We start from the raw sequence: 72,089 nt of genomic DNA, 5'->3' as shown, positions 1-72,089 counted from the left end.
TGAGTGCCTGTAGGATTGCCAAGTCATTGTCAAATACTTGGCCTTCCAAGATTGCATTATCAGCTTATGTTTCTATATCCCAATCGATGTTAGAACTGTAGCCTTCTATTATGGACTCTTCAGGGTCACTGTCCCACTCGACACTTGCCATGAAGACTGGCATTTCCGCTAATTCTGATTCATCATCCCAGATTGGTGCTTCTAGTTGTATCATTTGGGCATCCACATCTAGCAACATTGGATGTGTTGTTTTACAATTATCTATTGTAGCCGTCTGTATCCAATTATTGATGTCACTTTGTGCATCCCCCCCTTCTATGGGCTTTAGTACATTGGTAGGTACAGGGGATGCATGATTGGTGGCTGTAGTGGAGGAAGTGTCTTCAACATTTCTAGGAATAGTGGGTTTGATTTCCCCTGTTCCCAGATTTATCTTGACAATGATTTCTCTATTTTGGATTGTGATTCTATCAGTGTCCCAGTCATGGAGTATCGATGCTTCCCAAAACCATGGTCTTCCCAACAATATTTGGTATGCTGTGGCTCCCTTGGGAAGATCCAAGATAGTAAACTAGAGAGTGAACCTTACTCTAGCAATTTTTGTTGACACATTGTCAATGATACCCATTGGTTTCATTTTCATGTGGTCAGCTAGGCGGATGTTAAATGCAACCTTTTGATCGGAGGTAGGCCCCATTCTTCATATAGCTCTCTTGCCATAATGTTTACTCCATCCACTATTGCCAGGTATTGGCCAAAGGCTTTATGCTCCAGCAAGATGGTTACATTTTTTATGTCATCCCTAGCACAAAATTTTAGTGAAATTACCTTTTCCTCTTCTTCAGGTGGGGGGATTGTGAAGATTCGAACCATCCCTTGAAACTCTCCCACATTGTAGGGCAATTTCTTAGTAAGGTCCCAATTGCCATCATGACAAGGCAGCTTATCAAGCTTGCTAGTGCGGTGCCATCCAATTGGGGATGTTTTGCATATTGCTCTATTACCCGTTAGAAGTTGTTGGGATCAATCACTGTGTCAATGCTGGGTGCTGATGGTGCTCTGACCTCTGTTGCTGCCATCCTGTTTGTCTCACATTTTTCTTGCTCTTGTTGTACCCATTCCTTCAAGGCTTGGTAACATGCCTTTTTAGTTTCAGCATTGGGGTATGCTTCCTTGGCTCCTTGGGTGGCACTTTTTGTAGATGTGCTAAGCATGGTGTTGTGGGATTAGCATGGCTTGTTTTGCTAGAGGGCTCTTTGCTTTTTGAGTGAAAAGGAGTTTTTTTCGTGCCGCTTCTTTCAGTTGTCTTGTTATGATCAAGACTAGCTATGATGTCACACTGTGATTTTCCAAACTTATCATCCCCAGGGGTACATCAGGTTTTACTTCTGTGGTTGGTTGAGGCTATGTTCTTAGTGGGCAATCCATGCAAGCATGCCCAACTCCACATTCCCTGCACACAGGTTGGAATGTAATGGGGTTACCCTTGTGTGGGCATTCTGCTATGCAGTGGTTTTCTCCAAAACCAAAACACTTGATGAGTGTTCGATATTTGGTGGGCCTTACTTGATTAGCATACACCAAGATGAGTCCTTCAGCACCATCCATGTAGTACATAAGGTATTCTGTTTCATACTCATAGTGAGGTTCCAGCTCTTCAGGTTGGAGTTGTTGCACCGGAACTACTGGAGCAAGATTGGGAGCCCATGGATATTGCAAAGGATTGGGATTCCTCATTAGTTGAGGCATTTGTGTTCTCACTGGGAGTGGGTTGAGACGTGGCACTTGTGCATTAGGTGCGAGTGCTAGTGGTCTGTACACTAGGATTGGCGGCTGTTGGTATTGTTGGGGTCGGGGTTGTGCTACCCTCATATTGTAGAAATAGGTATTTACATCATGCCCTACAACAGTGCAAATGGGACACCATAACCATGGGGGCTGAGCGACTTCTAGTGGGTTTAGTATGTTCCTCAAGATTGGGCATTCATTGGTTGTATGGTTGGCCATACAGTGTGGGCACCAAACATTTTCTCTCTGTGGGTATTGTGGTGGCTGAGAGACATGCAACCTTTTCTCGATGGCGTGCATCATTTCATCTTTTACTCTTAGGGCCATGGCTTCCACTTTGTCCTCAGTGGTGCGATCTTTGTTGGAAGTGCTACCCTTAATCGAAGATTTCTTGTTGCGATGACTTGATTTATAGCCATCACTATCGCTGTTAGAATCGGTCATGCTATCCTCAATGTCAATTGCAACTTCATGAGCATCGTTGAAATGGGCATAGCTACTAACTTTTTCATGCCCTTTGCGAATGGATTTTTTCAGGCCAAAGATAAACCATGCTATGAGGTACTTGTTGTCCAGACAGGGATCACACTTTTTTCATTTTTCCTAAGTATGTTATGACCTTTTCTTTCTTATGCATATCTATATTGCCTAGTTGTAATGCGGGGTCATCCTGGAGCCTTTCTTTTTGGAATCTTCTTCTAAACTGCTCAGATAGCAATGCCTATGTGGCTCTTTCCTCTATGAGAAGGTCGAAGTACCATTATGAAGCCTCATCGGTTAGGGCCATTGGGAACTAGGCGGCTTTGGTTTCATTTGAATGATCGCCTCTAGCACAACATGCTACGTTGAAGAGTTGAAAGAACCTAGCGGGATCCGCTCCTCCATTGAACTCTTTTTTTTTTGCAAAAAGAAAGTTTGTACGTCCATTGTACTTTGGCATTTCCAATTCACCAAAATGTCGTTTGCCATTGTTGTTGTGGTTGCAGTTGCATTTTTCTCCAAGGTGATCTACAAGATGCAGATTATTGCTACCTATTTCTTCTTCAACTATTAGGTCCTCCATGCTGCTTGTCAATGGTGAGAGGTTGAATTCTTAGAGAGCATCGAGGGCCAAAGAAAGCTCTCAGAAGTAAGCACGTTCTAGCCTTTTTCCTGATCTTAGGTGCATAAACAAGTCTTATTTGTGACCCTCAAGTAGGTGCATATGACTATGAAGTATAATTATGATTTTGACCTTCGTGGACCCGAAAAATGGCCAAAAATAAGCAAGCAGTGGGTCGAAAGAAATGCCTTTATGAGGCGACTATTAGAGCCCAAAAATGATGGCTAAAAACTTTGAAAAACTTCATTTATGGTAGATCTTTACATGCGTAAAATCTGGGCTCAATCCGAGTACAATTTGGCCTCCAAATGACCAAGAAATGGGCCTTCGAGATGAAGGGGCAAAAAATGCAATTTTTCAATGAAGGGTCCCCTCTCTCTTTTTTTTCTCTTTTTTTTCTCTTTTTTTTTAAGGGGAAGCTCTCTTTTTTCTTTTTTCTTTTTTTTTAAAGTAACATATATATAATGAAATAAATTTTAAAAACTTTTTAAGGGGTTTTTTTTTTTGAAGGGGAGGGGCGACCGCACGTTGGTGAGCTCCCCTATGAGGTGGGCACCGTCGCTTGTGAGGTAGGCACCGCTAAGCGAGCATCACCTGAGGCAAGCACCATTAGGTGGGTGCCGTTGTGCAGAGGCACTGCTGTTAGGCGGGCACCATCGCTACGAGCACCATCACTAGGCAACACCGCTATGCACGAGTGCTACCGCTAGACGAGTAGTTGCCGCCCCTTTTTAGAGCCCCTTAGGGCTAGCTGGTAGGAGAGAGGGGAGCAGAGGGGGGCGATGGAGGAGGATTGGGGGAGGGGGGGGTTGGAGGTGGAGGTGGAGGTGGAAAGGTCATGGGGGGGGGGGGGGGGGGTGGAGGTGGAGGTGGAGGATTTTTCTCCCCGAGGGTATTGGTCACCTACAATCATGTCGTTGCTCAATGTAGCATAGGTGTTCACAAGTGTAGCATAGGTCCTTGGGTCATATTCCAGCGAGAAGTGTAGGCTAAAGCATGAAAAGCAGATCTCATGCGCGTGTGAATGAGAAAGAGAGCTTGATCTCATAACGATTGATGGAGGCTCTCACCTCCACAGGAGTTCAAGGGTTTAGAAGGGGATTTTAGGGTTCGAAAGGGGGATAGGGTTGAGAGAGCTAACTAGGAGTTCTAGCATTCATACGGGGCTGCAAGGTTTGGGAGGAATCCAAGGTTGAGGACTAGTCTCCTTCACAGATTCGAGGGGTAAGGGTTGAGGAGGAGGGACAAGGAAGGAGGAGGAAGAGAGAGGAGAGTGGAGGAGGAGGGAGGGAGGAGGAGGAGGAGGAGGGCGGAGGAGGAGAGAGAAGGAGGAGGAGGAGGAGGAGAGAGAAGGAGGAGGGAGGAGGGAGGAGGAGGAGGAGGAGGGAGGAAGAGGGAGGAAGGAGGGAGGAAGGAGGAGGAGGAGAGAGTAAAAGGGCCAGGGCATGCTAGAACACAATAGTGTAAGAGAGCATGGATGCAATGGAGATCAATCGCATGAACACAATAGTGAGCTTGAACACTGAATATTGAACCCCAAAGAGTGGGAGCTTCATTCCATTGAGAGATATTTATACATGTTGGTCTCTACACAATCCATAGGCACCTTCATGGTGGGACCTCTTTTGTAGGAGAGCTTTTGGACAGGAGTCCCTCCACTTTTGGGGGGGACCTTTTGGGTCTCTACAAAAAGTGAGGGAACCTTTGAGTCTCTACACAAAGTGGGGGGACCTTTTGGGTCTCTACACAAAGTGGAGGGACCTCAAAAAGTGTAGTCTTTTAGTATTTCTCTCTCTAGATCTTGATTTTGCAAGTATGATTGGATCTTTTCTAGAGAGGATTTTGGCTATCCTCATCCTTTAAGATTCATCATACCATCTTTCAGGCTCAAGATATTACAAGCGGAGCTTTGTCGCTACTCTACACACACAATGCTCTTATAGTTGTTGTCCTAGACTGCACTTCTGGCCCTTGTTGCAACAGGGTTAACAATCTTTGGCCAACATGTGGGTTATATTATATGGAACCATGGTATTGACATACTATGTTTGCTTCGACTCAAAAAAGCCTAACACTTTCATCTCAATGTCAGATTTTTTTTTTTTTTAATCTAACTTCTATGTGTGCTAGCTTCTTTTTTGAACATTTGGTGGGCTGAGGACTAAAACACTGAGTTGCCTTACATGCACCTCTTGCTAAGGATATCGATTTGATTTGATGTGTAATTGCATTTTATATTGTGACTTGATAACAAGTGGAGCTCTGATTTGAAGCCTGTAGTGCCACAATGAAAGTTCTTGCTCTAGCATATCTTTTTTGTGGATGGATGCGGGTGAGTGGAACTCCTTCAATATCATGTGCAGCATTATTAAATAGCTCTTAGCATTTTATGCATAAAATGCAGGCTCCACATGTTGAGTCAAGTTTTATATTTTTGTTATTTACATTTGAGTGTGTTTTTATCTATAGAAGTGAATGCAAATGTGTTGATATTGTCTTGAAAACACACAACTTGGAGGGATGGAGAAGGGAGTATTAAACCTCGTTTATTGCCATCCACGATACATTTTTGCTTTCCTTTCGACTATGCGGTATACTCCCTATTCCCTTCTTAAGGTGATATCGCAAGAAAGAGGAAAATGTTAATTGATTCATGAATTTCATACACATAGAAACAAATATTAAGAAGAGTTATTTCCTTAGTAGCCACTCATTGAAGGATCTTCCTAGGAGGAACTGATTCAGAACTTGACAATGCTTTTTACTATTGTTTTCTCTATAATGCTTTTTATTATTGAACATGGATAGAGTTTGGAGCACTACTTGGAGCCTAGGAGGCCTTTTATTTACGACTTGCATTACTTAAAGAAAATAATGGAAACTACCTAGAAAGCCCTCCTATTATTTTACATTAATAATGATCTATGTTCACATGAAAATGATGGCACATGTTAGTTACTTTACATTGGTTGGGACTATGAGTGGTTGACCCAATGTATCCCTTGGACCACCACTTGGACCCAAGATATCTCTTGGACCATAACTTAGTAAGTTGACACTTATTGGACTTGGACCATATGAAATAACGGAGAAACATGTGAGAGTTAGAGTGCTCTCAACGGAAGCAAGAACGGAAGAGGGAGAGAGAGAAATAGAGAGGCACACAAGTTTTGGTGGGTGCGGAACACCCTAATCTTCTTTTTCATTCATTTATATATGTATTTGAGTATTGTACATAACCGGGATAAAGGCACAGTGACCTTTAACCCCCACAACCACCCACTTAAAGGAAAATGTGCCTTTAAGGGAGAACAACCAGTGAGCATACTATCCAATGCCCATCAATACACAACAATACTCAAACCGCTGACTAGGTAGACTCTTCGTCATCATATCTGCAGGGTTATCATCTATATGAACCTTGACAAGCTCTATGTGCTTGTCCTCAAGTACCTCCCTGATGAAATGGTACCTGGCCTCAATGTGTTTGGTCTTTGCATGAAAGACCAGATTCTGTGCTAGCTGAATAGCACTCATGGAATCACTATGCAATGTCGGTACACTTGTATGAATCCCCAAATCTCCCACTAGCCGATCAAGCCATATAGCCTCCTTGCAACCCTCTATGGCTGTAACATACTCAGCCTCTGTGGTAGACAAAGCAACGCACTTTTGTGCGCGAGACATCCACGACACTGTACCACCTGCAAAGGTGAACACATAACTAGAAGTGGATCTCCTACTATCCACATGCCCTGCATAGTATGAATCTGTGTACCCAAGTACACGCATGTCTCCTCTACCAAAGCAGATGCACATCTCCTTGGTACCCTTCATGTACCTCATGATGCACTTAACTGCCTCCCAATGCCTCTTTCCTAGATTAGCCATATACCGGCTAACAACTCCCACTGCAAATGCAATGTCTAGTCTAGTAGCTATCAAAGCATACATAAGACTCCCAACTGCTGATGCATAAGGAACCTTGGCCATCATGGCTCTTTCCTCATCTGATTTGGGACTATCTGTATGACTCAATTTCACATATGGATGCAATGGAGTACTCACTGCCTTCCCCCCCTCCATATTGAAACGCTGCAATACTTTGGTAACATACTCTTTTTGTGAAATCCAAAGGAGTTTCCTACTCTAATCACGCGTGATGCGCATACCAAGAATATGACCTGCAAATCCCAAATCCTTCATATCAAAGGCCTCATGCAACTTGGCCTTTAATGCATCTAGCTCATAAGTATTCTTGCTAGCCAATAGCATATCATCAACATATAGTGTCAAGATTATTAGGCTATTATCCTTAGCCCTTTTAGTGTAGAGGCAGTGATCAATTTCACTCCTTCTAAAACCCTGGGACCAAATGAAAGCATCAAACTTCTGATACCATTCTCTAGGTGCTTACTTAAGACCATAGAGACTCTTCTTCAGCTTGCAAACTAAATGCTCTTTGCCCTTTTCTTCAAAGCCTTCCGGTTGCACCATGTAAATATCCTCATGCAAATCCCCATGCAAGAAGGTTGTCTTGACGTCCATCTGCATAAGCTCCATATCCTCTGATGCCACTAGTCCAAGCATGCATCTAAGTGTGGTCATCTTCACAACCGGAGAGAATATCTCATCAAAGTCCACACCCTTCTCTTGCTTGAACCCTTTAACAACCAAACAGGCCTTGTACCTAGGCACATCATCACCCGTGACCTTCATTTTGTAGACCCATTTACATGGCAATGCTTTCTTTCCATGTGGCAAAGAAACCAAGTCCCAAGTCTTATTCTTCATAAGTGAACTCATCTCTGATTGCATAGCATACTCCCACTTGCGTTGATCCTCGCGCATCATAGCCTCTCTGTAGCAAGAAGGCTCCCCACAATCAGTAAGCATCACATAGTCTACCCTTGGAACAAACCTATCAGGCAGTCTAGACACTCTAGATGATTTTCTCAAGAGCATTTCAGCTTGCTGTCCCACCTGCATATCAGCCACATTTGGCTCATCATTTCCACCAATACATGATCCATCATCTACCCTTGATTGTATACCTGTGGGAGTACTTGGTGGTACCATTTCTTGCACATTTGGTGCATGGATAGCTTGCTGTCTATCAACATATGCAGGTGGGTTCACATCTTGGAAAGTGATTCTCCTCATTTCCACATCCCTCATGGGTGCCTTATGCATCTTCTTCTCATTGAAGACTACATCATGGCTGCGTATGATCTTCTTTGCTTCTGGATCCTAGAGACAATAGCCCATCTCTCCACTTTCACCATAACCCAGAAAGATGCATTTCCTAGACTTAGGATCTAGCTTCTTTCGAAGCTCTTTTGGCACATGTGCATATGCCTCACACCCAAATGTACGCAAATGAGAGTAAGAGGGCTTCTTGCCACTCCAGGCCTCTTTAGGAATACCACCATCCAAACTCTTACTAGGTGATCTATTGATCACATGCACTGCAGTCTTCATTGCCTCAGCCCAAAAACCACCACAAAGACTTGCATTGCAACCTTTCTTGAATGGTACGGTTCATCTTTTCTGCAACTAGATTTTGCTCTAGAGTACGAGGGGCTGTGAGCTCCCTCTTAATCCCACGTGTATCACAGAAATGCTGAAAGTCATGAGAGAGATACTCTATTGGATCACATGCACTGCAGTCTTCATTGCCTCAGCCCAAAAATCACTAGAAAGACTTGCATTGCAACCTTTCTTGAATGGTACGGTTCATCTTTTCTGCAACTAGATTTTGCTCTGGAGTACGAGGGGCTGTGAGCTCCCTCTTAATCCCACGTGTATCACAGAAATGCTGAAAGTCATGAGAGAGATACTCTCCACCATTGTCAGTCCGTAGGCATTTAAGCATTCTACCTGACTAATTCTCAACCAAGGCCAGCCATTTTTGAAATACCTAGAACACATCACTCTTCCGAGCTATAGCATAAGTCCACACTTTCCTAGTTGCATCATCAATGAATGTCACATAGTATTCAACCCTGCCTAATGACCGTGTAGGCATGGGACCACATACGTCTGAATGCACCAAATCAAGCTTTTCAAACTCTTTCTTTCCCCTTCTTTTATGGGCTGATTTAGTCTACTTCCCAAAAGAGACAATGCTCACAAAATTCAAAATCAGAGAAACTCAAATGCGGTACATAACCCAAACGGCATAAGAGTTTCATTCCATTCTAGCTCATGTGCCCCAACCTGCAATGCCACAAAGAAGTGCTTAACTGCTCAATTATTGCAACAACATGATCAAATACCCCTGATACATGTAAGGGATACAAAGTCCCACACTTGGCACCCCTGGCCAAAAGCATAGAGCCCTTCTGAATTTTCCAACTCTGAAAGCCAAAAGTGGTGTGAAAACCAGCATCATCTAGCTGACCCACTGAAATAAGACTCTTGGTCAACTTAGGCACATGTCTCACATGTTTCAAAATAAATGCAAACCCATTTGCAAAAGAAAACTTTATGTCACCTACTCCCACTATGTCACATGCATAGTCATTTCCAAGATGCACACAACCTGTCTTTCCACTGTCATAAGTGGAGAACCATTCCCTATGGGGAGTAACATGGAATGAAGCACCAGAATCCAAAATCCAATCCTGGGAATATGCATCATCCGAAGTGGTAAGCAACTTTGCAGATAAACTAGACATGAAGAGAACGTCATTGTCACTATCATGTGTAACTGTATTGATCTCCTCGATCTTCACTTTTCCTTTGTCCTCCCTTGGACTCTCTTCCTTTTGATTTCCACCCCGATTGGCATTCTTTTTCTTATCCTTTTGCTCTCTTTTTAGCTTGTAGCAACCCTTTTTCATATGGCCCTTCTTGCCACAGTGGTAACACTCAATGTTCCGTGCCCTGGATTTGCTACGTGACTTCCCTCTTTCTTAGGACTTCCCCCTAAACTGTGATCTGCCCCTTTGCACATTTAAGGCTGCATCCTGCTTCTTGCCATCCACAGACTTCCGTCTAATCTCCTCGGCCAACAAGCTACCCACAACATCATCAAATTTCAGTACTCCACCAGGTGCAGAGTTACTGACAGGTGTACGGAAGGTATCCCATGAGGATGGCAATGAACATAAGAGAAATATTACCTTAGTCTCTGCATCAAAATTCATCTTCTGAGCCTAAAGCTGGCTGAAAATAATATTGAATTCATTCAAGTGAGAAGCAATGGAGACCCGTTTCTTCATCTGCAACTCAAACAACCTCTTCATGAGGTAAACTTTATTAGAGGCAGTTTCCTTTTCATAAGTGGCACACAGTTTCTTCCACAAATCTTCCATAGTCTGCTCATTTACTATTGTGAAATAAACTGACTCTGTAAGATGAAGTCTAATAGTAGATTTTGCTGCATCCAACTCATTTCAATCATCCTCAAACATATTTGCAGGCTTAGCTTCAATCCTTGCCAAGGGTTTAATCTACTTCTTTTGAATAAGCAAATCCCTTATTTGTTCTTTCCACAAAGAAAAGTTTGTCCCATCAAACTTTTTAATGCTAAAAAACTCCTTTTCAGACATGGAAGAGGATGCCATGATAAAATGAAGCAAAAATCCCAAATGCTAGTGCCTACAAGAGAGAATCACACCAAATATCAGGTGCACCCAAATGTGTATGCCACAATAGAGTGAAATATCACCAAAACTCATGTCTCAAAGCATCTGACTCATGTGCATATACTATGCATCCATATGAGCAAATCTGGCCCAAAAGAAAATGCCAACTGCAATGGCAATCCAAAATGCCAATAAATGCCAAATGACTCAAGCATAAACACCATCCACTAGCATATGCATTAATGATATCTCATCCAAGAGAGCATAGCACTATCAGTGCATCGCTTGCAATGTGTCAAAGCTCTCCCTCAACATAAAATAGCATCCATGTGCAAAGCGTCCATAAAAATAGCATCCCACAAGGCAATTTGGGCCTATCAGCGCATCCAATAAGGACCGCAATGCATACAAATGGCCTATAAATCATCCACTGCAACGCAATGCACACCACAAATGAGCGCACACTGCTCAAACTACAACCAGAGTGATCTGCATAAGGTATGCTCAAGAAATCATAGTCCCACGGTAATGACCGCTACTGAAAATAGAACCTGAGATGCCTCAAAACATGGGTGCCATTGCATAATCAGACTCAGCAAGAAAATCTACAAATATCTCTCTGCTACCAGAACTTCAAAATCCCAACCGATGAGTGAGAAATGGGAGTCAACACTTATCCACTGACATGTGGCATAAATCTAAGGTTTCAAAACCTTAGAATGAAAAGATGCATAACAGAGAGACGAAATCGAATACACAGAGATCTATAACTCTAAAAATCCTCCACCGAATCATGTAAGAACTGACAAGTAGGGGTTTTTGGGCGTCCGAAACGCAATGGGACAGACGGTTTTGGAAACTGTGGTCTCAATCACTAGGTCCAACACACGGACTGAAAAACGTTTTTGGAAACAGAGTTGTTTGTAAACTCCACCGGAGTGCAAATGATAAGCAACATAGAAGTTTTAGGACCTCTTGAGTCCACCGAAACTGACAGATCTGCAAATGGTTGCTCTAAACTTGAGTTCCAACACCCGGGCAGAAAAACGCAGAAACTGACACAGTGAGTCAGAAATCCAATGAAATGATCCCAGATTCAAGAATGAAGGTGTTTCCAAGCTCCTGAAGTGAAGTGGACACCAAAAGCAAAGCAATAGGTTCCTCTACAAGTCAATACGGAGTCTCTGTCATTGAACGAAACAAGGAAAAGCTCAAAAAACGACTTTTTTCTTTGAAAACACTTAACAGGCTCTCAAAACCACTTCGCAAAACCAAAGTGACTTTTCCAAAGGTTCCTCCAAGGTCTCTGCACACTCAGATGCAAGTAAAGTCACCCACAAAGCTTCCCACAGAGCTTCTCCTTCCTCCCATAGAGCTACTGAGCTTCAAGCGTTCATGCATGCTCAGCTAGATCACCCGGGCTCTGATACCAGTTGAGAGTTAGAGTGCTCTCAACGGAAGCAAGAACGGAAGAGGGAGAGAGAGAAACAGAGAGCCACATAAGTTTTGGTGGGTGCGGAACACCCTAATCTTCTTTTTCATTCATTTATATATGTATTTGAGTATTGTACATAACCGGGGTAAAGGCACAGTGTCCTTTAACCCCCACAACATGGCCTTGACCATATTAATCATTTTGAAGGGGACCATATGTATGTAAAGATCACGTGTTGATACTTATTGAATATTATCAAGGACATATTGTCATCAGGACTAGTGACTAGTGTACAGATTGCATTAAGTGGGAATCTTAGAGTACTTTGGATAGAAATATCATTGCTCATTGACCTTTTCTTATCATTTTGGTCCACAAAAAGGGCTTGATAGAAATGTGGTCCATAAATTAGTTGGTATGTGAGATCTTCCCAGATTTATGTTAGAGAAGTACCCATAGAGCACCATAACTAGAGGGAGAATCCAAGGATTTCTCATTAATGGTAGTGACAGAGAAAATAGACACTATTGGGACCATTGCAATGATAATGGTGAGCAGGTGTAGTAAAGAAGAAACTGTGAGGACCAAGGACATCTACTCTCCTTCACCTTGAGAGTGATTCCTTTCCCCCTTCTCTCACCTTGGGAGAACCTAACCCATTCTTAACACTGTGTAAACTGAAGTCAAGCACCAGCTGAAATCTTTAAGAAAATGGAGGCGCAAGAGTGAGCCTGGTGCTACAACACAATTTGGATTGAGCTCAAGAGGAAAAAAACAAGCTTGATGACTAGAAGCTCCACATGACTTTGCAATGAATCCATGAGCCGAATATTGGAGGATCCACCAGGTATGGGGTGTATAAGAAAGCTTCTAGTATTACTATAGCTACCTGGCTACAAAGCTTAAGCCTACTCCCTCAAGGATAGGAGGGGAGGATTAGGCCATTACAATGGTTCTAAACTGCATGGAATTTTCCTTCCCTGCGAGAAGTTCCTTGCACGTGTCACAAAGTTGCAAGAGCCATTCGTGTAATTAGTATCTAGCCGAGCAACATACATCCATAATTTTGCAAACCACACTAGTTAGACCATGGAGGATCTTTAAATCCCCTGTAGCATCACAGAATGGTGATCAATTGCTCAACACAATACATAATGAACTTTGATTTCATCTACGAACTATTAACGCAACTATTCAAATCCACTAGCATTATACGTCCGTTACAACTGAAAAAGACATGTACATAAGGCTAATGGTATATAATACCTCCACAGATCATCAAAGGACCATAGTAAGATGAGATCGCAAATAATTAGAAGGCACTGAGGCAAATGACTTTGCAATGAGTCCATGAGCCGAATATTGGAGGATCCACCAAGTATGGGGTGTATAAGAAAGCTTCGTAGGAAAGCTTCGTAGTATTACTAGAGCTGCCTGGCTGCAAAGCTTAAGCCTACTCCCTCAAGGATAGGAGGGGAGGATTAGGCCATTACAATGGTTCTGAGAGATAGACTCTAAACTACATGGAATTTTCCTTCCCTGCGAGAAGTTCCTTGCACGTGTCACAGAGTTGCAAGAGCCATTCGTGTAATTAGTATCTGGCCAAGCAACATACATCCATAATTTCACAAACCACACTAGTTAGACCATGGAGGATCTTTAAATCCCTTGTAGAATCACATAATGGTGATTGATTGCTCAAATGAACTTTAATTTCATCTACGAACTATTAACGCAACTATTCAAATCCACTAGCATTATACGTCCGTTACAAATGAAAAAGACATGTACATAAGGCTAATGGTATATAATACCTCCATAGATCATCAGAGGACCATAGTAAGATGAGATTGCAAATAATTAGAAGGTATATGGCTATGACGCTCACCTCCAAGGATCTACATTAATACAGTGGATTTTTGTTACTACCAATGCGAGTAGATAGATGAAAGAGTTGCTCCTCAGTTGCTCTTGATGATATATTATATCTATGGCTCTCAGTCTTACGTCCATAGATTTTTGAAACTCTAAGTTTTTTACTTAGGAAATGGCTCGGTGCTTGTGTCTCCCCACTGTTTACTCTGCATCGTAATCCACGGCCCATTTTTCTTGCCTTAGAACCTCCTCAGAGGGGTCTTTGATAAAACCCTTTACATCATCCACGTTTGGGTGTCAAAGCAAAATCCCTAGCTTTTGAGTGACCCTGCTAATCTAGCAAGCTATTTCTCCCCTGTAGTAGATATAGAGAATCAGGAGATTGTAGTATCTCCTGACTATTATGAGATATGCTCGACTTCACATATGTGGTTATGCATAGTAAGGTAGAACCCACACATTGGGATACTATATTTACCAAGCATCAACCAAGCAATCGGCTTGAAGGGTGGCACACTATTACTTTGTTAGCTCTCATCACAAGCCAAATAAATTTACCATATATTTATGCATCCCAGAGCTTATGGGTTCGGTTCCAAAAGAATGAGAGTGTGTTTGGACTGTGCTAAATCCCTCTATATTAGCAACTCCTATAGGAGTAGAACGGTTTTGCTGATAACTCTGATTATTTGCAAGAAGTATACGTATATATAGATCCCTGCTTACATAAGGAACAGCATGCAACTTTTTCATCATCTGGCTTTGCATTATGACCTTAGATGCATTCACTCTACGGCCCATAAGCCATGCTTGAAAAGCTGTGTGAATAATTACAATCGTTTGAAGGATTTCCTTTGCCTTGCTACACTATAGGAGGATGAGTTGATAGAAAAGGACGTACTTCATGATGACGTCAACTCTTTCGTGATCTATAGCGTTCATAGATTTTATGCTATCCCATTTTTGCATTCATAATTGTAGTCATCCAGAGCCTTTCACAAAGCATAGGTGGAAAATAATCATGGATATCTACCTTCATGAGACTAAGTAGCTACTACAAAAGGCACCAGAGAAAGCCACTCATAAGCTCTCTGTTAGACTATGCTACACTGAACTATGTCTAAGTCTCTACTAATTCCATGTTGATATATTGATGGTAAGCATGTAGGGCATAAGTAACGCATTTGCCTTGATTATATATACGCTTCTGTACTCCCCACCCTACTATGGTGGAAGTAGATTCCCTGCTCCCTGTAGATGGCCAATTGGACTGCCTCGTATGCTATAGCAGATGTAGATTACACCATTTTAGTCTTCTTTCAAGGCTTTATTTTTCAATTGCAATGTATTAATAGAGATTTGGAATAAGAAATACTTCTTTTTCCATATAAGAAAGGGAGTTGATGAAAAAGTGATGGATTATTTTTAGTATTAGCAGTAGGGGCTCTACTCTCACCTATTAGGATTATAAGGAAAGGATTTTATATTCACGGTGGATTGATTAATTTGTCAAAATAAGTTATTGGTTGTTTTTCAATTACTATAAGAAAGAATGGAGAAAGAGCTTGAGGTGGATGTGACTTGTAAGCATTATTTGTTATTGATAAGAATACTTTTGTTACATGGGATAATCAACTTGCTCCCTTCAAATCCAGCTGGAGGGTTTGTTCTAACCTTATGCTTTCTAGAATTAACTAGTATTGGGCATTTGAAAATTTGTTACATCAGTATTGGTTTAGATTAACCAATGGTCTAGTTGCATATTTCGATGCCTATGATCTAGAGCTATTTGGAGAAATCTTGACTTTGAATAATTATCTCTAACCAAGGTTAAAATATGACCATTGTGATTTTATAGCATGAGGCTTTAAGGGGACTTTTAGGTTCACCTACATAGAATTAAGTATATGCAAGAGGGGCAAGTTTATTATGTTGAGGAAAATTTCACTCTTACTACAATTTGTTATTTGGGAATCATACACTTACACTAAGGCATCCTTCTACTTGGTATTCATATACTTTAGACATGAAGTCCATTGCTTGAAAAGAAGAGTATAAATATGGTATTTCCTTTATTGTAGAGATTGATGACTTTGTTAGGTTTAGGATTTGGGTGACTTTGGTAGGATTGTATTTTGCAAAAGTACCTTTGGAATTCCCCTTGGGAATTTATTTCATTTTCTTTATTGAGGGACAAGTCCCAAGGTTAAGGAGGCATTAAGCCTAAATATTGATAATTGGGATTTTATAACACCTCATTTTCATGGTACTTCCCATTGTTATAATTTTGATATATGCATAAATTTAATTATGATACTGGTAATTGGAAAATGCCAACAGGAAATCAAGAAAAGGTATAAATATACTGAGGTTATATCTGGAATTTTCAAACTTGGGAATTCCCTTGGACTTGGTTGAAACTCCCATATTTATGGTTTATTTGAGATTCCCACTTGTTACTTGGATTTCACTAACACTTTATATACATTTCTTCATATCTTTAATTGCCCACCTCTGATTACTATTGAATAGTAAAATGCCAAGATTTGACTATGCTAATCTAGATCGAGTGACACGAATAACAACTGTGTGTCAGCATTGAAGCCTGCAGTCCCACGATTCATAGTTTACATGTTCTAACATGCTATGTTTGTGGATAGATGCAAGTGAGTTGGCATACCTCTCCATCAGATTTGCATTGAAAATTGTAAGGCATGAAGATGGTGTTGGCAACTTCGAAGCATACTCTACAACGGATTATCTCCAAGTACTATTAAATAAGATTGAACATTCTATTGGAAACTAATATTGTTGTACTTTTTACAATGTTCTGACATGAATGTGAGTATAAAATTTGACTTTCACTCTGTTATTTTAGGAGAAGGAATGGTATGATATGAATTGTTCTCATTTAGGCAGTATTAAGAGATTGGTTCGCAAGTGAGTCTCTAGATTCTAAATCCGCATCTGATTCGTGGTCTCGTATTGATTTTTCAAGACCGTCCATGTCTCCTCCGATGTGGTGACATGTTGAATTAACGCCATGACGGAATCACTTACACTGCAGACAATAGAACACAACGCATCTGCATTTCTTCTTGTCCATGCGAGAATCTCATCCGCAGTTGGTACTATCTATTGTCCTACATTGGTTGGATTCGGTCTCGCAACCGGCCTCACGTCCACCCCAGTAGCAGTGTCCCAAAGCTCATATGCGCTTAGGATGGTCTTCATCTTGAACTTCCAGAGTGGATAGTTAGAGCCGTTTAACTTTTCGCTTTTGCCGAACAGTGGGATTCGCAGTCTTGCGGGCTGGGCCATCTCTCACAATCTGCTCGCAAACAGAAACACACTACTAAATCTTCTTGCTAGAGTCCAGGCTCTAATACCATGTAAGAAAACAATACAACGTTTGTGCTCAATAGATAACAGGATCTCATACGCAAGAGAGAAAACAGATAGTATGGAGAATCAAAATTTTGATTACTATAGAACTGATACAATAGATGGCGCTGCCTCCCAACCGTGCACTCCTATGAAATGAGCTTCGATGGCAAACTGGAAATAGTAGAGGACGGAGGCTAGATCTAAGAAATCAGGGTTGCTGTAGCCAGTGATGAAATGGGCTTCACGGGCTTGCTCTTATATAGCCACCAATCGTAGTCAGTTAGGCTCAATTGGGTGACCGACACAGTTCGCCCAAAACAGTCGACTGGGGGTCGGTCCCAAAATAGGCCACCGACCACACGATAGAACCGGTGCCATCACCCCTGTTCACTCCTGTGGGGGTTAAAGGTCACTGTGCCTTAACCCCAGTTATGTACAATACTCAAACACATATATAAATGAATGAAAAAGAAGATTAGGGTGGATCTGCACCCACCAAAACTTGTGTGGCTCTCTGTCTCTCTCTCTCGCTCTCTCTCCCTCTTCCGTTCTTGCTTCCGTTGAGAGCACTCTCAACTGGTATCAGAGCCCGGGTGATCTAGCTGAGCGTGCGTGAATGCTTGAAGCTCAGCAGCTCTGTGGGAGGAAGGAGAAGCTTTGTGGGAAGCTTTGTGGGTGACTTTACTTGCATCCGAGTGTGCAGAGATTTGGAGGAACCTTTGGAAAAGTCACTTTGGCTTTGCGAAGTGGTTTTGAGAGCCTGTTAAGAGCTTTCAAAGAAAAAGTCGTTTTTTGAGCTTTTCCCTGTTCCGTTCGATGACAAAGACTCCGTATTGACTTGTGGAGGCAACTATTGCTTGCTTTTGGTGTCCACATTACTTCAGGAGCTTGGAAACACCTTCATTCTTGAATCTGAGATCATTTCAGTGGATTTCTGACTCACTGTGTCAATTCCTGCGTTTTTTGCCCGGGTGTTGGAACTCAAGTTTGGAGCAACCATTTGCAGATCTGTCAGTTCCGGTGGACTTAGGAGGTCCTAAAACTTCTATGTTGCTCATCATTCACACTCCGGTGGAGTTTACAGATAGCTCTGTTTCCAAAAACGTTTTTCAGTCCGTGTGTTGGACCCAGTGATTGAGGCCACGGTTTCCAAAACCGTCTGTCCCATTGCGTTCCGGACGCCCAAAAACCCCTACCTATCAGTTCTTGCGCGATTCGGTGAAGGATTTTCAGAGTTATAAATCTCTGTGTATTCGATTTCGTCTCTCTGTTATGCATTTTTCATACTAAGGTTTTGAAACCTTAGATTTATGCCACATGGCAGTGGATAAGTATTGACTCCCATTTCTCACTCATTGGTTGGGATTTTGGAGTTCTGGCAGAAGAGAGATATTTGCAGATTTTCTTGCTGAGTCCAATTATGCGATGGCGCCCATGTTTTGAAGCATCTCAGGTCCTATTTTCAGTAGCGCTCATTACCGTGGGACTATGATTTCTTGAGCATACCTTATGCAGATCACTCTGGTTGCAGTTTGAGCAGTGTGCGCTCATTCGTGGTATGCATTGGGTTGCAGTGGATGATTTATAGGCCATTTGGATGCATTGCGGTCCTTGTTGGATGCGCTGATAGGCCCAAATTGCCTTGTGGGATGCTATTTTTTATGGACGCTTTGCACATGGATGCTATTTTATGCTGAGGGATAGCTTTGACACATTGTTGGTGATGCACTGATAGTGCTATGCTCTCTTGGATGAGACATTATTGATGCATATGCCAGTGGACAGTGTTTATGCTTGAGTCATTTGGCACTTATTGGCATTTTCTTTTGGGCCAGATTTGCTCATATGGATGCATAGTATATGCACATGAGTCAGATGCATCTTTTGATGCTTTGAGCTTTGAATTTTGGTGATATTTCACTCTATTGTGGCATACACATTTGGGTGCACCTAGTATTTGGTGTGATTCTCTCTTGCAGGCACTAGCATTTGGGATTTTGTTTCATTTGCATCATGGCATCCTCTTCCACGTCTGAAAAGGAGTTTTTCAACATTAGAAAGTTTGATGGGACAAACTTTTCTTTGTGGAAAGAACAAATAAGGGATGTGCTTATTCAAAAGAAGCAGATTAAACCCTTGGCAGGTATTGAAGCTAAGCCTGCAAATATGTCTGAGGATGATTGGAATGAGTTGGATGCATTAGCAAAGTCTACTATTAGACTTCATCTTGCAGAGTCAGTTTATTTCACAGTAGTGAATGAGCAGACTACGGAAGATTTGTGGAAGAAACTATGTGCCACTTATGAGAAGGAAACTGCCTCTAATAAAGTTTACCTCATGAAGAGGTTGTTTGAGCTGCAGATGAAGGAAGGGGTCTCCATTGCTTCTCACTTGAATGAATTCAATATTATTTTCAGCCAGCTTCAGGCTCAGAAAATGAATTTTGATGCGGAGACTAAGGCAATATTTCTTTTATGTTCATTGCCATCCTCATGGGATACCTTCCGTACAGCTGTCAGTAACTCTACACCTGGTGAAGTACTGAAATTTGATGATGTTGTGGGTAGCTTGTTGGCCGAGGAGATTAGACGGAAGTCTATGGATGGCAACAAGCAGGATGCAGCCTTAAATGTGCAAAGGGGCAGATCACAGTTCAGGGGGAAGTCCCAAGAAAGAGGGAAGTCTCGTAGCAAATCCAGGGCACGGAACATTGAGTGTTACCATTGTGGCAAGAAGGGCCATATGAAAAAGGATTGCTACAAGCTGAAAAGAGAGCAAAAGGATAAGAAAAAGAATGCAAATTGGGGTGCAAATCAAAAGGAAGAGAGTCCAAGGGAGGACAAAGGAAAAGTGAAGATCGAGGAGATCAATGCAGTCACACGTGACAGTGACAATGATGTTCTCTTCATGTCTAGTTTATCTGCAGAGTTGCTTACCACTTCAGATGATGCATATTCCCAGGATTGGATTTTGGATTCTGGTGCTTCATTCCATGTTACTCCCCATAGGGAATGGTTCTCCACTTATGATAGTGGAAAGACAGGTTGTGTGCATCTTGGAAATGACTATGCATGTGACATAGTGGGAGCAGGTGACATAAAGTTTTCTTTTGCAAATGGGTCTGCATTTGTTTTGAAACATGTGAGACATGTGCCTAAGCTGACCAAGAGTCTTATTTCAGTGGGTCAGCTAGATGATGCTGGTTTTCACACCACTTTTGGCTTTCAGAGTTGGAAAATTCAGAAGGGCTCTATGCTTTTGGTCAGGGGTGCCAAGTGTGGGACTTTGTATCCCTTACATGTATCAGGGGTATTTGATCTTGTTGTTGCAATAACCGAGCAGCCAAGCACTTCTTTGTGGCATTGCAGGTTGGGGCACATGAGCCAGAATGGAATGAAACTCTTATGCCGTTTGGGTTATGTACCGCATTTGAGTTTCTCTGATTTTGAATTTTGTGAGCACTGTCTCTATGGGAAGCAGACTAAATCAGCCCATAAAAGAAGGGGAAAGAAAGAGTTTGAAATGCTTGATTTGGTGCATTCAGACGTATGTGGTCCCATGCCTACACGGTCATTAGGCGGGGCCGAATACTATGTGACATTCATTGATGATGCAACTAGGAAAGTGTGGGCTTATGCTATAGCTCGGAAGAGTGATGTATTCCAGGTATTTCAGAAATGGCTGGCCTTGGTTGAGAATCAGTCAGGTAGAATGCTTAAATGCCTACGGACTGACAATGGTGGAGAGTATCTCTCTCATGACTTTCAGCATTTCTGTGATACACGTGGGATTAAGAGGGAGCTCACATCCCCTCGTACTCCAGAGCAAAATCCAGTTGCAGAAAAGATGAATCGTACCATTCAAGAAAGGTTGCAATGCATGCTTTCCAATGCAAGTCTTTCTGGTGGTTTTTGGGCTGAGGCAATGAAGACTGCAGTGCATGTGATCAATAGATCACCTAGTAAGAGTTTGGATGGTGGTATTCCTGAAGAGGCATGGAGTGGCAAGAAGCCCTCTTACTCTCATTTGCGTATATTTGGGTGTGAGGCATATGCACATGTGCCAAAAGAGCTTCGAAAGAAGCTAGATCCTAAGTCTAGGAAATGCATCTTTCTAGGTTATGGTGAAAGTGGAGAGATGGGCTATCGTCTCTGGGATCCAGAAGCAAAGAAGATCATACGCAGCCATGATGTGGTCTTCAATGAGAAGAAGATGCATAAGGCACCCATGAGGGATGTGGAAATGAGGAGAATCACTTTCCAGGATGTGAATCCACCTGCATATGTTGATAGGCAGCAAGCTATCCATGCACCAAATGTGCAAGAAATGGTACAACCAAGTACTCCCACAGGTATACAATCAAGGGTAGATGATGGATCATCTATTGGTGGAAATGATGAGCCAAATGTGGCTGATATGCAAGTGGGACAGCAAGCTGAAATGCCCTTGAGAAGATCATCTAGAGTGTCTAGACCGCCTGATAGGTTTGTTCCAGGGGTAGACTATGTGATGCTTACTGATTGCGGGGAGCCTTCTTGCTACAGAGAGGCTATGATGCGTGAGGATCAACGCAAGTGGGAGTATGCTATGCAATCAGAGATGAGTTCACTTATGAAGAATAAGACTTGGGACTTGGTTTCTTTGCCACATGGAAAGAAAGCATTGCCATGTAAATGGGTCTACAAAATGAAGGTCACAGGTGATGATGTGCCTAGATACAAGGCCCGTTTGGTTGCTAAAGGGTTCAAGCAAGAGAAGGGTGTGGACTTTGATGAGATATTCTCTCCGGTTGTGAAGATGACCACACTTAGATGCATGCTTGGACTAGTGGCAGTAGAGGATATGGAGCTTATGCAAATGGATGTCAAGACAGCTTTCTTGCATGGGGATTTGCATGAGGAAATTTACATGGTGCAGCCGGAAGGCTTTGAAGAAAAGGGCAAAGAGCATTTAGTTTGCAAGCTGAAGAAGAGTCTCTATGGTCTTAAGCAAGCACCTAGAGAATGGTATCAGAAGTTTGATGCTTTCATTCGGTCCCAGGGTTTTAGAAGGAGTGAAATTGATCACTGCCTCTACACTACAAGGGCTAAGGATAGTAGCCTGATAATCCTGGCACTATATGTGGATGATATGCTATTGGCTAGCAAGAATACTTATGAGCTAGATGCATTAAAGGCCAAGTTGCATGAGGCCTTTGATATGAAGGATTTGGGATTTGCAGGTCATATTCTTGGTATGCGCATCACGCGTGATCGGAGTAAGAAACTCCTTTGGCTTTCACAAAAAGAGTATGTTACAAAAGTATTACAGCGTTTCAATATGGAGGGGGGGAAGGCAGTGAGTACTCCATTGCCTCCATATGTGAAACTGAGTCATACAGATAGTCCCAAATCAGATGAGGAGAGGGCCATGATGGCCAAGGTTCCTTATGCATCAGCAGTTGGGAGTCTTATGTATGCTATGATAGCTACTAGACCAGACATTGCATTTGCAGTGGGAGTTGTTAGCCGGTATATGGCTAATCCAGGAAAGAGGCATTGGGAGGCAGTTAAGTGCATCATGAGGTACATGAAGGGTACCAAGGAGATGTGCATTTGCTTTGGTAAAGGAGACATGCGTGTACTTGGGTACACAGATTCAGACTATGCAGGGCATGTGGATAGTAGGAGATCCACTTCTGGTTATGTGTTCACCTTTGCAGGTGGTGCAGTGTCGTGGATGTCTCGTGCACAGAAGTGCGTGGCTTTGTCTACCACAGAGGCTGAGTATGTTGCAGCCACAGAGGGTTGCAAGGAGGCTATATGGCTTGATCGGCTAGTGGGAGATTTGGGGATTCATACAGGTGTACCGACATTGCATAGTGATTCCATGAGTGCTATTCAGCTAGCACGGAATCCGGTCTTTCATGCAAAGACCAAACACATTGAGGTCAGGTACCATTTCATCAGGGAGGTACTTGAGGACAAGCGCATAGAGCTTGTCAAGGTTCATACAGATGATAACCCTGCAGATATGCTGACGAAGAGTCTACCTAGTCAGCGGTTTGAGTATTGTCGTGTATTGATGGGCATTGGATAGTATGCTCACTGGTTGTTCTCCCTTAAAGGCACATTGTCCTTTAAGTGGGAGGTTGTGGGGGTTAAAAGTCACTGTGCCTTAACCCCAGTTATGTACAATACTCAAACACATATATAAATGAATGAAAAAGAAGATTAGGGTGGATCTGCACCCACCAAAACTTGTGTGGCTCTCTGTCTCTCTCTCTCGCTCTCTCTCCCTCTTCCGTTCTTGCTTCCGTTGAGAGCACTCTCAACTCCTAAGTCACCTCCAGGTCACCCCTGTTCACTCGTAGGATGATCACCTCTAGGTCACCCCTACCCACAGCCATCCGGGATCATTTGGGACTCCAAACGGGCCTCGCAACCCGAGAGTGGGCTGCCCTAGGAAATGCTCCATCTACCCTCAATGCGGTCAGTCATGGGATGCCTTCCCGCACTTGCATGTAGCCTAGTTGGTAGTGTGCCAACTCCGTCCAGCCATTAGGTCACACATGGCCCCCATCTGGTGTCCAAACCAGGACCTACTGGATAACCGAGCTACTCAAATGCCTTCTCCTCATATGGGGGGCTTACAAGTAGAGTTAGCTGGTTCCTACGTAGTTACATGAGAGTGGAGCATTGATATCTAAGAGAGTGTGTGTGTGTGTGTGTGTGTTTCCCACCGACCGCATTTTTGCAAGTCTGACACACAATCCAAGTGAGGGCAGCAATCCGCCCATCACAATGGATTGGGTCAGACTATTGCCCTAGATTAAGTCATAAACATAAACTTAAATTTGAATGGATATACTAGTGTCTCAATCCTCTCCAACGAGTAAATGAAAAGTAAGTAAATAAAAGTATCACTCCTCTCTAACTAGTTAGTGGAGGGTGGCCAAATTTCCATAGTCATGGAAGAGTCCTTAGACCAGTAGGTCGGGGACATTCATAGAGTGTATCAAGTGCAAGACGCTCGACCAGTTGGTCGAGGGTATCAATCTCGAGTATCGCAAGAACAATCTTCTTATGAGAATAAACACTTCGAGCTTTTAGCTAGATTATCTCTCCTATATGGAGACAGATTGTGATTATCATATATGTGAAGAGGAACTGCATCTTCTCATAGACTTTCCATATGGATGCGTCCAATAATTTGATGTTGGTCCAAGCATCACGGCCTAGCAACCAAGGGAAGGGGTTGGTCCCATGATCCCCATGCCACAATCAGGCTTGAAACTTAAATTAGTCGAAACAAGTCGACCCAAGTATAGCCATTAGTCACAAGATTTTTCTTATCTTACAATGGCCATATCAATGTGTGTTTTTCCTATCAAACAACTATCCTACTACACTACTGAACCAGTTTCCAATGTCAAAATAAATCCATTGCAAACATACGCTCTTACCCTTTTCAAACACTCGCGAATGAGAAATTGTCTGAGTCTGAAGCGGCAGAGAAGTTCATCACCAGGGTGAAGAATCTACACGATCAGATGATTGCGATTGGCATCACCATCACTAACAAGAATCTAGCACAAAGGTGTATACGAATTCTCCCACCAAAGTACGATGGTCTTGTTACGGTGCTAAATACGCAGAACAGAAATCCACCCCTCAACTTTGAGGATTTTAGTGCGATGCTTCTAGAGGAGGAGATGTGTCAAAAGACGATGACTGGAGAAGATTCGGCTTTCTACGCTGGATCAAAGAAAGGTAAGGGTAAGGACTCTGGTAACCCATCTTCTTCTGATGATAAAAAGAGAAAGAAGAAGATCAAGTGCTTCTATTGCAACAAGGCAGGGCACAAGCAGAATGAGTGCCGAAAGAAGATTACAGATGAGAAGAACAGAGTAAAGAAAGAGTCCAGCAACAGCGCGTAGGTAGCACCAGTAGAGCTGGTTATAGCAATTGAGGAGATTTGCATGGAGGCAGTTCATGTACCTACGGATGAACCTTGGATCATTGATAGTGGTGCATCGCACCACATGACCAGTCGGAAGGATTGGTATACCTCTCTACAGCCGGTAGGGAATGACATCCTAGTAGCAGTCGACAATGATGCAAAATGTCCAGCAAAAGGAAAAGGTACGATTGCTCTCAAGTCAGATGGAGTTGTAAAACAGTTGTCTGATGTTCTTTATGTGCCAGATATCAAGAGAAACTTGTCCGTTTCTGCAATCACAGATCGAGACCTCAAAGTTCAATTCGATAAGAATGGTGCACAGATCCTAGATCTTCAAGGGAAGGTCGTTGGTAAAGGTACACAATGCAACAACATCTACAGACTCTTAGCTTTCAGTGCTTGAGCCGATATGAAGAACACTAAGCTGTGGCATGAGAGGTTTGGTCATCTAAACTTTAGTTCTTTAAAGGAGATGCATCAAAGTGGAATGATTGCAGACCTACCAGAAATTACAGATTTGCCCGATGTATGTGAAGCTTGCATGATGGGCAAGTAGCATCGGCAGCCCTTTCCTAAAGAGGCCAGCAGGGCAAAGGCTCCTTCACACGGACCTCTGCGAAAAGATGGAGACGGAAGCTTTGGGTGGTTCCTACTACTTCATGATGCTGATCGAATATACTTCCTGAAGACTAAAGAGACGAGGCTTTTAGTAAGTTCAAGGAATGGCATGTAATGGTCGAGAAAGAAACGGGGAAGAAGGTGAAGAAATTGAGATCAGACAGAGGTGGAGAGTTCACATCAACTGAATTCGAGAGTTACTGCAAAAGTCACGGGATCAAGAGGCAAAAACCCCTGCCACATACATCACAGCAAAATGGAGTAGCAGAACGCAAGATGCACGTCATCTGGGGGTGACGCAAACTCCGCTTGAATGATTTGGTGAGGAATAGATGGCTTACCCACACGAATCATCTGTGATAACATGAGAACCTATAGCCGATCTACACGGGCCCACTCTATATCCGACAAGTCTGGCCCCCAACAAGGGCAGCTGTACATTCTCGCTGGATGGACCAAGGAGTCAAAAAGCAAACCCTTGGTCCATGGATCCTGAAAGTGCGAGCGGAAGCACTACCTCTCTAGTCTGACCAATGAAGCATATCCTCTTCTCAAGTGTGCTTGCATCACGGGTCTCATTGTGAAGATGGGTTTGGAAAAGACAACCCCAAGATAAGTGTATGATGAAACTATCTCAATAGGTGACCCATCAAATGTGAATTGCTTCTGGCACATAATGACTGAGATGTATTGAATATCATAACCTTGGATTTACCCAGGTTGACCTTCAAATCATGAGACTCACAAAAGGACTATAGTGCATCAAGGTGTCTCTGGAGCCCCTCTGCTAAGGAAGACAAGAGAGCCACGTCATTTGCATAAAGCAATATCCGGATCAACGTGCCCGCAAGAGAGCAACATACAAAAGAACTGTAATGCATCAAGGTGTCTCTGGAGCCCCTCTGCTGAGGAAGACAAGAGAGCCACATCATTTGCGTAAAGCAATATCCGGATCAACGTGCCTGCAAGAGAGCAACCTACTCCCCCCTGTGTTTGTATCATTGTCTCAAGCTCGTCAATGTAGAGGCCAAACAAGGTAGGTGATAATGGACACCCTTGTTTGACCCTGATAGTGCTTGTGATCTCATTTGTCCACCTAGATCCTACCCAAATGCTGCCTTAAACTCTCTCGCAAAGTGCCATGATAGGCCAAATGATCTCCTTGTCATTACGCAAATCCTAGTGCCGTATGAGGCGAGCTCTCAAAACTGTGTCAAATTCCTTGCGAAAATCCACAAAGCAACAATAAACCCTCTACTTTCGTGCCCTCGCCTCCTCGATGATACATCTGAGCATGAGAATGTGGTCCATGGTTCCATATTCTGGCATGTCTTGCTGCTCTACATCCTCGACACTCTAAAATTTGCACACACACACAGCTATTAACGTCTGTAAGAGACTGCACGGGTCTATGAGACAAAGTTCAAAACCAAAAGTTGACTTACTACATCTAGATAATTAGAGAATTGGGGGAATGCATAAGGCTCATCTCCTCTCAAGGTAAATAAACATTCCATTTGCCTGTTTCCTTTACTTTGGTGAGTTCACTATTTCTTTGAGTTGGATTGGAGGAGCTCCTCAGATATCCAAATCTTTGTACCCTTCAGCTTATGTGTTTGTTTGAGGATCTTAATTCTTGCTACCCTCCTTCTGAAATAGACTTGTGCTTGTGTGCCAATTTGATTGATATTGCATATATCATTTTTGTCCTATTCACTTGTGGTATTTCTTTCTTAAGGCATATGATAATGCCATCTATGGCTTTCTCCTTGTCATTTCCCTAATTTGTAAGATCGTCTTATTGTGTGCTTTGTATTCTTGCTCTTTTACTTCCACATAAAGATAATTTGTTGCTAGCATTAACAACCATTTCTTGCTTGATTGAGCTCACTTGATTGGTGTTCATATCCTTAACCATGGAGACAAGTATCACTACCAGTGGAGATGCATTACATTTGTGTATGACCTTTGCAATAATTTCCTGCTTTCTAGTACTCTCCATATCTTCCGAAGGGTTGTAAGCTTATGCTTGAGCTCTTTGACTTCTTGCTATGATTCGCTGAGATGATCCTCTGTCTCAAATGAGTCTTCGCATATGGAGCGGGTGTCGATAATGCCATAATGGTAGAGTATGAGGGCTTGTTGACTGGAGTTGAGGTAGCAAATGCCTTCATCTTGGGAAGCTCCATATTGGCCTTTGTGAATCTGAGTACCCCAATGATATAACTAACCCCCAAGTTGGGCCCAGGGTTCAATCCAACTCAAGGTAGGGGTTGGGACCTTTGTACCTTGAACCCACGACTAAAAAGCTATTAAAATGTGGGTTGTGAATTGAACTGAAAGGGGGTGCTGAAGAAAAGCAATGAATTGCAATGACTCTTTGACTTGTCCGGTTGCTACCCACGACCTTTTTCTTTTTCTTCTAGTGGCAGCTTGTGTTTTTGCTAGTGTAGCCTGACAGAGTTCCTACTATAGTTGTTGGCAAAGACTAGATGCAAGTTTCTATTGCTTGGCTAGATAGGCATTTGGAATGGAGGGAGTGAGGCAGGAGAGAGAGTGTGTAGCCTGTTGTTGCTATTGAGGAGGCCGGGAGGCTGAGAGAGAGAGAGAGAGAGAGAGAGAGAGAGAGAGAGAGATGATATGATATGATTGTATTAACGTCCTCGTGAAACCCTTCAAGATCTATGGGACAGTGATCATTATCAACAAGTAGTGATTGTTTACATCCATTGAAAGAAAATAGCATAAATGTGCTATGCAATGAGTACTTGTGCTAGCTTGTGCACTAAAACAAGTACTTTGTTGCGATATTCTAAAATTTCATTTATGTAGTTGCCTAGCTCTTTGGCTAGCCACTCTAGTAGGGATTTCAGGTTGCTTCTATTGCCCCCATAACATTCTCTGATTTGCGCATATGCTCAACATGTTAGGAGTACATGCTGCTCATTTTCTACTTATCCTGCAGGTAGATTTTACGTACTCTTTCCTCTCTTGGTACCCTGGGCACCTCGAGATCATGTGAGCTGGTTCTAATTTTGTAGCTTAAATGCCTTTTAACTATTGATATGTCTTCCCCAAGGTATTTCTGCATTCCATAGCTGTCCATCGACTTGATTTCCTGCTTATAAAACTGCATTTTTTCCCCCGGTTCTTGCCATAATTTCTGTAGCATTCTCTACATCACTATTCCCTGATTTCACATGCATCTTCGGGGATATCAGTTGCAGTTATACCCCATAATTCCATCCATCTCAGCCCCTCTTTGTGCCATTCATGAGTGTAGTGAGCATTTTCTTTGTCTTCTCACCCCCCCATTTTAGCATTTCAACCATTACCCCTTGTGTGTCTAGAGCCTTTCCATTTGCGAGCTTTTTCAAACCCTTTCCCGCATCTTCCTCTGTTATGACAGCATTTATAGCTTTGATGAAAAAGTTATTATTGACCCTCTCTTCTCCCTCTCTCATAGACGCCTTTGACGAAATCTATCATGTCTTCCCACGATGCTTTCCTCTCTTGGGGTATGCTGCCATGTAGCTTTTGGAAAAACTTTCTGGGATTTTGCTTAAGCTCATCAAAGCTCTCAATTTGTTTGCTCTTGAGAAACTCTCTTTTTTTTGTTTCTTACTAACTTTCTGTAGGCTCTAGCTTTGTCCTCCTTCTTGGTGGTGTTTGTTGTTGTCCATGCTTTTTTTGCTACTCTACATTCCTGATCATAACAGTGGTTGCAGGGCATGCGTTTGCTCCTCCCCTTGCTTTTTGTAACGCATTCATGAGCTGTTTTCTGCAATAAGTCTGTCATGCATTCACTCATTTCTTATTCTAGTTGCCGTTTAATAGCGTGCTATTTCTTATTCTAGTTTTTGTTCATATATGTGTGCATTTTTATAATCCAATCTCAGCCTGGGTTGCGCAGGAATTTTAACTATATGCTTTGTCCCTACGATGCCCATAGATATTGCTCTGTGATCGGAATCAATAGACTCCTATTCAATCTTGAAGTGCTCAAGTATGTGTCTTTCATGCGGGTTCATGATCACATAATCAACTACGCTCGACCCTTGAGGAGTTTTGCATGTGTATCCCTCCATTTCTTTGAAGTACGGGGTGCCATTGCAAATTTGCATTCCAAAGCATCCGCATAGGGCGAGAAGTTGCCTTCCCATTTGGGTGATTTCCCCATCATCTCTGCATGTCCTTTTCCAGCCTTTTCTTTCTGCATTGTCCTCTTCTATTTCCTCCATCCAAATGGGATCTTTCCCTTCCACTGTAACGATCCCCTATAATGATCTTGTCCTTGCATTGAAGTCTCCGGCGAGGATAATTACATGCTCTTTAGAGAACTGAGCTATGTCTTCTCCCAAGTGCATAAGAGGGTCCTCTTGGGATAGATGGTTGTTTTGTTTGTGTATGGGTGATTGCAAGGGTGCAAAATAGCACGCTGTCAACCTTATATTCCCTCTTTTGCTCCTATCTCTAACCACATATATTGTTTATGTGGATCCTTCTTTATCACTCTCATTGATTTCTGCCATGTCATGCTAATGTAACATGCAATCCCACCAAAACCTCTCCCCCCCATGTGTTTTTGTATTCCACATTGATGCCTTCAAGAACCCCTTGATTTTTGGGGATTCATTTCCCTTATGCTCCCATGTTTCCAACACTATGAGTACGTTTGTCTCCAACACTTCATCTTCTAATGCAATGACCTTGTCTAGATTCCATCCTTCCACATTCCATATTTTGATTTGAGGGTCTCGTATTCCTATTTATCCTTTTGTTTCTCTCCCCCTTTGCTCTTTGCTGTAATTACTACTTTCCCATCCTTTATATAGGCATTCTTTCCTTCCTTTTTTGCATTCCTAATGACTTCTAGCTCTTTGAGTTTTTGGGCATATTGATTTCTTGTGAGGTCTTTGTTTATCCATATGGAGTGCCCTTTGAGATGATACTTGTGATTTAGTACTTTGAGGCGGGACTGTGCATCTTGAAATTTCACTATGATTTGTCTTGCTTTTTCTCCCTTCCTTCCCACTCTGAATGCATCTTGCCATTTTGTGGCAGATATGTGCATGGTATTTTGAAAGATGTGTGTGAGGACCTGTTCAATGTCCTCATTTTCACTCTTTTCCACCCCTATAATTTTGATGTTTAGAGCTTTTTCTTGCTGCTCTTTTTGTCCCTCATTCTACTATTGACCAACTCGTCAATGGGGTTGATGATGTCTTCTTTTTTTGGCATCTGTTGTGCAAGTTTCTGCTCTGTCTCTACCTACCCTTTTTGCCCCGATATTTCCTTTTCTATTTTCAATTCCATGCTGTGAACTTTGGCATGAACTTTGGCATATCCTTTTTCTAACTGGCTATCCATTTTCTGTTCTATGCTCAGAACCTTTGCATATCCCTTCTCTATCTTGTTGTCCATGGCTAGCATTTTCTGGGCCATCTCATTCATGTTGTTCTTCAATTGTTGAACCTCTTGGTTCAGCAAGGTAATTTCTTCCTTCATCTTGACCATAGTCTCGTACATTTGCCTTCTTGTAGTCTTGTACAAATTGGAAAATGGGGGCATTAGGGGCCCAATCCTCAAAGGGGATCTTTTGGGAGTGAACATTTTAGAAGTTGGGGTAAACATTATGGGAACACCCCTCTGTGACAATTTCCTCTGTTTTAGTATCTCGTTTGTGATGCACCCTTCTGTGTAATATCTATGTACTTTGATCCGATACTAACTGAAAACTGGCTGCCTATAATCTCGATTTGACAGATCTCACTTGTGATGCATCTTTTCGATTTGTGTTAAAGGTGCTTCTCTCACTTATGTAATACTAACTGGATGTTGATAGATAAGCTCGGTTTGACAGCTTGGCGCCTTTGTGTTAAGCTTTACCAGTACCATACGTATTCTTCCGCTGAGAGAGAGCAATTAATACACGTTTGTGCTGGAGCCTATCTGTGTGGGTTGGTCGTCAAATGCTAAGCGCCAAGCGACTGGAAGCTCTACATGGAGACACGTCGATAGCGCCAAGCAATTGGAGATTACGTTGTTAGCTTCTGTCCTTCCCATGATTGATCGTTGAGCTCACAATCGATCCCACTTTCATCCTACCACCTCAGTTCTGCCCTTCCCACGCCTATGGTTCTCTACTCCATCAGAAAACATTCGTAGTCAGCTCTCCGCTTTCTAGAATGGTCTATTTTCGGTGAATGCTCCATATCCGCTCATCGTTTCAGCAAGTTCCAGCTTTCTCCATTAGCCCGTTGCTTCTATCGTTTCTTCCGTTAGCCCGTTAGGTCAGCTCCCGTTTCTTCCGTTAGCTAGAGAGAGAGAGAGAGAGAGAGAGAGAGAGAGAGAGAGAGAGAGAGAGAGAGAGAGAGAGAGAGAGAGAGAGAGAGAGAGAGAGAGAGAGAGAGAGATGATAATCAAACAAGCAAACAAATAAATATATGTATATATGTATTTATCAACACATATACACATATATGTAGTATATATGTTTATAAATTCATATTTATACATCTATGTGTGTGTGTGTGTGTGTGAATGTGCATGCATATATACATACATACATATGGGCACACACACACACATGCATGTATGTAGTTGTAAGTATAAATAAATAATATTTATACATAAATATATGTACATACATACATACATATGTGTGTGTGCGTGTACACACACACATGTAAATATAAATATAAATATAAATACATCTATCTATCCATTTATCTATCTATCTAGCTATAAGTACGTATGAACATATGTATATATGTATGTATGTCACATATATATATATATATATATATATAAACTTTGTGATAGGTTGTCTTTACTACCTGTACCCTTTTAATTGAAATTTGCGATGCTTTTCTATTAAACTTGACATGCATCAAAATAGCATCGAAAAAGTAGCATGTGCGTGCGTGCGCGTGTGTGTTATACATATACATATACATACATGCACGCATGTACACACTGCCCATTATCACCTATCACATGCTAGACAAAAATGACCTTGGGTGGATAAGCTTAGGTGTAGGCTTTGCACACAAGGGCATTAAATTTTTTGCATTGGGAATGACCAAAAAGGTGTTAACAATGCCATCCCTCACACCTCATTGGTGCCCATCGCTAGGTTGCCAGGATGAGCCTCTGCGCAAACATGGCCAAGAGGTGGCAGGTGAGTCAGCTTGTGGAGTCTCGTGAGGTTCAACTTTGAATAATGAGGGGTCGACCCCAATGAAGCATCCGCATTTGCTGGTGGCACTGGCCAGAAGGGATTCGAGAAACTCTTTGAGGAAGTGTGGTTCTCGTTGGTTACCCAAGCAAGCACGTGGGAAGTGTTCTCCACACGTACCAAGGGACCAAAGCTATTCGTACAAAAATCAGAAATCAAAGTTAAGTTTGTATGTCAAGTAGTAGTAAGTAATAAGCAAGCTAGCTCTGGCCGTCCATGCTATAAAATCAAAAATTGTGTTTTGAGCTGAAGTTCTCTCTCTCTCTTTCTCTCTCTCTCTGTGACTTACTTCAGAGACTTTGTTCCTTGGACGTCTTCCTCGCCACCGTCCCGCCTCAAGGTGCGCTTCTTTCTCCCGGATCTTTTTTCTGAATTTCCTCTCGCTCTACCTCATCCACACCTTCATGCATTTGAGCGTTTTATGGGCTCTTTGGTGCAGGGGACACGAGAGATCTTGTCATCCTCTGAGAGAGAAAGCGCGAGAGAGCTGTTGTTCCAGTACTGTGTGATTTTCACACAGGTTGATGAAATGCCGATGCGCAGATCGTACAAGGATCGCCTGGATTAGGCTTTGGATATACTGCTTGGAATTCGAACTCTGGATCCTTGATTCTGCTCGGATAACCTCTCGCTCTTCCTACGTAATTTGGACAAGGAGCATCCCAAAACTTTCATGGAGAGGCCGCTTTGAAGGCTACAACCGGTCTCGCTGCAGATGTTTTCTTTCCTGTATGCACAGTACCACAGAGGGATCTGGAAAATCTCTATGCTTCTGCTGAATCCTTTGAGGTTTTCGACAGTGCAGTTGCCCCAGCATAGACATTTTGTATACGAGAGTTGATTGTTCAAGCTGGAGCAATTAAAGAATATTGGTAGGGAGCTCGCAATGGGCTCCCAAGGAGGATGGGGGTCGTCCAAGGAATTCCTCGAATTAGTGAAGGCCGTAGGTGAGGCCAAATCGAAAGCAGAAGAGGAGCGGATAGTCATCGAAGAGATAGAGACACTGAAGAAAAAGATAGCTGAGCCTGATGTACCTCGCAAGAAGATGAAGGAGTATATCATTCGGCTTGTTTATGTCGAGATGCTTGGCCACGATGCTTCTTTTGGATACATACACGCTGTGAAAATGACCCACGATGACAATTTGCTACTTAAGAGAACTGGGTATCTCGCAGTAACGTTGTTTCTTAATGAGGACCACGATCTTATTATTCTGATTGTTAACACTATACAGAAGGATCTGCGGTCAGATAATTTTCTAGTGTGCTGCGCGGCACTCAGCGCAGTTTGCAGACTAATAAACGAGGAGACCATTCCTGCAGTCCTGCCGCAGGTAGTGGAATTGCTAGGGCATCAGAAAGAGCCTGTGCGGAAGAAGGCAGTCATGGCTTTACATAGGTTTCATCAGCGGTCGCCATCAACAGTTTCACATCTTGTGCCTAAATTTAGAAAGGTGCCTTGTTCAGTCCGATGCTGCAGTACTAAAAATATTGTCCCATGTTGTTTGATAGATTTCTGCTAAGACTGATGTCAAACAATGTAGTACACTATGTGACTAGAACTCATGTCATGTTTCCTAGTGAAAGTTTTACTGTATTGTTAGGTCTTATGTATTATGTGTTAGTGTCAAGACCACGACTGCCCTGTTATGACACCTCATATTTTGTGATCGCAAATGGTTTGATAGGGTGGTAAGATAATCGTCCCAATTGAGATAAGCATCCCACCTTGCTAATCCACTTTAGTGAATATCTTTGCTGCCTATTGAGCTTCGTTTGCTGCCTAAGCTTCAAGAAGCAGACTTTCCCTGCGTCATCGAGTAGCTTCAAAAGAGATGCATGCATTAAACATGGATGAAGTTTGGCAAGCTAGGTGACGCCTTTATGCTTTGTATAGTGCTTTGGATCTGACAATGTTGATAACTGATTCTGTTTTGATTTGTGCAACAGAAATTGTGTGACCATGATCCAAGTGTGATGAGTGCATCGCTATGTGCACTCTTTGATCTTATCTCAGGGGATGTGCATTCGTATAAAAACCTGACCTCTAGTTTTGTCAGTATCTTAAAGCAAGTGGTGGAGCACAGATTACCAAAACCATATAACTACCATAATGCTCCAGCTCCTTTTATACAGGTATTCAGTCCCTTGGAAATTATTATAAATCAACGAATATCTACTATTTTAAATTTCTCTTCGCATGGTTTTTTAAACAATAGAAGGATGCTGCAGCTGGATTCAGACAAACAGATTTGGTCTTGCAAACCACAGAGAATGTAATTTCAAGCCTTGAACGACTGTGTTTTGATTGAGGTGATTGCAGATTAAATTGTTGAAGATTTTGGCCTTACTTGGCATGGGCGACAAACAGACCAGTGAGAATATGTACAGTGTTTTGGGCGATGTATTGAGGAGGGCTGAACCCAGTGGAAATATTGGAAATGCAATACTTTATGAATGCATCTGTACAATTACATCTATTCACCCGAACACCAAACTTTTGGAGTCAGCCGCCGAACATACATCCAGATTTTTGAAGGTGTTGACTGATTCGAGCCTGATTGTTGATGTTTCATCACCATCAATGAATAATTTTGTTGCTTGTATATGAAAAGCCAAACTAGAACTGTGGACTGACAGTTTCTGGTACCTTTTCTACAGAATGAAAATCACAATTTGAAGTATATGGGTATCGATGCACTGGGGCGAATCATAAAGATCAACCCTGACTTTGCAGAGGAGCATCAACTAGCGGTTATTGACTGCTTAGAGGTGCATTATATACTTCCTAATCTCAGATGAGGATTTGCTGGCAATTTCTTAATATAGTATAGGCACCTTACACTGAGGAGTGAAAAAACCTGATCAAAGTAGCCTAGTTGACTGTTATCGATGTTGGTCTAGTGGCATAGGTATATACGCTAGGTGAGGGTTTCTATTAAGTTATTAGGCTTGGCATGGATTATGATTACCATTTTTTGCAGCTGCCATTTGGCATAGAAACAGATACTTCATATACAATGCTGAAATCAAGTAGGGGCTACTGGAGTTCATAAAATAGCCGTCAAGCTCTAGTAAATCTTATTCCTATTTGATTCTATAGTAGTTCTTTTAGTACAGCCGCAACGTCAAGCAAGAAGCTAATAGATATCAGAGACGTTGCGTATACTTAATCGGTCTGCCCTTTGTGGCTTTATCTTGTTTCTATAGTTTTATGAAACAGTGGGCCTTTGCCTATGGCCAGTTTGAGGTGTCCTACTACTGCACAGAGACCTGGACCCATGACCGAAGCTCTTATACCTTTGTACTCAGGTCTATACTCATGTGCAGAAGTATGGGGATGCCCAACAATAGGTGATCTAATGCAGTATAAAAATTGTTAGAATTATTGTTATAATTTAGCAGTGACCAATGTAATGTAATAAGTAGGTTAGGGGCACTTTTCCCTCACTTAGAGGTTTTTTCCCCTAACCACAGTTAGTTCACTAACTACAGTTAGCGAAGGATAAGGTTTTGTCACTTAGACAAAACCTATCACTCTATTTTACACTCATCTAATTGCAACTATCGTTTTCAGCTCTGTCTCTCTCCTGCTCCTGCTCTCACACTTTGCTCTCTCCCTATTCCCACATTTGGTATCAAAGCAGGTTGACCCTGCTCCCTGCTCCTTGCCCGAAAGCTTCAGCCCGCTCCTTGTCCGTACAGTCCGTACATTGCACGGATTGCTTCCGTACAACCTTCGTCAGGAGTCCGTACATTTCTGCGCCTGCTCCGTACAGCTACTTCCCCAGCTCCCGTCAGTACTGCACCAGTGCCGTACTGCCGTACGCCGTACAACTGACAGCAGCGCCGTACGCCGCACAGTGTCTCAGCTCCCGCCCGTACTGTACTTTCTGCACTGCCGTACAACCTGCGTCGACTGATTCCGTACCAGCCCGTACTGTACCTGCAAGTACCAGCTCTTTGCCCGTACTGCTGTCCTTGGCTGCCTTCCGTACAAGACGTACGGATTGTTCTGTACAGTCTTTGTACCTTCCGTACATTCAGCGTACAGCTTGGCCGTACAAGACGTACGGATTGTTCCGTACAGTCTTTGTACCTTCCGTACATTCAGCGTACAGCTTGGCCGTACAAGACGTACGGATTGTTCCGTACAGTCTTTGTACCTTCCGTACATTCAGCGTACAGCTTGGCCGTACAGCCTGCAGCACACAGCTCGTCCGTACAGTACGGCCATCCGTACCTCTATTGTACAGTCACCGCACAGGCTGTACATCCATATGTTAGTTGTACTGTTAGTTTCGTACTAACAGTTCCGTACATTTGCATTTGGCCTTGTGAGCAGGTTTTATTCCTGCAGGCATTCTTGCAGTTGGTTGTCTAGCAGACATTTCTTTACAGATAGCCATTGTTTGGCGTAGTTCTTGTAGAAAATTTGGGGCATTTTGTAGTCGCGGGCAGACATTGCAAACACTTTGCAGGTGTTGAAGAAATTTGGAGCTGCACTTGAAGCAAGCATTGCAAACAGATCTGTAGATTTGGTCTGAAATTTGGGGCTTTTGCTTAGAAATTGTAGATTTGGGGCTTTTAGTAAATTTGCCCCTTTCTGGTTGCAATTTCAAGCCTGAAATTGGGGCTTTTGTGTTGCCTTTCTGTGAGTGTTTTGAAGCACTTTTGGTAGGTTTTGGGAGAGATTGGATGCTCTGGCAGATTTCTGACAGAGACATTACAGAGATTTGAGTTGCATTTTTAGCCAGTGTTTGGCTGTGTTTTTTGGGATTTGTGCACTCCATTCCCAACAAGGGAATTCAGATTTGCATTTGCTGTATTTTCTTTCTCACATGGCCCTGCAAAATCAGAATGATTTCGGTCTCAGTGGTCTCTCACAAGAGGATAAGCTGGATGGTACCAACTACTCCCTCTGGAGTTTTATGGTACGCAATATTCTGATTTCTCGTAATTTGTTCCGGCCAGCAAATGTGGCACCTAATACCCCTCCCCAACAAGGAGGAGGCAGAGGTCGTGCACAAGGTACAGCTGCAGCACAAGTTATTGATGCAGTTATACCTACTACTCCAGAGCAGAAGAGATGGGATTCACGTGATGCTTTAGCTTTGTCGTGTATCTCTTTCAGTGAAAAGATTCATCATTCCGCATATCCGGTCATGTGAGACCTCAAAGGCAGCATGGGATATTTTGGAGAGCATGTATGCAGCTCGGAATGATGCCAGGGTGTCTTTTTTGAAAAGAGAATTATCTCATACACATATGGAAGAGGGTGACTCCATGTCAGTGCACCTCACAAAGCTACAGGATTTACGAGAGCAGTTGCTGAATATTGATGAGATCATTCCTGATTCAGAGATGATTACCACTACTTTGAATTGTTTTATCTCAGCTTTCATACCTCGCTGAATTCATCGTTGAGGGGGGGTGCAAATCTTCTCAATTTTCACAAGTTGATAGGACTTCTGTTGCAGGAAGAGCAGACCAGGAAAAACATGGCTTCACGAGCAGGTGAACATGCCATGCTTTCAAAATTTAAGCCTAAAGTAAAGGGACAGGCAAAGACTTCAGCAAATCAGCCTTCAGTGGTTCAGGACAGCCTTCTCAAAAGGCTAAGGGTGATGCAGGTAAGCCCAAGAAGAAGGGAATATGTCATTACTGCAAAAAGCCAGGTCACTACATCGGAGAATGCAAGAAAAGGCTTGCAAAAGAAAAGAAAAACAGCTCCGGCATGGCTGTCTCAGATTCAGCTCCTCATGCATCTGACAATGAGCAAGCTACAGCCAACTTTGTGGAGCACGACTATGCCTTCTTGTTTTGCATTTCAGACTCTCAGTTGGTTGCTCGGGATAGTACAGCCACTTGTAATGATGACACTTATGCTTTCTGACATGCAGTTATGATTCTTCCAAGGATGCATCAGCTTTCAGTGTCAGTGAGACACAAAATACATGGTATTTTGACAGCGGTGCCTCAAAGCATATCACTTCCAGGAAGTGTCTTTTCACATCTCTGCATCCACCACCCGTTGGTAAAAAGGTCACATGTGCCAACAATTCCTCCTATTCAGTTCGTGGTACAGGAGAAGTTGAACTTACAGCCATTGATGGCTCAACATTCAGAATTTCTGATGTCTTGTATGTGCCTGGTATCACAAAAAATCTACTTTCAGTGTCCACTCTTAACAGAGCTGGATTTCAGGTCATTTTTGAAGATGACAAGTGTGCAGTCCATGACAGAGAGCATGACTATGCCTTGAGATTGTCTGGTACTTTGTTACGTGGTCTTTTTCAGCTTGACATGTATGAGAAAAGATCAGCACATGCTCTTGCAGTTTCCACTCCTACTGTTGCTATGCAGAATGCGGAGTTATGGCATGCCAGATATGGACACATGCATTATGGCAGCTTGATGACGCTTCAAAAACATGCCATGGTTGATGCATTGCCTCCTCTTGAAACACCTCCTCCACATGCCTGTGAAGGGTGCATTCTTGGTAAAATGCACAGATCTCCTTTTAAGAAGGATGGATCAGTTAAAGCTGTTCGAAAATTACAGCTTATCCATAGTGATGTCTGTGGTCCCATGAGGACTACATCATTGGGTGGTCATCTTTACTTTGTCACTTTTATAGATGACTACTCCTACTACACTTGGGTTTATGGGCTAAAACGCAAATCAGAAGTGTTTATGGTTTTCAAACACTTTGCAGCGATGGTTGAGAATGAATCCGGACTCAAGATACAGACATTACGCACAGATAGAGGAGGGGAGTACTTGTCTGCAGATTTTGATGCTTTTTTGAAAGACAAGGGCATTGTACATCAGCTTACAGTGAGGCTAACTCCTTAGCAAAATGGCAAAGCTGAGAGGAAAAATCGTACTCTTATGGAGATGGATAGATGTAATGCTAAAAAGCAAAAAATTGCCTCACAAATTTTGGCTTGAAGGTCTCATGTGTGCCAATTATGTTTTGAATTAGGCACCCACAAAAGCTTTGAAGACCAAGACTCCCTATGAAGTTTGGCAAGGGAGAAAGCCTTCTGTGGATCATTTCCGTGTCTTTGGATGCCTTGCATATGCTCATGTGCCCGTTGAGTTTCGGCATAAGTTGTCTGATAAGGCAATCAAATGCATTTTTGTTGGGTACAGTGCAGAGAGCAAGGGCTACCGTCTCTACAATCCTGTCACACGCAAGATTATTGTCAGTAGAGATGTTATATTCTCAGAAAATTCAGCTCACACTCAAGTTGAATTTGATTTGCCTTCTTCTTCCGATGATGTCTTTGAGGGGTTACTACCCATTGCCTTGGGTTCCCCTGCTGATATATCTGATGCAAATCAGAATTTTCAGATGCCTCTGCATGCTCCGATTCAGCCACAGGATGTCTTACCACCTCCACAAGCAGTGGAAGAGGTTGTTCAGCAAGAAATTGCAAATATACATGCAGCAAAAACAGTCCCAAATTGGTTGTTACAAACTCTCAGGGAGAGTAAAATTGATGCTCCATTACCTGGCAGAACTCGGAGTGTAGTAAGGCATGGGGGAGGTGCTCTTTCAGTTGAATCAGCTTATGCAGGTACTCTTCTTGATGAGGAGGAATCTGAGACATTTGAAGAGGCACAGGATATTGTGCATTGGATGAATGCCATGCACGATGAGTTGCAGTCCATTCAGAAAAATTAGACATGGGAAGTTGTCGATTTGCCACCAGGTAAACATGCCATAGGTACACGGTGGGTTTTCAAAATTAAAAGAAAGCCAGATGGCACCATTGATCGGTACAAGGCAAGGCTGGTTGCAAAAGGATATGCTCAGAAAAAGGGCATAGACTATGAGGAGACTTTTGCTCCTACATCCAGAATGATAACCATCCGGTCAGTTATAGCAATGGCTGCAAATTTTCAATGGAATGTACATCAGTTGGACATAAAAACAGCCTTCCTTAATGGCGACTTGTTGGAAGAGGTTTATGTCAAACAACCTCTAGGCTTTGAAATTGTAGGAAATGCACTTCAGGTATGCAAGCTGAATAAAGCTTTGTATGGGCTGAAACTTGTACATGACATTGGCACTGCAGGGGGGTGTTAGAGTTATTGTTATAATTTAGCAGTGACCAATGTAATGTAATAAGTAGGTTAGGGGCACTTTTCCCTCACTTAGAGGTTTTTCCCCCTAACCACAGTTAGTTCACTAACTACAGTTAGTGAAGGATAAGGTTTTGTCACTTAGACAAAACCTATCACTCTCTTCAGTTGTAATACACTCATCTAATTGCAACTATCGTTTTCAGCTCTCTCTCTCTCTCTCTCCTGCTCCTGCTCTCACACTTTGCTCTCTCCCTATTTCCAGAAAAATTTCAGATCTGCTTTCACCATGACATTGTTGCATTGGGTATGACGGTTCTAGCGATCTGACAGCATAACCCTGAAGCAGAGGACTTTCCGAGGTACAACGTTGCACCCTTTTGAGGGCATACTCCTGCAGTTGGAACAGTAGCCCCACTTGTGAGCCCCCCAAATGAGGACGGAGTAGCTTGACAGCTGTAGAGGGAGGGGTTTGAAAGAAACTTTGTGGGCAGAGGGGAGAGGACTGCCACATGGGCTGAACAGAGAGGGGCCATGTGGGCAGCAGACAGGCTGCTATGTGGTTAGGTTTCCTTAAGGGCAGTCAGGCCACCCTGGACTTAGGGTTAGCAGAAGTGCAGCCATGTGGGCTGCTATGCAGGCCAGCATATATGGCTGGCATAAGCCCTCGAGTAGGGTAAATCTGTGGGCTGCTGGAAGGCCTGGAAGGAGCAAGAGACTGTGCCCCCTTTTATAGGCCAGGACTGCCTGCTGATCGGCAGATCCACAGACTGCCAGTCGGCAGTCCAGAGGCTGGTGGGCAGCAGCAGGGGCTGGTTGGGGGTCAGCGTAACCCTAGTTTTTCCCTAGGAGGTGCTCTTTCCTGTACAAAGGCCCCCTAGGGGGGGCGTACAACACTTCAACCTGCAGCAGTTTGAGGAACTTTGAGGGGCACATTTGAGGGGCAGATCTACACTAGTAGAAGAGCCACAGATGGTACAATGGAGGAGAGCAGGTGAAGCTCGTATGAGCAGCTACTGAAGCCTATGAGAGCATATGGCGGTGATGCACGAGTCTACAGGAGGTGGTTCAGCATATAGAGCCAATTTTCGTGCCATACCTCAAGTGACTATATGCTGTAGGCATTGATACATGATTGGACAGGTTTTGTTACTTGGATTCTACATTATATATGTTCCCTTTTTCCCTGTTCTGAGTGTACTTTCTCCAGATCTATATCTGCTTTTATATGTGCACATGCTGAAGTGAGATAAAGTTGTGTTCATAGTTGGTGCATGATCTAACGTCATTGGTCCTCTACATGGTGTCTACTCTAGAGTCTAGAGACATGCTTAGAGGGGTGTTTTCCAACACCTGCAGCACACTGCTGTACTATCTGGCTCCAACTTCTCTGTTCTGCTGTGTCTTGTAGAGCTTCAGTGGCTTGAATTGGCTATGAGAATGGGCACAAGGGCCCCTCTATATAGCTGAAGGGCTGGTTTGCCCCTGCCCACAAATCTGGCTGACCAGGGCCCTATGTCCGACCAGTCTGTATTTGGCGGAGCGGCTACAGGCCCTGCTAGGCCAACATGATAGGGCTGGCTTGGCCCTCTAACTGACCCAATCCCCAGTCTGCTTGCCGCAGACCAGGCTCGACAAAAGGGTTATGCTGGGATAGCTTCTCAAATAAAAGCAGCAGCCTACATGATGGAAACAAATATGGACAGCAAGGGGGCTGTTATATCAGTTTGCAGGACCGATACATTGCTCCAGATGATGCCCTGACAGTTCAGCACATTAATGGAAGAAATGCCTATATTCATAGTAGCCTACATAACAGTAACAGTGAAGCAGGCCCGAGGGGTGAAAAGATAGATGGGGCACCAAGCAATGATGAGCAAATCCAAGTTCTTGAGAAGGATGAAAATATAGAAGACCACACAGATGATAGCAAGGGATGCCAAAGTAAACTTACCCACAGTGACAAGGAGCTGCTTGTGCAGCATGAAAAAGATATGCAAGACAGTTTTACTTCTGAAGCTGTGTCACAACACATTCAGGAGAATGACAGTGGGGAATATGGCCACAACTTCACCATAACTGATGCCCTTCACTGCTGCTCACTAAGTGAGTGTAGTTGGGAGTTTTGCTTGCTACACGTAGCAGCCATTAGAAGAACAATGGCATCTCACAGGATTGCTGTAAATGCGAGGGCAGAACTTTGTAAGGGTGCCCTCGTGCTTGGTACAACATGTGATAAATGCTGCCATGTATTGGCACTTGCAAAAGCAAATCCGTGTGCACATGATGAGGCTGAACAGCCCATGAAGGTGATATCAAGACTATTACTTATAGCTCATCGAAGTTGCCTACCAGTAACTTGCAGATACCGCTAGCCTATGAGCTAGAAATTCAGAAATATGTAAAATGGTTCTTTGTCCGGCAAGTTGCAGACATAAGCCAGCAAGATAAGCCCTGACATACAGCTGTTATGATTGCTGTCCTAATGTAGTATGATGTTGATGTTTTTGGGCCACAAAGGATCAGGAAAACAAAAAGGAGTCCGACGCAGATTCTGAAGGAGAGGCCAAAGCAAATGTGGTAATCAAAGAGTTGTTCCTGGTGACATCACCAAGTGTTACTGAGGTCAGATGTGTTGATCCAGAAATCACAGTGAGGATGTCTGACATAGAGATGTGGGTTGACGAGGAGTCAGATGCCTTTGTGAAGGTGAAGGACAGCATGGAGCGCTTGGTACCTTCCAGGTGTGTGGCTGTTGACACTGACATGAGGGTGGATTCCATGGAGGGCCCTGGGGTCTCATGGTCAGATGGATGCTGTACTTCAGAAGGGGACAATACAGGATTACACAGGCTCTTGGTGGGTGCCTCAAAGAGGTACAGGGTTTGCTTTCGGGGCAAACACACAGGCAGTACAGCAGTCTGGTATGTACTTGATATTTTGCATTTGAGCCCTTATAGCATGCTGTGGAGAGACTCTGTTCTTCATTTGTCTAAGGTGATACGAGATTGGAAGGAATTGGCCTTCTTCAAAGGCAGAAGGGGAAGTATTGGTGCTTCTTCAAATCTCGGACGCAGATTGCTTGAAGGTGATGGACAAAGAGTACTGAAGCCAGAAGAGTATCTGCTTGAGAACTCAGTGAGAGTTCATGGTCGAGGTTATCTGGAAATATTCATTGGTTGCAGACCTTGCCAAAGGAAGGACGGGTTGAAACAGACCCTCAGAGCTTGGTGCTTGAAAGACTCCAGGTTGTTCACTCATTACGAGGGGGACAACTGGAAGATGGTGATGGCTGGATTGCTCGAGTTCGAAGGCAGGAACGTGACTGAAGGAGGTGGTGCCAGGAGGTGCTACCAGAGATGGACCTGTGTACCAGGATGGTGTGCGGAAGCGGAACCAGACCTGGTGGAGCAGGAGCCATTGGATGAAAAGCCAGGAAAAGATTTCGACATTGAAGAGTTCCAGAAGACTATGACCAGGGAGTTACTGGAGCATCGTCATCGACGTGTTGGCATTGGGCCGAGATGTGTCGGTGAGAGGGGGTGTTAGAAAGGTCACCTCCCCATCTGTAAGCCCCCAAATGAGGAGAGCGTGGGGGAGGGAGACCTAGGGCAGGATATGCCCAAGAGAGAAGAAAGAGAGGGGGCTACCACATGGGCAGCACCTCATAGAGACAAGCATGGCTGCAAAGGACGGAACCTGTGGAAGGAGCAGAAGGCGGGGACAGCAAGCCCTAGATCTGACCTGGCAGGGCACGATGACGTCAGCAGCAGTACGGTTCAGTACGGCACTGCTCACGTTGCTGGAGAAGAGCCTGGCAGAGGGCAGAACCAGCAGCAGCAGGGTGAACAGGCGCTGACATGGCTGGGGCCTGGTGGAGCAGCAAATGAGCCTGCTAGTGGGCAGTGGCATGCTTTATATAGGCTGGGCCCTTGCCTAGATTGGAGGGCCAAAAGCCCTAGAAGTGTGGGCCAAAAGGCCCCGGGTTGTGAGCCTGTAAAGGGCTGGACCAGCCACATTCTGGTCGGCCAGATTAGGGCAGGCTGGTCGGTTTTTTGACAGGCCCCCTAGGCCTATAAAAGGAGAGGCACTTGCCTCATTTCATCATCCAGCAAGTCAGCAAACATAGGAGCAGCAGGAGCAACAGAAGCCTGATCTTTGGGGCCTACATCCAGGAGGCAAAGCAGGGCCAGAGTTGCTGCAGACTGAGCTCACTTGGGGCTGAAGCCTAGGCTGCCTACTAGGGCAGCAAGGTGCTGGGATCTGGACGGAAAGTCTACAGAAGCTCGAGGTGGAGCACGCGGGCTCGAGTCTAGAGATAATCGGGAGAGAGGAGAAAGACCTTGTGGTAAGATGAGAGGACCACACCATTGGTGGGACTCTAGATCTATATCTTTTGTATTGTGTCCATAGTTTTGGACGGAAATATATATTTGGTGATTTCTCTATCTGGCTGGTTCATTGTCTATTGATGAGTCTGCACATCTATTGTATGCACATTAAGTAAAGAACTTGGTGATTCCACACCCACACTACACTGTGTGAGGTCCTGGGCATTACTATAAGTCTTCCGCTGTGCGTACCCTCTGTTGGGTCATTTCTAACATCTTTAATCGCCATGGTATGCCTAAATCCATAGTCAGCAATAGCGACCCTAGGATGACCAATTTATTCTGGAGAGCACTATTTGACAACATGGGGACAATACTGAACTTTTCATCCCCAGACAAATGGCCAGCAAATTCCACTATACTTGATCTTTTGAAATGCTATGTGGATGAGCAGAAATCTAAATGGGAAAGGTATCTTCCATTATTGGAGTTTGCTTATAATAATGTGGTCCACAGCTCCACACGAAAAGCCCCATTTGAGGTTATATATGGAAAGGGGATTTTGCCAATGATCCTTAAAAGATGAGATATTTGCAGCTGATCAATATGTCCGGGACTTTGAAACAGCATTCGGCCAAGTCTGGACAGCCATTGAAAGATCCTAGGAGAAGTACAAAAGCGCTAGCGATAAACATAGGCGGAAACTAGACCTCAAAGCTTTTAAAGTTTGAGAAAGCTAGGCTCTGCAATCTAGGGCACGCTTTCGGGTCATAGACGAAATCAATGAGGTAGCTTACTGCCAGAGTAGTGGAAGATACTCAGCAAGGGCCTTAGCGAGCGCTTTGCTTCAGCCCATAGCAGCTTGTATGAGCTCTTCTGCTGATTGTACTTTCTCTCATACCTGTAGGCTGTGAGGCCTCGTGAAGATGTTAATACAAACTTTCTTCCTTTCTTTCTCATAGACTACACATTGTTTTGATTCTTTCTTATTGGGGAAAATTCTGTTACGTACATTAGTTTGGATATACATCATGTCTTCTAGTCTTATAAAGGCATATATACAGAACTTGAGGACTTTCCAATTTTTCAATTGAACAACCACAACTTATGATCCAAACAATCATTTAAGTCATGGCCATATCACTTCAAGCACAAGGAATACCATCTCAATTGGGTTACATGCATGAATTGAAACAATGCCTTTGCTTTCCTTCATCCATCTATCAAGAGTTAAGACAAACACACAAGTACCATCGAGAATTTACTATCCACTTGTAAATTTAGATTTAGATGCTCGTTGGGGAGAGACTAAAATGAAAATGTTTAGACTTCACAAGCAGTTGTAGCTTGAATGAAGAGATTTTGGACTACCTTTTGATTAGCCTTCTCCTTTAGTGCTAGCCTTCATCATGGCTGAGTCTGCCCTTCACCTCCGGAGTACCGACAGAAACTCAGTACGAAGACTTTGTATAAATGGATGCTCAAGTATGTGTGGGTGTGTGGTTTTGTATGTGTGAGAGCATATTTTTATACTATGGTCTACACGCACTGTTGGGTGCTGATGACGTCAGTGGGGATGTCATAGTAGCTAGTCCCTACTATGCATGATGGAGTTTATGGTTTTCAACCTTGTGAGTGACTATCATGAGATTGAAACTGCACTATGTTGTGTTTTTAGAGGATGAGTTTGGGAATGTTCCTAGATTCATCTTGGTATATAATAGCCTAATAGAGAACCATGCTGTATACCCTTTTATACAAAATTGATCTTGTATAGCTTGACAGCCGTCGCAATGCCTATGACTGGGACGCACTCTCTAGGTAGTTTAGTTCGCCTAGACCTTATTTAGTATATTGCCTTAGACTAAGTATACCATGAACCCTTATTGACCTTCATTTTTGGATGTGTCAACATGAATCTGGAGCCTTAGGTTGTTCCACCCATGGTAAATAAGCGCACCCTCCACAGCTAGGTTAAGCTTAAGGTTAGCTGCTGGCCAACTATAAGTAGCTAAGGATGTAGCGTTCTTATTTTGGTATAAAAAATAGATCCTTAAAATTTTCTCAATAGTAGAGGAATCAGAGTCAAGATTCAGACTTGTAATGCTTTCAGAGAGCAAAACATGTGTGGTGTACATTCAGCAAGTCTTTTTCCCACGAGATGAGGTCTCTCTCACCTGGTTAGGCTTGTTGGGCAGGCATCACCAATGTAGCCATAAAGAAATGTAATATCATTCTTTGATATCTTGATATCTTTTGAAGCTAAGGTCTTGGTAAATGTTGTGTTGATATCAACTGCAGGATCCGGATGATACACTAAAGAGAAAAACTTTGGAGCTGTTGTACAAGATGACCAAATCATCAAATGTGGAGGTCATTGTGGACCGCATGATTAGTTACATGAAAACCGTAAATGATGCACACAACAAAACAGACATAGCTTCTCGCTGCATAGAATTGGCAGAACGCTTCGCACCAAGCAATCAGTGGTTTATTCAGGTATCTTGACAGACAATGTAACTTAAAAACCTAACTCCCTCAGGTCTTTGAATCGGAATAAAGCAAAGATACCCTTATTACAATTGCATTACAGTGAGCAAAATTTGTTGCTTTGTACCTGAGAGACAATGGTAATGACTTGTGTTCGACAGACAATGAACCAAGTATTTGAGCATGCAGGGGATCTTGTACCTCCCAAAGTAGCTCATGATTTAATGCGGCTAATAGCAGAGGGCGCCGGTGAAGAGGATGAAGATGCTGACAGTCAACTTCGATCTTCTGCAGTATGTTATACTCCATATTCCTTTCTCTTGTATTGCTGTTACTCTATATTCCTTTTTCCTACTCTGCAAATAATCATTGAAGTGTAATATTACCTTAGCCTATCTTTTGTGATGAATGGTCAGAGGATATTTTTAAAAACTGCTGTCGTATAGGTTTAAATGGAGGCTGCTCCCTTCTGCAAGTTCTACTAAATCTTCCTCGTCCCCTTCTTTATACACTCTTGCAGCAGAAATTGATAAAGTGGTTCTCTCATAGGTTACTTTTTTGTTTTTGGGATTGAAATGCTTGCTCTTTGTTGCATTTAAGCTTTCCACATCCTTTATGCATTCTACAGGGTATTGACTTATTAAGCCCATTGAAAGTGGCATGCTTGGAATTGATAATGGGATCACTGTTTGGAATTGATAATTGGCATGCTTGGAATTGATAGTGAGATCACTGTTCACAATTCATACTTCACTTTCTAATCTGGAAGACTCTCTACTATTGAATCGAAGAAATACGAATATAATATCATTGTTGTTTTCTTTGGGGGGTATGAGGCAGTTTTATAGTCTAATATCTGCTTCTTTTTTAAGATATATGTTTTCTTGTTTATTTAGACTTATTATTTTCTTCGGAACATAATACTTGTGACTGGTTTGTGCTTCTTTTTTAAGATATATGTTTTCTTGTTTATTTAGACTTATTATTTTCTTCGGAACATAATACTTGTGACTGGTTTGTCCATGCGGAATGTTGCTGGTTTACAAGTTTTAGTAGGTGGAAAGGTGCAGAACCAGAAAGTACTATGAACTAGTTAAACATATGAAATTATTGTGGTAGTTTTGCTCATTGTCGCCAGATCGTGTTTTCTCGTTGAGCTAATACTTTATATCTGTATGGAAGGTGGAGTCTTATCTTCAAATTCTTGGAGAGCCAAAGTTACCATCACTTCTCTTGCAGGTAACCCTTTTATCATATTGACTTGGTGTTTATTGTTTCCCGATAAGTCAATGCAGGACAATGCTAGTTCCTGTCTGCAGTAATTTCCTGCTTTGATTGGTTGTATTTTCTTAGTCTTCTCTAAATGTCTTTCACGACTGCCTCAAGTATTTCATCATCAAATTCCTAAATTTGTATGTCATGCCAGGTGATATGCTGGGTTTTGGGAGAGTATGGTATAGCTGATGGAAGTCATTCAGCAGCTTATATAATAGGGAAGCTTTGTGACGTAGCAGAAGCGCATCCTGGAGATGACGTTGTGAAGGTAATTATGGTTTAGTTGTTGCTGCTAGAACTAGCCTTGTGGTGCTGAAGGTAAGGCATCCTGAGTACAGGATCACCAGTAATGGAGGTTTTTGGAAAGATAAGTTATATGTCTGACAAAACAGTCAGGGTCTTCTGTTTCAGTCCTCTTTCCTTCGAAACCAAATATCAGCTTAATAAGCTTATGTAGAAACGATCTATATAATATTTCATTAGGATTTCATTATTGCAATAGCATATCCTCTGGTCAATTTATACATGCTGTTTGGACCTTACAGGGCTATGCCATTACTGCTATTACAAAGGTCTGTGCATTTGAGATTGCAGCGGGCAGGAAGGCTGTGCTTATTCCAGAGGTATATCCAAATTTTCACATATTGGTTTAAGATGTAAAACATAAATGCGTGATATATAACAGAGAACAGGAAAAGGTGTCTTATTTTGTGTGGTATACTAGCTTGTAGATAACTCTCTCTTCTTGCGACTGAATGATGGCCATGCAACTATGTGGTTAAGATCCTACATATAGCTGCTGTCGTTTTTTGGCCCCTCCCTCTTTTCTATAGGTAGAGGTTCTCAATTCAAGCGAAAAGGGAAAAAAATGTCAAAGGACTTATCATTGGCACAAGAGATACTGGCTTAAATTTGCTTTGTGGTACATGACAACCTTGTGGTAAACGGATGTCTAAAAGCTGCAATCTCAACAAGATATTATACTATTCTCTCCATGCCAATACCTTAAGGGGGATGCTACCCGTCTACAATAGTAAGATGGAGAAGGGTATGGTGTTCCTGACTCTGAGGAAGCTGCAATTAACTGTTTTCTGAAAATTTCCCACATTCTTCCCAATAGGAAGAGGTGAGGGAGACATTTAAACAAACAGAACAGAGAAAAGGAACTTATATTAATCCTTTGAAAAAGACCACCATACAACTGAGCAAAAACCTAGAAAGGTGCAGATCATGGGAAAAAGAAAAGAAAAACTTGTTGCCGCCTGAAAAGGGGCCAACGTGTTTCCTGAGACCCCAGCATACTGCCTAGGGTGTCTCTGGAAGAGGGGCTAACAACCACAATGGCAGACTGTACAACCAGCGGATACCTCTCTCAGTAAGAACATAAATGATGTCTGCAGGCCATGCCTTGGAGAAACGCTCTCGCCTTCGGCTGTCACGCTAGAACCTGGGGTCCCACACTCCCAGATAGCTCGCAGCGTGTAGATAATATTCTGCCAAATGGCAACTAGATTGGCCGCCAGAGTGATCTGTTGGCCACCCATCACCCGGCTGCAGTGGGCAACTCAGATGTGCCATGCCGTGATGCTGGCAACTGTCTCCCACAAGCTATCCTCTACCCAGGGTGCTGGGCGCACCCGTCAGGGAGGAACTGCCTCGTATGCCTCGATCCTGGTCACTGTCTGGCCGTGAAGCTGAAAGGCAGGAGCGGTGGGAGCAATCCAAAATGCTCTCCCTCCGTGAGCCAAGCAACCATCCCCCCACGTGAAGTCTCTCTCCATCCGCTGCGTGCTCGTCACTATCCTCAAAGATGCTGCCCAGACCCGCTGCGCTGTCAGGCGTTCCAGAGACAATGAGGAATCATCTCAGTCACTCCATCCGTATGGCAGTGACATCTGCCATCCACCCGCATCTGCTCCAACAAGGGCCAGTGGCCAAGCCTCCATATGCCACCATCCAAAAGCAATAGGAGATCTTCCGTGTTCTCAGGTTGGACCACAGGCATGACTATAAACAAGGTATGATCTTCTAGGGACTTGTTGCTCGACTCAGTGTCGCGCCCTCGAAGGAGTCGACTCTGCTGCCTCCAACTGCAAGCGATGTTCAATACGGGTCGTGTAAGAGAAGAAAGGCACCTCCTCCACCCTGTCCGAATGCCCTACCGGAACAGGTCAAAACCACTCTCTTGGATCCCATAGAACGGATCAGAGAGGATGCCCCTCCCATAGCCATAGTCTCCATTGTGGTCTCTCCCTGTCCGAAAGAACCGAATCCGGGTCGATAGTCCATCTCTTGCCCAGCCAGTCCACAATCCTGATCCTCTGCCATGAGAGTCCATCTAGGGATGCCTTGTCCCAATGGTCACTCTCCATTTCAGCGATCAATAGTCCCCCCTTCCCAACTATGTAGTATCTGCCCCGAAAACGACCCAGAGTCTGCTTGAACCACTATAGCCTAAGAGGCACTCCCGTCTTAGAGAACCGTCCACACCAATAGTGTGGAGTGCTCAAACCCTCCCATGAGGAGTCCGGGATCGCTGCATTGATTTCCCGCTCCTCCCATATGCGAGAGTGCTTGATTTATGTCCTCATCGTCCATAGGCAATTGCTTCAAGTCCCAAAGGATCTCGCTGGCCACTATCCTGTTGCGCCCAAGTGATATGTGCAGCCGAGAAAATCCATCTGAATGATGTTTGCCACTGGCCACCTGTGCAAGGGGATGTTCTTGAGAAGTCCGTGCTACATCAAGAGCTTCCAGGTCTCATAGCATGGAGTGAGACCTTCACGCTCTATTGTGCATCTCTGGATCAATGACGCCGAGGCCCCCTTGGGCTTGTGGCAAAATCACAGTTTGCCATGCCACCCTGGCTCGAGTATTTCGGGTACCATCCGAGCCTGCCCAAAGGAAATTATGAACCAGGCGTTGTAGCTGCCCCATTCAGCGTCTGTGAAAGTGCTAGCAGGAGGCTATGTACCAAGTTGTGGCGAGGAGTACCTGGTTGACCACAAGAGCCCTACTTGCTAGGGAGAGTTTGGCTGAGCTCCAATAAAGGAGCTTTACTGCGCACACTCTAAAATCGAGGCTATTTGTTGCTTTGCTGTGATGTCTATGCCCACTTGGCACCCCAAGTACCGCTGTGACGTCTATGCCCCCATGGGATCCATCTAAACCAAGGCTTGCCCCCCCAATCTCAAATCTTTTGTGTCTCAATGGCTATGAGGAAGCCCACTGATTTGGCCCAATTGATCCTGGCCCTAGAGGCCACACCCTCGTAATTGCCTCTAGGCTCGTTGTGGATCCCTCCACTTATAGTGCTGTTTCATTTTCAAACTTTGAATCCAGCAGCTCCTCTTGCTAGATTGGGAGCCTCATCCCTGTAAGACCCCCGACCTGTGAGCGTAAAAAATAACCCAAGGCCTCCACCACTAAAAGAAAAAGGAAGGGGGCGAGGGGGCAGCCTTGCCTATTTGATCAAGTAAGGATGAAGGGGACCCACCTGCAGTAAGATTTTGATTGGAGCTGCTTGCATAAAAGGCAAAGACCTACCTATCAAAGGAGCCTAATCGCTGCATGGTGTCCTTGAAGAAAGGCCACTCTACCCTGTCATACGCCTTCTCGAAATCCAAGAATAGGATAGCGAGAGGCTGAGACTCATCTTGGGCCCAATCCATAGCCTCTCAAAAAGTGAAGTTGTTGTCCAACATGCTACGTTCTTGGACAGACCCTGTCTACGTGTCATGAATGATGTCCAGTGGCTAAGATCTTGTAGGCTGTGTCCAGCAGTGTGATCGGCATCCAATGCCACAAGTCTGCTATGTTGCCATCAAACAAATCCACCCTGTGCTCAAGGACGAGGGCAGCGAGCGTGTGATGAAGATCTCCTGGAAAGCTCGCCGAAGAGGAGTGCAAAGAAGCTCTCAAAAGGACCTAAAAAAGGCCGGTGGTAGGCCATTCTCTTCAAGGCACTTCTACAAGGGAAGTACCTGTAGAGCCTCATATAGCTCCTGATCTGTGAAAGGCCGTTCTAGCTGCCTACTCATGCTCTGCGACACCACTGATGGAATGTGGTTTCAAACAGTCTCCCTAGCACTGATCACATGGGGGGACGACTCCTCTTCCTGGAACACTCTCCTATAAAACTTAGTGGTCATCTCGAGAATCTCCTGGTGATCCGAGTGCATAACGCCGTTTGAGCCTCGAGAAGTCACAGCAATTGTGTTCCCACGGATGTAGGGCCTGTACTCTAAACGAAATGCTTGGTCATCCCGTCCCCTTGTTGCACCTAGCGGGATCTGGAGGAGTGATAGTAGAACTGTGTCTGACATATCTCTGTATCTTGGCGGTCCAAACTTGTATACTCATATCTATCTGCCAAGCAATGTGATCCCGGATCCCGCACTTTGAGACGCTCAATGGAGGCCTAGTCCAGCCTCAGAGCCCTCTCCCGTGCTTGTAAAAGTCGTCGCAGACGCAATGCCTGGGATTGCAGCTCCTTGTTGCTCCTCTGAATCGCCTCCTTTATCCACACAACCCATCCTCCCTCTGAACTGTTGACCGGCTGCCTCCAAATCTCTTTCACCGCCTCCGGCACTTCTTGCTTCTATAATAGTGAGTCAAGGATGCGGATCCCCTTTTGGGAAGCCCTTGTCGGGGCTGCTCAAGCTATGAGATTGCTGGGAAGGGATTTGACATCGTGGTACTTGCCAAAATACCAGTGGCTCCACCCCTATGCAATGCCCGGTTTCCCACATAGAAACAATTGAGCCTCTCTAGGAGTCTATCGTGTGTGCCCTGCCTGCAGGAAAAACTAAGGCTACTTGGAAGCATGGAGAACTCCGCCTCTCTCCAAGGGTCTGTGTTGTCGACTGTGAAAATGAACTGCTCCCAAGTACTCTTCTCTACCGCCAGCATCTCTGTGAAGGACGCACCCCCCTATTTGTCCTCCACATGCTCTAGATTGTTGAAGTATCCAACAATCCAAGGAGAGACTCTCCTCCAGCTGTCTCTTCTAGAAAGCAGGGCATTGCTGTCTGCACGCCTAGACATAGACATTCAAGATGCCTATCCTAGAGTCGCTCTCCCTAGTCGAAAATATCTGCAAACACTGCCTGAGAAGCTGAGATGTAAACTCCCAAACTCCTACCTACTATTGGAGACCACACCTCTGGGCCTCTCCCCAGCAAAAGATGATGACGCCGGCTGATGTTTGTTGCTGAAAACATATGCTCATGAAGCAGAAGGAAATCCACTGATCTCCCAACCACTGTCCTCTGCTATTGTGGCTACTGACGTGCACTGTTGTGGGGCCCATGCATGTTCCGAATCAGGAGTGTCCAGCTCATGAAGAAGTAGCTTGAGGAAACAAAGCTCTCTTGTGACTAGGAGCCTGCACTGCTGTATTTGATCGTTGAGATTTCGAGGGGGGTTTGGATGGGGAGTAGTTTGCATCCGTGTGTCTCTGTACCAAAGGCATAATAGGTTCCACACCAATCTTGAGGGCCCACTGCATCATGAAGGACACCTCAATCCCTAGATTGGCTGTAGAGACCAATGCTGACTTGCGAGTAGTGTCTCTTGTCGAAGGCGGATGATGCCCATGGCATAACTTGTGCCGTGTCTCTCAGAGGAGAAACCTAGCTGAGAAGTAGCCGAGTTACCATGGTTGATCCACATGTAGGATCGATAGGCAAAGAGAGAGTGTAGGTAGCAAAGAGTCGATAGAGTCTGTCACGTCAAAACTTAGATAATGAAAAAATCTAAGTACAAGGTACTTGTACCTAGACCTAGGACTAAGTGTCCTAGGTGTCACATTGGACTAAGTGTCCTATGTGGCCTAAAAGGCACTAACACCACAAGTGCCTACACATATGCCTACAAGGCACATACCGTGGCCTATAGGGCATCACTAGAACCACCATAAGATGGCCTACAAACCCCCCTCCATGGGATGGGCTGAAGTACTCTAGAAACGTCTCAGAATACCTGGTATTTTCTGGTCATGGTGGCACACGTTCATCCAAAAGGATATAGCCACCTATGAATGTACAAGGGATGTGAGATCATGTAACAAAGGGAACCAAGTGTAAAGCCTGTCGGAAGACTTCGAACTTAGGATGAGGAAGTGCCTTTGTAAACATATCTGCTATGTTGTCCTCTATGGGAAGATAGGACAACTCTATGTCTCCTGCTGACAACCGCTCCCGAACATAATGATAGTGAACTTCAATATGCTTGGTACGCGCATGAAACACTGGGTTACGCGCAATGGCCAAAGCACTCTGGCTGTTAGTGTAGACAATAGTGGAGGATGTTTGGCAAATACCAAGATCTGTAAGTAACTGTCGAAGCCAAACACACTCTACTGTAGCGGTGAAAGCTGCCCTGTACTCAGCCTCACAGCTAGACGTGGCAACTGTTGGTTGCTTCTTGCTGAGCCAAGAGATACATGAATTGCCAAGCAAAAAACAATTGCCAGTATGTGACACTCTGGTGTCGGAACATCCTGCCCAGTCACTGTCCGTGTAAGCATGCATGGTAAGTGAACCCTGATCACCATAGAAGAGGGCTAAATCCTGAGTGCCTCTGAGATATCTGAAGACTCTCTTCATTGCCTGCCAATGCTGTGAACTGGGCATGTGCATGAATCTGCTGAGCTGAGATACTGCATACTGCAAGTCAGGTCTGGTGACACGTCCCAGCACTCCTGAAACCTCTGATCTGCAAGCAAACACAAGAACACACACAACTTGAGAAAACTGAGTAGGCTGCTCACCACCCAACCATGACATCTAATTGATCGGAGGGACCGGTTGCTCACTTGCCGGGATCATCATCATGATTCTTCTTTATGCAGATGACGTGGCATTCTTGTCGTCCACACCCGAGGGGCTCCAGCGACACCTGGATGCACTGCAGGCTTTTTGTTTATCCCATGATTTGGAGGTCAACCTTGGCAAGACCAAGGTCATGATCTTTAACACCTCTCGAGCAAACATGCAACGAAAGCAGTTTACTTTTACTTTCGGTGGGTCACCAGTTGAGATCGTATCCTCATAGACTTACTTGGGGGTCATCTTCTCTAGCCCGATCTTCACGATGAGACCAGCGATGGAGGCCAGATTGAGCAGGGGATACGCCTCACTGGCTCAGCTAGAGAGACAATGCTTCCACTCCCACTTCCAAGACCCTCGGACCAAGGCTCTTCTCTTCGACTCCTTGGTCCAACCAGCCGGTATGTATGGCAGCCCTTGTTGGGGGCCTGACATGTCAGAGATAGAGTGGACACGGGTGGAGCTCCTGTAGATCCTCATGCTCTCACGGATGATCCGAGGGAAACCGTCTGTACCACATCACATCATTCAGGCCGAGTTTGGTGCTTCTCCACTCCAGCTAGATGCAGCCTTTCAAACCATTATATATCTACATCGGGTTAGATCATATGGGACTGCACATCAGGGAGACAGAGGTTGCCATGGTTGGCTCTCGATTCCTACATGAGGTTGGCAGCAGAGGGAGACGAGCGATGCTGGTATGCACGGACTCACAGATGGTTTGTGAGACTAGGGTTCCACATCGATAGGATACCTCCTTTTCAGTACAGTTTAGATGCCCCTCCGGTACTCCCACCCACCATCCCGATCGGGCCACACACCAATCAGGTCATTCGTGAGGATCTCCTGCAGCTACACACCTTTAGGACCTGGTTGGAGCTGGGGGAGCTTCCAGTGAAGCTGAGTTTCTACAGAGATTACTGTCTTCGTATTTCGGAGGAGGGATTCATCACACCACTGGGGTACATTGAGCTTCATATGCCTCACTCACTACGGATCTTCATCGTACAATTTCGGGTATCATCACACCGCCTCCGCATAGAGAGTGGCAGAGCAGAGGGGATTCCTAGGGAGCATCGCTTATGCATATTGTGCGACTGTCAGGAGGTCAAGTCGGAGGAGCATTTTATTTTCAGGTGCCTAGTGTACTAGAGATCCGAGGTCGTTACCACTGCGTCTTCAGAGACAGCTCTGGGCTCCTTTCCAGATTCCTCGCCTACCCAAATCAGAGATGCCTCGCGGCCTTCATTCACGAGGGGGTCCGACACAGAGAGTACTTACTCAGGCGACGGGGCTTGGCCACATCATCAGACACCTCTCAGAGCAGGATCACAAAGTTTTTCCCATCAAGTGACATTGATCGTCCAATCTCTAGCCGTAGACGTGACAGAGACCCCGACCCGACGACCGCAGTACAACACACGAGACAGCGAGGGGACACACAGATCACTCTAGGGGACCTCCTGTCATTGTTTGGACCCGGGATACGTCCCACAGGAGTCACGGTGGCTTTGATCTTGCGTCGAGCCTTGTCCAAGAGATCGAGATGTACAACACCTCTTGACGGGCACCAACGTCCCATCATCGGCTATGCACCAGCAAGGGCGACATGACATACGGAGGATTCCGCTCCGCTCCAGTCCTTTTCTTTTCGTTGTTAGCGCAAAAAGTAGTGCTAGCTTTTCTTTTCATTGTTACATCCAGATGTATTTGATTTGATTATGTATTTCAGACTTAGGATTTAGCATGGGTGATGATGCTCGTTTCAGTAGCTCCACCCTTACTGTGATTTGTATCAGGTTTTCTTTCAGTCTCATAGACCCATCGGTCTTCCGAAGACTCTAATAAAATTTCTTTCTTTCTTTCTTTCTTTCTTTATTAATTGGAGAACTGCAAATGGGATACACAATAGATTCAACTTCCCTTCGCATATTGCACTTCGAAAGGGCATCGATACGACAAGCAATAATCCTGTTGGGCTTTGCTCTCACCTCACAAAGCAATAGGCATCCAAATTCTTGCATGATGAAGCTTGAAGTTGTTACTAGCAACCCGTGCGGGGTCACACAACTCCCTTGACTGCCTCAGGTGTCCACTGGATTACTGATATGCCCAAGCAATGGGTGAGAGCATGAATGATCAGCCTGCAATCTTGGGACCTTACACTCTAACTGGAAGCATCCACTGTAAAGCACTCCAACTGGAAGCATCCACGTAAACCACCTTGCCAACAAAGTCTCTCCAAGACAGCTCACAACAAAGGAGCAGGATCAAGCAGAAGCAACCAGCTTGTTGGTGAATCTGGGGGCATCCAACTAAGCTCATACACGAGCTTGTGCAACCCATTCTCAATGGTGCATTATCCGGCCTGTTCATCAGCATACCCTGCCCGTACAACAGCATACCCTGTCCGTACAGCAGCTTATCCTGCCCGTACAACAGCTTACCCTGTCTGTACAGCAGCTTATCCTGCCCGTACAACATGTCGTTCAGTAGCAGTCTGTACACAGCCTGGGAGCCTGTCAGCCGCACTGGATACTGCAGTTCTTTACACAGCCTTGGAACCTGTACAGCCTGTACTACAGCTCCGTACAGTCTTGTGAAGACCCATACTATCAACCTGAAGCTCCACGGAGGATGTTGGCATGGAGCCCGAGACCCAGTTGTCTGCCAGACAAAATTCCCTGTTCCCTTGTCTTCCGTCGACCAGCCTTCGCTATCTTCCTCCAGGTGCTTCCAATTGCCCGTAAGCCGTGCATGTAGCCTTCGAAGTTTGTAGTAGGTGCCACATGGCACCTTCGTTTCATTTGCCCCCATGCCCCCTCTTGTGAGGCACTTTTTGGGACCAAACCAATGGTCCAACCTTAGATCCTTAGGGCCCTTTGCCCCCTCTTTGGACCAATCAACAAATTCACATTCCTAGGAGCCTTTACACACCTAGCAACCCATGGCCTTGCCCATTATTTTACCAGGGTCCTACCCACATGCGAGCTCGAAAACTCACGCCCTCGTGACAACACAATCTGTGCTACCGCGATTGCATGGATCACACATCCAATCATCCAATCAAGATCATATTGCAATATCTCAATATGCTGATCACTCAGATCCTATGGCAAGTATAACAGCCAATTCGCTCGAACTGAGAAGCGGCACCAATTGAGAATAGGTCGATCGTGTCGCCACCTATCACCGCTTCTTTACGAGGGTACCTGACCTCTGAGTTTCACCTGAACCTGGAATCAAAACTCGGAGATGGTTCAAACTCTGGTGGTTATTGCGGATCCAATGTTGGCCATACATTCTGGATCCAGTGTTCACTGTACAGTCAACAGAGCCTGCCTCTTGTTCCTTACATTTTACGTGTGTTGTTCTGTTACAGCTAGCCTAGCTATCATGGCATGTGCAGCATGTCATGTGGAGAGGCACATGTATACTTTTCTTCACTCTTTCATTATTGTTATGATGTTTCTTCTTTATGTATCCCAGCAACGTATGGTGTTTGACAACCAAACTTCAAAACAAAGTAACACACCTGTCTTGGTTTTGGGCAGTGCCAGTCTTTCATTGATGAGCTCTCTGCCTCACATTCGACAGACTTGCAGCAACGGGCATATGAATTACAGTCACTCTTTGGTTTTGATGCTGATATCGTAGGTGCTGTATTGCCTATGGATGCAAGTTGTGAAGATATTGAGGTATCCTTGTTGGTGAAGCTTTATTTACTTTTGAGTATTTGCTTTTGTCTATATGACTATATTAGCATGAACTTACGACTCGGTCTTTTCCTATCAATAACAGGTGGACAAGAATCTATCATTTCTAAACAACTATGTTCAGTCTATGCTCTCTAAGGGAGCCAAACCATATATCTTGGCAAATGAGAGGCTTCAAACAGGTGGCCTGGCATTATGGACGAGCCAACACGATGTATCTACTGCTGCTAATCAGTCTCTCCGATTTGATGCATATGAGAAGCCCAAGATACCAACTCCGTCAATAACTCCTGTTACGTCTAATGAAACTGATGATTACAGAATGGATCGTAGTAGTGGAAAAGCTATGTATTCTGCTCATCAACCCTCTGTAGCTCCAGACGTGGATATATTCAATCCAGAGAGTGCACGGTTGCGCTTAGAAGGAGTACAGAAAAAATGGGGACGCCAGATGTACAGTACTTCATCAACGTCATCTGCAAGTCATGAAAGGAGTAATGGGTCAAGTACCTCTGATGCCGATAAAAGCTTGCACAGCAGAGGAAACACGTCTGTTAGCTCTCAGGAACCAAAATACACAAACAAGATCAGTCAGCGACCGGAAATTTCACCTGAGAAGCAAAAACTTGCAGCTTCCCTTTTTGGTGGCCGTTCTTCAAAACCAGATTCAAGTGCAAAAGTTTCTGGGAAAGGTCATAAGCCTCCTGGTCAGAAAAATCATCTGCCAGGAAATAAAAAAGTTGACATGGTGGCATCCACAGACACTTCAGCGCCTGCCAAAAAGCAGCCTCCTGCACCACCGCCTCCAGATCTACTTGATCTGAGTGAGGAAGAACCGCCAGTTGTTTCTCCTAGTGACCCGATGAAGGAACTTGAGGGGCTACTTGATGTACCAGTTTCTGTAGCTTCTTCAAAGCCTGCTACAGCATCTGTAAAATCATCCAGTGTGGATATTATATCTTTATATGGAGCAAACTCTCTAACGCATGGGAACAATCACAGTAGTATGGTAGATCTGATCACTGGCTTGGCATCTGGTAAGCCTACTATGGACAATATGACAGGATCTGGAGGACAGTCTGCAAGCTCAGGGGTAACGTTTCCAGCAGCAGCTCTTCCAGGACATTCCGTACCTTTAGCCAAGAAAGGTCCTTCAGCAGAAGATTCCATACAAAAAGATGCTGTATCACGGCAAGTGGGAGTCACACCAACTGGCCCTAACCCTGACCTGTTTAAAGACCTGCTCAAATAGAATGCACAAGGGTGATGATACTGAACTTTGGAACAAATCATGCCAAATGAATGTTGTATGGAGCAGTTTTTGTTCCTACAACAAGCCGACAGCTTAGAATTGAGGATTGACATGTCAGACCCACCATTGTGGATGTGCTACTTGCTTCATTTCATTTATGGATGCTTTTGCAAAGAGCCCAAGCCACTGGACACATCCAATTTCGAAGAAGTTTATGATGAAACATGCTAGCGGATTTTGCCTGCCAGATAGTTAGGGATAGAGCCTTTAGGTGCACTCATTGGTGATTTGCCTTGATATGGCAGTGGCTGAATGCCTGCAACCTGTATTACTTGGGATATTGGAATTCTAGAAGCCTTGTGGATGCAGAAATATCACACATGAGGATCTTACTCCTAGTTCCTGGAGATTCATATCTTCACTTAGATTACAAAGCCTCCAGAATGCACATTGCACATGCAGCCATGTACACTGCATGTGTAATTGAGGATGCCAGTTGATCTGTAACCTTCATGGAGATAATTATATTTTATAGACGACTCTCTAGTAGGAGCAGACATGCATGCCACAGGTGTAATATGATGCGAATTGTTCACGGTTTTTTGAAAGAAGATGTTTACTATAGGAGCCTCTAATTGAACTAAGGTGTCGATTTTACTGCGATGAGACTTTTGGCGGATGCACAAAATGTGATGACATTGATAATATAAAGACTACAATGTGTAGATTGACTTATATATATGATTTTGGGTAAACATGTGAGCAGTGCATTTTCAGAGTCCTGTACATGTGGGAAAGATACAGACCCTGCTGTGCATTGTCTTTTACCAAGCTCTCTGGGCCTGTTTCAGCCCATACATATGTTACCATCTTAGGAGTACAAGTTGAGTAAACTACACATTGCTCACCTTCTTACTCATGTTGTAATGCCAAGCAGTTTACCAATTTAATTCGTTTGTTGGATAAAAGAAACAGTAAGAGAGAGAAGTTTCTTGTCAAGGTTTTTCTCACTGCTTCGGGTGATCCTGGAGCAGGTGCCAAATTCCTTTAGACATTGTGTTGGTCTATGTTAACAATGAATTCCTCGATCTGTGTGAATATTAAAAACACAGGCATGTGAATGCTCGCAGACTAGCTCATAATGCTATGTGGTCTCCTTAGAGCCGGGGTATAAATAATAGTCAGATGTTGACAAGGATGCTTCAAAGTTGGGGCTGCGGTTTGGTCGTAAGAGGCGCAACCCAAATATGCCATGTGATGATGCTAGCCATTGTGCCCCAGGCGTCATCCTTTGGAAGGGTGCTGTTAGACATTGGTGTGACCTTATGGATCGATTGGTGCACTCACCTCCCTGCTCATTGAGTAAGCAAGATATCTAAGTAGGGGAAATCACCTGAATCTAGAAGTAATGCAAGTCCTATTTGAGCCAAGCTACAATCCCCAAATTGGACAATTGCCTAGTGTTTTGTAGAACATGGGAAGATCCGTTTCTAGATCTTGTAGGTTGTGACGGCTAGCGACCTACGAGCTGCCCCCTCCCCCTTCCTTCTCAGCCTTCTCACCCCCCTCGCCTTGAGCCCCAGCAGGGGCTGCTTGCCTCTGAGCCCCTAACGGGGCTATGCGCTGCCAAACGAGTGCGCGTTTGTCACGGGCCCCCTGCCAGCCTTTCCCAGCACCTCCAGCTCTGGTTCCCGTCCGCTCCCCCGGGCCCAGCTTGGCCCAGTGCGCGCTGCAGAGGTGACCAAAACCTGCCAAGGCCCTGCCCGCCGTACGGGCAGAGCGTCAGTTCGCTACAGCTCTACGCGAGGGCACCCATAGGCGACCCCCTTCATTCCTCGTTTGGTGCTCCCCCAACAGGTTGGCATCCCTCTTCACATTCCTGTTGGAATGGTCACCTCCCCATCTGTAAGCCCCCATATGAGGAGAGCGTGGGGGAGGGAGACCTAGGGCAGGATGTGCCTCAAAAGAAGAGAGGAGGGTACCTGGCTGATCTGCAGGAGCATAAGGCGGAGCAGAGGACAGCAATAGGGACCCAAGAGAAGAGGCCATGAGCTCACGGATGATGTCAGCAACAGTACGGAACAGTACGGAGCTGAGGCGCACACGTGTGGGCAGATCAGGGAGCCAAGAAATAGCGCAGCATAGTGGGGGTCTATGGGCAGGTATACAGCCTGCAGCAGGGTCTCCAGCAGCAGCAAAGGGGAGCCTAGCAGCAGCCCAAAAAGGGCCTGGCTAGGGCCCTTATATAGGGCTGGTTGGGCTGAGCCAACCAGGTCTGTCCAGTCGGCCCATTTAGGGCTGGCTGGTCGGTCCATTTGAAAGGGCCTTGAGCCCTATAAAAGGAGAGGCCTTGGGCCTCATTTCATATCCAGCAGCAAGCAATCCAGGAGGCAGAAAGGAGCAGCAGGAAGCCACCCTCTGGGCCTATATCTAGGAGGTGAGAGGGTGCTTGAAGGGCTGCAGACTTAGCCAGGAAGGGCTGGACCTTGGCTGTCTTCTAGGGCAGCAAGGTGCTGAGATCATTATCACTTGGAGCAGCACAAGTACCAGCAGAAAGGAGCAGCAGGGAGCTCCTGGGCATTACTATCAGTCTTCCGCTGTGCGTACCCTCTGTTGGGTCATTTTTAACAATTCCGGCTTCGACTAAGGAGGTGTAGGTGGCTCATTGGGCGTCATGGTGATCTACACAGCCAGTCCTAGGGGCTGGCATCGGGTGTACAGCCGAACTCAAACATCCTTAGTGGTCGCGTGTGCTCCCCTGAAGGGCTGACCACTTAAAAAAAAAAAGATCTTGTAGACTATGGGGCAGCTCCACAGGTAGTGTCAAATTGCCTCTTGACCCTCGCTATGTAGTAGCAACATGTACCATTTCTCATCATCTACTCGATCCACATACCTATGATAGGCTGCCATTTGCCACTAGCCAAAAGATCTTCCATGGATGTGAGTGGTCCAAATCTGTGACCAATAGAGTGCACTGCAATTGGAGTCTTTTTCTTGAGCCAGTGTCTCACACACAAGGTGGTCCAAGGGGAGGGCACACTTAGCAATGCGGGTGGTATATAAGAAGGGAATAAACAACTTTTGCTCGATATGTGGAGGCTATAACTACTCCCCTAATGAAGGTGGCAGTTCTCCCACAACCAGATTCACCACAGTGCATGGTCCCATAGGCTCCCTAGAGAGAACATCCCACTGCTTGCCTTGCCATCCAACCACTATGAACCTTGTCCATCCTAAAGAGTACTAATCTTTGATATCATGGTACACGATGAGGGGCTCAAATTAGAGCACGTCATCCTCATATTGCAAAACGCAAGCCCATAAAGTGTAGTAATAGTATTAGACTTTCAAGGGGGCCTCAGTGTAGAAGAATTATCCTTGCCTAAGTGTTGCCCAGGTCATCCTCCACACCAACCCAAGGTTGTAAAAGTCTCCTCCAACAATCCAAGAACCAGCAAGTGACTCGTGAGTTGGCACAAGAGTGGTCCTCTTTGTTGACAAAAGGCTAGATCCCCATTAGGAAAAAGGGGAGCTCATTTTGGGGCCTTTTCGCCAAAATGAAAATTAGCTCTCAACCAATGGCCAGAGGGCCAACGTAATGTTCGGAACATTACAAAAAATTGGGAAAATTCTAGAATGTTAGAACAAGAAATAATATTTTATGCATATACAACTGTCAATAACAAATAAAAAAATCTTTTAAAGATACAAGATTCAAAGTTTGACAATGTCTTATTAAAAAAAGATCATGGATTGAAACGTGGTTCCCTCCCCAAATTACTCTCCCCTCCTAAACTACTCTTCCCCCCTCCTTCCCCCCCCCCCCCCCCCCCCTCTCTCTCTCTCTCTTCCTTGTACCCTCCCTCCTAAACCAATTTCTTGCATGCTCTTGTACCTATAGGCATGTTGAGTCGTGCTTTTTGAAACTTTCAAGGACTCAAATATGCGTTCCTTCCTAAACTTCTTCTCCCGCTTGTATTTCTCTATTTCCATCCATTCTTATTCTTTGACATTGAAGATGTTCAATCTCTTACTTGGATTGTCTTTTTGGAACCTTCTTGTGGCAATGGGAAATCAGAACTTACATCCTTATATGAAATGTTCTGTTGATCTAGGTATCGAGGACCAAAGTAGAAACGTGAGTGTTTTTCTTTGACAACTTGTTTCTTTCAGTTTACAAATGCTCTGGTTTTTTATTGGATTGTTTTCGACAGGGTGCCTTCTTTTGATTTTTTAAATGCTTGAGTTTTAGATTGGATTGTCTTGGACAGGGTAGAAGGTGCTAGTGGTGAGGACAACCAAAAATGCCAAAAAAATCCAAGTGTTTTCTAACTTTACCTTGCCGTCTTGCCATAAATGAAAATATAATTTTCTCTTTGGCCATCCGATGATGGAGTGCTAATCTGTTTGCCTTGTCGATTTGTTCCTTTGGATTGTCAGGAGTTGGATTCTTTAGATTATATTATCTTCTTTAAGTTTTCAATGGCACTTTACTGCAATTGTAAGAAGCGTTGTGTCAATCAAAGTGTCTGGGATGAAGATATAACGTGAGAACTTTACCTCATTGACCTGTGTCTTCTATTTCTTCTCTATAGAAATTACCAACAAGGCCACTGCTGAAGGTCAATTGCAAACATTGATTGTATCAAAAGGAAGTTGGGTGCTAATGTAACCTGATAGAAAGAGGAAGAGATGACCAAGCAACAAATTTTATACATCTTGGAAGGGTAAGGTGAGAGATTTTAGGACAAAAGACGGGAAAAAATAAAGGATTTTAGGACAAAGGATGGGAAAAAAACAAAAATGGAAATATTGATTCAGCATGCGTACATGGATTAAGAGCTTGTCTTGTTGGATCATCCAAACTATCTTCCGTAGCAGGAGACCAAATTGTAAGTGACTTCTTTGAGAGTTTATATAATTTAACAAAAAAAAAAAGCTTTATATTTGGCCCACTTTGTTTATTTTTTCCCTTCAGATATATACCCTTCATCCTATGAGTAGCGGCAATCGACGAAATATATACCCTTTAGATATATATCCACTTTGTTTATTTTTTCCCTTCAGATATATACCCTTCATCCTATGAGCAACGGCAACCGACGGAATGCATTTTAGGATTCATAGATGTGTTACATGGATCTATAGGGGAATTGCAATATCCAGGTAGATCTGCAATGTAGCTTGCTCAATTAGGTATCTATTTCTATGATCATTTTTACCAACTACTGGATAAGGACAACACACATGGTGTGTTGAAAAAACTAGACCTCCTAACATGGAACACCATTGATTGGCCAATTCCTCAAGGTAATGTGTCAGAAAGCTATAGAGCCCAAGTTGTTTACGAAAGTACAACACTCTTTGCGGCTAGGGATTGCTACTAGAATTTGCAAAATAAACATTTGCATGCCAATCACAGTTTTTGTCGAGCTATTCAATCATTTGGCAATTAAAGTTTGCAAAACAATGCTCAGTTATCAACCCAATGGCACATAAGAGGTTCTTAACTCCTTAAATGATGGCATAAGATAACATCCAACTCATTATACTGTGAGGTTGTGCCTAGCTCGATACAACTAAAATACATGATTGCGACTCATAATATTATATTTTCTTTTTTCTATAAACATAGTAGGTTGATTGGAAATGAACATATAACATTAGATTAAGATCTAAACTCATTTGGTTCTGACAACCAATTAATTGACATTACAGTTCATGATAATGGAAACTTGGTGAGTGTTATATCACTTAGATAAAAATGTACACTCACCCAATTGCACCACAACATTCATATAGAGACAGAAGGAAGTGTTTCAATAGGATTTGCATTTGTGCTCAATGACAAGAAGGTAAACTTCGAGTGTTTATTTACTTTAATATTTATGGTTTCTTAATTAAAATTATTGATTTGTAACCACTACGTGTTAACAGGTTCTTCTTCTGAGTAAAGTCCAATCCAATGCAGAGAGATCCATAATGGGAGATAAATCAAAATTGAAAATTAAAAGTACTAAAAACCAATGATTTTGTACATGTGAATGACAGGAAAGTACATGTCTATCTACTCTATTGTTAAAGTCAAATAGGATGCTAATTCTTTATCTTAATCAGAATTTTCTTTTTAGGCTGCTCTTGTGTCAACAATTGATGTTGTGGGGTTCCTGAGATGGAAGCTAATTATAGAGGCTCTTCCCTTGAGTCTCCAAGTTATATGGGTGCATCGGCTAAATAGAGACTATTACTACTTGGATACAAGTTGATAGTCAGACACAATAGTCTGCTCATCCTTTGTAATTTCTAACAAAGAGTAAGAAAAACAAAGATTTAATTATCTTTTGTCTCCCACTGGGATCTGTACAATGACATTGTTAATATATCAATTGCAATGCACTCTTTGGTTGTAGTCTCTGTAGCGTATGTGCTTTTAAAATATATTTCTTTATAAATGTTGTTAAAATATTTTGTCATATTCATGAGTCAACTCTCTCTCTCTCTCTCTCTCTCTCTCTCTCTCTCTCTCTTCATACACACACACACACACACATGCACGCACACACACACACACATACATACATACACACACACACACACACACACACACCCACACACACACACTTACATACATACACACATACATAAATAAATATGTATGTGTGTGTATGTATGTATGTATGTGTGTGTGTGTGTGTGTGTGCGTGCGTCACACTTACATACATACACACATACATACATAAATATGTATGTGTGTGTATGTATGTATGTATGTGTGTGTGTGTGTGTGTGCGTGTGTGTGTGTGTGGGGGGGGGGCCTTTTATAGAATCCAATTCGACATACCGGTCGATATGTCCACATATCGGCCGGTCTTCGTGGCCAATGCATGCATGCCACACGTTCGGACCGTGCACACCGATTGGTGTCACACTACACCGATTGGTATTTTCTCAAGTATTTACCGGTCACTGTGGTGATTCACCGTTCGACTTCATTTACGTATTGCTTTACTTATATCGTGCTAGTTCCTTTAATGTGATGGTGATTGCAAGTAATGTGCAACTCCTACAGCAGTTAAAAGACCAGATAGGAGACCAGCTAGAGGGCAAAACGGATGGTGCAGTAGGTGCTTGTAAGGAGCAACACATGGACCATATCTAGGACAAGGAACCACCTTAGAGAAACGCAAGGAGGCTATAGGAATTGGCGCAACAGGTTTGGGACAAGTACAGTGGGGAAGGGGCTGCAATGGGTGGCTCCCTTGCCCTTATGTAGGGCGTGGATTGGTTGGTTGGGTGACCTAGACGTGGTGAAATTAGGGCAAACATATAGCCTTGGAGTAGGGAATCTACTAGACCAGGTGGTACAGTATGCTATGGGCCTAGATGCGGGGTTGCAAATAGGGAAACACCCTGCCCTTACATAGGGCCTACAAGCTATTTGGATGGCCAATAGAGTTGGCCAACACACAGGCCAAAAAGGGCAACCTACAACCCCATGTATGGGGAGCTGTGGGGTCGGTTGGGGACAACCTGAGTTGGCCAAAAGGAAGGCCAGGCCAGTCAATTTTGGGGGCCTCTTCGGGCCTATAAAAAGGGATCCTGTGTGTGTATGTATGTATACATACATACATACATACATATACATGTACATGTACATGTACCATGTACATCTACATCTACATATACATATACATATACATATACATATACATACATACACATAGATACATACGTATGTAGGTACGTACATACGTACACACACACACACACACACACACACACACACACACACACACACACACACACACACACACACACATATATCATGACATGGCCATGGAGATAGAGGGTACAAACATGACAATTAAAAGAATTTCATATCTATTACAATCCAAAATCATCCCTCAAGGAAAGTACAATGTGCCATCTAGTCATATTCTCAACTCATACTTGAGGCTGGCCCTCAGTCTCATCATAGGCTTACCTAAGGAGGGTCTTGAGGTTGGTCCTCCATTATAGGCTCATCGCGAGGAGGGCCTTGAGAAAAGTGCTGGTCCTGAGGATCTTGAGAAAGTTGTTGATCTTGAGGGTCTCGAAAAAATTGCTCATCTTGAGGGTCTTGAGTATCCTGACATGGAGGGTATACTGTAGGGCCTTGAAGTGGACGCTAATGGTCCTGCACCTACACATCAAGATCCTTAACATGGAATCTTAGGATCGTGACATGGAGAGTATAGTGTAGGGTCCTGAAGTGGAGATTGGGGTCCTTGCACCTATATGTCAGGCTCCTTAACCTACTCTGGTATGACCTCTCCCATTCTCCATCTTTCTGCCTGCAAAGCCTTTTCTTTTGGTATAGGGAAAGCATAATCATCGAGAAAGCATTATCGGGAAGCTCCAAAATCTTTCTCGCTCTAAAGTTATATACATAGGATGCATCATAACTATCCTGAGTCATTTGTGCAAATAGTAAAAAAAATTTAGTTTCTTATTGTCAGATATCAAATTTCAATATATGAATGGAAAGCTAATGGTACTTACATCTGATGGTGGAATGTTGTATACGAAACTATCTAGAATGTACTTTGTATTAATCATAACCCTTCACCCACAAGAATGTGATATTTTTCCTGTGGTGTTTGTAAACCATTAGGAGATCTTTAGTTTAAAGCTCTTTGGATAAAGGTTTAAAACCAATGTTCAAAGGACAAAGAAGAATTCCAGTCTTGCCTACATGTGCAAGGGTTCAATTCCACCTAGCTTATTGGGATTTTGGGGCAATGATCCAATTCAACAATTAATCTCTTTAGAGCATTGTAGTTGACATAAATCTTATTAGCAAGAAAGAAATCCTCTATTGAATTTCGAAATCAAGATACTTGTTGTTGGCAATGGAGAACACATAGTGGTCAATCTCCCTATGAGTATGTTCAATGGATTTGAAACAAAAGCACCCATGCGATGATATCGAGTGCTACCAAACTCCAATGGTTGCTACATTTAAAGATGCATATAGAGATTAGACTTTGGAGCTTTAATAGAAATATTGAAGCTTCTATAGAGCATAAATGACTATCACTTACTTTGAGTGGTAGGGGAGGATCACCACAGAAACTATCTTGAAATACAAAATATGAACCATTTAACAAGCTGATTAGATGGTTCTCAATTTGAAAGAGATTTCGAGGTCCACAATGTGTACACCTTGTTCAACAAAATCATTTAAATTTTTCTTGAGTATGTTGCATAATCACTGAAGTAGTTAAGAATGATACTAAAAATTGTTGGCTATCTAAAGTGCTACCAAACAAATAGGTGCTTTTATGCAATCCTTTGTCACCTCAAACTCCCTGATTGAAGTTGGATCCTCAAGACTAATGAGAATACTCGTTCCTAACTTAATCAACCTCTGTAAAATTTACATCTCTAGGTGTGTAGTTTCATTGATGATGGCAGAAGAGGTGTGACTTTGATCTGGTGTGCTTGTTGTGTGTCACCTCCTATATTGTGACCTCCTCTACTTTTAGCTTTCTTGCAGGTGGTATAAGAATAATGTCCCTCATCTTGACATCTAACCAGTCTGTAGCTTTATGAATCTTGTCAAATATCCACCTCACTTATTTTAGGTTATCCATGTATTTGACCAAGACTATGGCCCTTTGGGTATGGGCAGTAAAAATCATAGTGTCTTGAAAGAACTCTATGAAAAAATCATTTGTAGCCACTTGCAATACCCAAATTATTAAACTCTGCCACCTAATATCGAGGCCCTAGTCGTCACTACTTCTTTGACAAGCCTCTAGAAGGGTGCCTTGGTAATGCATTGCCCCATTTCCTTCTGAGCCTTTATGATCTCTCTTAAGACCAATACCTTCTATTGAAAACTCCTCTTTCTTGCTTGATTAAGTAGGCTTCCTTCCATGAGTTATCCCTTTAGATTGTGTTTGCTACCATTTTTGCTATTGATGGACCACTTTCTTTCATTCTAGTAGTCTTGTTTGTCCATGCATTGCTATGGAACCTTAACTAATATAGAACAATGAAGAACGTTACAAATGAAGAACATAAGAAAGCACTACCAATCTCTCTCTCTCTCTCTCTCTCTCTCTCTCTCTCTCTCTCTCTCTCTCTCTCTCTCTCTCTCTCTCTCTCTCTCTCTCTATCTATCTATCTATCTATCTATCTATATACATATATGTCAATCTAGTCTCACTCTCTTTCAAAACCTATTATCCAAAAATGGAAATGGCTAAAGTGTGCAACAGATGCCATTTGCAAGGTTGGAAATCGCATTCTACTACTCACTCTTACCAATGCCATGTTTTGGATGTTAGGGAGGAAAAGACAAGGAGAACAGAGGAAGAAAGAGAGAAAGAGAGAGAGAGAGAGAGAGAGAGACCCACTAAAAATGTTGTAGGTAATTAGTTTGGCGTGTTATCTAGAAGCAGGTTCCCAATAAATTCTATACCTTCACATAGAAAGGGGGATGGTTTGTAGGATTATTTACATGAGTGTTGAAGTTTAGTGGGTCTCTCTCTCTCTCTCTCTCTGTGTGTCTCTCTCTCTTCAAAACTTGCAAAAGTCTACATAAGGCGGATTGTGTAATAGAATACAATTTAAGAGGTTGGGAAGTTCCCAACCACCCAAATCGCATTCTGTTGTACCTTTGCAAATCTGCAGATTTTGAAGGTCCAATGGGAGGAGAACAAAACTAGAGTATGTAGAGAGAGAGAGAAACAAAGACAGAGAGAGAGAGAGAGAGAGAGAGAGAGAGAGATCCAAAAATGAACACAAGGAAGATTGTGCAACTGAATGCAATTTGGGAGGTTGGGAAGCTCCCAACCTTCTGTTGTAACTTTTGAGTTATGCAGATTGGGGAGGTCTGGAGGGAGGGAAACAACAAAGCTGGAGTATGGAGAGGAGAGAGGGAGAGAGAGAGAGAGAGAGAGAGAGAGAGAGAGAGAGAGAGAGATGTGTACAAGGTCCTAGCAGGAGAAAGGGTGCCTCAAGGAGCAACAGCTACAAGTCATGTAGGAAAGCAATTCACGTAGGTGCTTGAAGGTGCTCGAAGGCAGTTGCAGTTCATGCAAGTGCTTGAAGCATAGTGGTAGGATGAGGTAG

General features: G+C 43.7%; 1 protein-coding gene across 1 annotated transcript; it reads left to right on the top strand.

Annotated features, from left to right (window-relative positions):
• The first annotated feature begins 33,192 nt into the window (after nt 1-33,192).
• On the top strand, nt 33,193-61,824 carry LOC147898057 (Adaptin family protein). Its single transcript, XM_087378863.1, has 12 exons — nt 33,193-33,318; nt 33,418-34,431; nt 34,928-35,113; nt 35,301-35,516; nt 35,639-35,749; nt 47,704-47,901; nt 48,054-48,185; nt 49,075-49,131; nt 49,319-49,435; nt 49,713-49,790; nt 59,552-59,695; nt 59,799-61,824. Exons 2-12 carry the CDS (start codon nt 33,865-33,867, stop codon nt 60,963-60,965), a joined length of 2,973 nt encoding a protein of 990 aa, XP_087234989.1. The 5' UTR covers nt 33,193-33,318; nt 33,418-33,864; the 3' UTR covers nt 60,966-61,824.
• Nucleotides 61,825-72,089: the final 10,265 nt, after the last annotated feature.

The sequence above is a fragment of the Dipteris shenzhenensis genome, chromosome 9 (assembly GCF_047967505.1).
Source record: "Dipteris shenzhenensis isolate YYH24624 ecotype China chromosome 9, Dip_SZ_1.0, whole genome shotgun sequence".
Taxonomy (NCBI): domain Eukaryota; kingdom Viridiplantae; phylum Streptophyta; class Polypodiopsida; order Gleicheniales; family Dipteridaceae; genus Dipteris; species Dipteris shenzhenensis.
This window is presented reverse-complemented; position numbering and strand designations above follow the sequence as displayed.

Bases quoted from the DNA above. Each gene is read 5' to 3' on its own strand.
- LOC147898057 (XM_087378863.1), top strand. From the start codon at position 33,865: ATGGGCTCCCAAGGAGGATGGGGGTCGTCCAAGGAATTCCTCGAATTA. The intron at 34,432-34,927 runs GTGCCTTGTTCA...TTTGTGCAACAG, and splicing joins TTGTGCCTAAATTTAGAAAG to AAATTGTGTGACCATGATCC. The intron at 35,750-47,703 runs GTGCATTATATA...TATCAACTGCAG, and splicing joins CGGTTATTGACTGCTTAGAG to GATCCGGATGATACACTAAA.